This window comes from Euphorbia lathyris, chromosome 5, assembly GCF_963576675.1.
Source record: "Euphorbia lathyris chromosome 5, ddEupLath1.1, whole genome shotgun sequence".
NCBI lineage: Eukaryota > Viridiplantae > Streptophyta > Magnoliopsida > Malpighiales > Euphorbiaceae > Euphorbia > Euphorbia lathyris.
Window position 1 is genome coordinate 80584023 of NC_088914.1, and position 72089 is coordinate 80656111.

Below are 72089 nucleotides of genomic sequence, written 5' to 3' on the forward strand. Positions count from 1 at the left end.
TTTCTGAACTTTCTGAGGATGTGAATTCTCAGTTGAGAATTTTACTTTCTCTGCCTTATAAATTTATGAACTTACTGAGAATGTGAATTCTCAGTAGAGAATTCAGGATTTTCAAAATTTCAAGGGAAAGGAAGAAATTTTTTTTTTTCTGAACTTACCGAGAATCGAAATTCTCTGCCGAGAATTTAAAATTCTCGGTAACTTCAGCGAGTTAAAAAAAAAAAAAAAACTTTGCCGCGACCGCGAATCGCCATTCACGGTCGCGACACGGGCGTCTATCAGACCTTTATCTTTTCTTTCTTATTCAGTTCATGCACCATTTCGAAAAATTAAGCTTCTTCATGTTCAAATGGTGTGAATTTACACCTTTTTAATCCCAACAGACACCTTGAATTGTCCTGGATTGATTATAAAGTAATTGACAAAGTTCAGATTTCTGTTCTTACATACTTTTTCATCTCTATCAGACAAAATCTAATTTCTTCTCAGTTATCACACATTTAAAAAAAACACAAAGTTACAGAAATTTTTTCTTACTTTCGAAACCACCAACAGACATTTTAAGTCATCCTAACATCATTACGCAACAAGCGTCCTGATTTTTCAGAATGCTATGATGCACCATTTCCCATTTACACACATAATGAAGAACGAAGATATTATAAAACTATTTGTTGTATATAGTTTGTATATAGGTTTATTTTTGTGTTTGTTCTTTCTGTTCTTTGTATATATGTTCTTCTAATTTTAATAAAACTGTCAAGTTTGATTCTTTAATTCTTTTTTCTTAAAACAGTTGAACCTTGTCCAAGAATCTGTAATTATTTTTCATAAATCTGTATTCATTTCAGAAATGTTTCTGAACATCTGACTTTTCATATATTTTACATACTAATACGGTATAATCATTCATAACTATTGAACAAGTTCATGAACATTCATTTTATATGATAAATCTGAGTCTTGTTCTGCACATATTTTTTTCAATTTTGATAAACATATCCACTTTTGATTCTTTGGTTATTTTTATTAGTATATGTTAACTATGCAAATTATTTGATTGAATCTATATATATGTTGATATGGAACAATATAAACTTCACCATGATTTTGTCTATAATAATAACATGAATCTGCCAATAATTTTACTCTGTATCAGTTTCAATGCTTCAGAATTAATATGCATAAGTGATTAATAAATTTGATTTGTTTAATTGTTCATTTGTTTGTTTTTGTATATAGGATCGTTTTTTTTCTTTTTCTCTTCTTTCTTGTATATATGTTCTTATTTGATTTATGTACATATGAGTTCCTACAATAAGAATTCATTTCATTCCATACTTTAAATCTTCTATTCTGGTTTATGTCTGTTACAATTTATAGACTATTAGCAAATAAATCTATCCATATATCTTAAAAGCTAATAAGTTATAATCATTATTAACTATTGAACATAATAGTGAATTTTCATTTTAAATTAAATCATCAAGTTTACTTTTTATATGTTGATTCATTTATGTTAATCATGATAATTATTTAACATATATCCGTATGCACTTATCAAAATGAAACAGTATATCTTTTCAATGAATCTGTTTATCATGTTTAAATACTTCTGTGTTAATTTGATTATTTCACATACATTGCCAATACCTAAACTTTACTATGATTAAATGATTACTCGTATTTAAGAGTTGATATACATTCACTTTTATTTATTCCCTTTTAAAAGATTAATTTCCATTCAAATGCTTGTTCATTCAACTTATGTGAATTAATGAACATTGGTTCTACATTAACTCTAATTCAGCATTTAATGTTTCATTACTCAAAATTTCATAAGGATAAACCTTTGATTTTCCTTGGATTTAATGTTATTTATTTTAGTTTTTGAGTACAGGTACAGTTTATATTACGTTCAGGACACAATTAATCAACAAAATTGCACAAACCAAGTCCAAATGCACAAAATCAGGCACTTTTGACCAATTCTCTATCGAGAATTAAAAATTCTCGGTAAGTCCAGCGAAAACAGGTCGAATTTAGAGCAATTTGTTCTCTGAAATTCGCGTGCCGCGACCGCGGCTAAGCATTCTCGGTCGCGACCCGCGCCCTGTAGGACGAGTATAGGCACAAATTTATCCAATTTTGCAACCTTTTCCTATTTTTTACATTAACTCCTAAACACCTAAATTCATACCTATATATACCTATCCCTTACACAAACCTTACATCACCTCCTATTTTTCCAAATAACACAATCCAAACTCTTCCCAGTACAATTAGTTCCACACCATATCACCTTTACTTTTACCAAATTTTTACCTACCCAAAATACATCTTTCCCAAACCCCACCTCCATATCCTAACCCTTTTTCCACACCATGCCTAAACATAAGAAGGTTACTCATCAGGTTTCCTCTACCTCCATTCAGCCTTATTTCAGATGGGGTTAGGCACGTGGTACAGGCAATATTATGGACATCGTGCATAGTGAAACAGACATTATTGTATTGGTTACTCTTTCCTACTCTAAAAAGAATGAGCGGATTACATTTAGGATTTCGGTTAATTTATGAGGTTGGGGATGACGAGATGAGTACTTCGTTTGGATATCATACAAAATGATTTATTGTCAAGCCATCAATTTTCCGATCGATTCGGTTTGGACAAATTTTGCCTAGTTTAGATGAATTTAATTCCAAATACACTTTTAGCACGCTCATTAAGGATAATAGTAATTTCTATTTTAATAACTTTTTCTCCTATTTTTCTTTTTGGGCATGTTAAAAAGGTACAAGATTAAAAGTCAGGATTTATTTGTTTGTTTTGGATTACATCTTCAAGGATTTCGTGGTAGATTAAATTGGATTACCTTTTGACAATTGAGTCCATGTTTCCGTTTCAACCAATAAGCACGTTACTATGCGTACTTTGATTATGAGTATTGTTTTGGATGCTACGAGTATTATGGATTAGTTTTCAATCACTTACTCCTAATTGTTGTTCGATATTGGATTATGCCACAACTTTTACACATTCATTTAGTGGTTAGCCAATGTTGAGGATGATGAAGGTGCGGCGGAGGTGCATGTTGATGCCTAAACACAAGCACAAGGACATGTTGGTGATGAGCACAGTGTTGATCAAGTTCATTTGCGAACAAATTTTGAACCATATGAATGCACCAAATCGGCAAATGAATTTGCGGTTAGATGATATTGTTGAAAACAATCAAGAAATGAGTTCCAGAATTTACGCGGTGGATGCCAATATCCATACTTTGAGCAGCGATCACACGTCACCATGACGCCAGTTATTATCATTTTTCCGTCGTCACGACATTATGACCACACCATCTCCACCGGGTTCCCTTCACAAGAATAGGTTTTATCTTATCTTTTCTCAACTCATTCATTTTTATGTTATTTTTTATTAAGTTTGGTACAATTTCAATTTCTATTTATGTTGGATACAATCCATTTCATATTTATCTATTTTCGTACAATTTTGCTTTATTTCGTACAAATTTTTCGTGTTTTATCAATTTTTGCACCAATGAGGACATGGTCCAATTTAAGTGTGGGAGGAGATATTGCATATATCATTTTGTTTTTAGTACGAATAAATGCAACGAATAATTTTTAAGCAATATTTATAAATGCAACACTTGTTTTATGCAAATACAACATATATTGCAACATAATTTATTTAACATTATTTTTCATAACGTTACATTTTTATATGTTTAAATGATTATTTTTTAGGTTATCATTCTCGGTACGAGCAGGAGTCTGTAGAAGCCTAGTTGCACACTTTCGTTTTCGACGAAACACGATCGTTCGGATGGATAAAGACGTCCTTTCACAACGGATACGATCCTTCACAACGGACACCACACTTCAATCACGACTCTTCAACATCTATAAATAAAGTATTGATTGAGAGTTGAAACATGAATGATGAGAGAGTTAGAAGAGAAGATTAGTGCAGAGTTTATGCAGAAACTCTGACTCAGAAATGAGTCAGAGATTAGATTTCATTTTTGTTCAAAACAATATGCTTTACACACATTGTTTATTCAATAATAACAAGTTTAGTAGCGTTTAGACATTGTTCCAATTTAGCTTTCATTTTGGTAGTAGACCGACCCAGTCTCTATTACGAAGATTCAACAAGAAGATTGAGTAGAGGATCCGCCCCTGAGCCTGACAAACTCTAACGAAACCCAAGAAAACGATTGACAACCCGTTCACTTGCAAGCCGTCGAATGTTTCCATGCTCCATGTTCTCTGTAAACTTGTATCAATTTATATTTCATCTAATAAAGTCTGTTCTATTCGATAGATTTTTATGCAGCACTTTGGTAAAGGATCCGAAGTGGATGCTGGTGTTTTCATTAAAACGTATTTAATTCAAAATCTTTACAAGGAAACTTTGTTGAACACTTAGGCAAATTATTATTATCTCGAAAGAGTTTTAATTTGATTAAGGGCAATTATCCTGGATAGGGTTTTTTCATGTTCAAAGCCTAATAATTAGAGGTTCCATCATTTATTTCATCTTTATAATTCATACAAAGTTTAAAGTTGTTTTCTTTGCTTAATGCAAACAAATACATTTGTTTACTTTTCTAAAAAGTACTAAACGTTCCTGTCTTGCAAATTCATTCTTAAATCAGAATATTTTCTAACATTTTCATACTCTAATCTAATTCTCATTCTAGCAATTTCAAAACCAAAACCGATTAAACGATTTTCCATATTATAAACCTTAAAAGTAAATTTAACCGATTATAAATAAGTTTTGTTTAAAAAACGTTCCCTGTGGGATCGATATCTTTTATTACTACAAGCGTATACCGTGCACTTGCAGAAATCGCTCAACAGGGACCATATTGGTCCCCATCCCCGTCCTTGCCAAAAAACGGGTCGGGGAATCCCCGCCCCGTCGGGGCGGGGCCCCGACGGGTACGGGTACGGGTATTCCCCGCCCTAGTTGCATCCCTACATGGGGCCCCGACGGGTACGGGTACGGGTATTCCCCGCCCTAGTTGCATCCCTACATGCTAGCAAGTTCAAATTAGCAAATCCTAGAAATAGGGGAATATATCATAACGGAACATCAAAAGGGATCGTTTATAAGAGATGAAGGTCACAATAACCAATTATACACAAACATACACGCATACATACACATGTTTTGTTGGCCTGTCTGTTGTAGAAAAGTTCAGTTAGTCATAAAAACAAACACTTGGTGTGCATTTCAGAGTTCGAAAAGTTACCTGAAGCAATTATCTAAAATCATCTCTGTGAAACAATTTGAAGGAATTGACAAATCACGAGACCCAAACTGCCTAGTTCAACAATAATCCAAAAACTCCTTCACAAGATCAATCACCAATTTATGCACAAAAACGCATAATAGATGACATAAATTTATTATAGCCAAAAAATTCAGATCGAACTTACCAGAACTTGAATTCAAGAAGGCCATGAACAAATGGACAGAACTTGTTAGATCCACAAGTAAGGAGACTAATGTCATCTTGGATCTGCAGATCGGCCTGGAGAGAGAGAAAAAGACAACAAAAAGATTAAACATGTAGATATTGTATATTATGTATAAACCCTATAGGAAATATACATAAAATAGGGCCACAACAAGACAGGTAAACCATCGATTCAAAATATGGGGAACCTTACCTCCAACTTTAAAATCGATCCTCTAAGAGCTGAAGAAAATGGAGGAACAAAGACAACATATAAAGCAAAGTAGGAAAAGGGAGAACATGGCTGCTCTAAGGTGTTGCCATCAACGTTTTGTTGAGAGGAGGAAAGAGAGAGAAACTATTTGGAAATCTTTAGTTTGAGGAAGAAAGATGTGGAGATAGAAAAAGAGGATATGAAATTAGAAATGAGAAGAGGGGGAATCGATTTTAGGTTTTGATTTTTGAGCGCGAGTTAAATTTTTTGCTCTTTTTGCTCCCCCGCTTTTCTAAGATCTGGTTGCCGCTTTTTTATTTTCGTACAACAATGACAGTCATTTATTCGAAGTGTCGTCTGATGCTTAAGTGACCTTTCCATCAAAATCGCGTTCTTTTGGGATGACAGCATACTGTAACCGTAACGTCATCTGAGACGCGAGCACATTTTTTATTTCACCTTCCAATGACATAGAATTAAAATACTGTCACGAAACATATTCAGACGACACGAAAACAAATGTCTGTCATGTATCTTGTGTCATGTGAAAGGGAAAATGGCATAGTGGATGGCTAGATACACTGAGTACTATCGTGAGAATGATGCTAATGAGTTGCTGGCACAAGTGATAAAAATTATTATTGCCTTGTTGGATGAATATAAAGTGAAAAATGTAGAAGAAAATGTAAAACTTGGAGCACAATCTTCTAGATTTGATGAAGTGGATGATGAGATTGATGATTATTTTTTAAATGTTGATAAAGATAATGTGTTAACCGAGAGAGATTGAGAAAGATATGTGAATAAGTTACCAGAAAAATATGTTGTTGATTTTGATTTTCTATTGTAGTGGAACGTTAATGCTGTAAAGTACCCTGCTTTATCCAAAGTTATAAAAGATGTTTTTGTAATTTAATGTTCATCTGTGGATTCAGAATCTCCATTTAGCACAAGCGGTAGAACTTTGGATTAATTTAGGAGTTCTTTCACTCCTACTTTAGCTGTAATTGTGTTTTCAAGATCGGTTGAGAACTTCAATTCAAACTTTCAAGTATAAAGAAGAACTTGAAGATCTCAAAGCTATCGAAGATGGTAATATTTACTTAGAAAATATTCCATATTTATTATCTTATTTGAATATTTATGAATATAAATTTGTTTTATACCATGTTAACATGATTGTTATATGATTTTGTAGAAATTAGTTCAGAGTTGCATCATCTCTTGTATCCATATTTCAATTGGATTGTTGAGTTCTTTTTAATGTAAAGCAACATTTGGATGAAGCAAATGACTTTAAAACTTAATTTACTGATTTTAGATTTTGTTCTTTAGCAATTCGGTTTACCAATTACTTTATTTAGGTTGTGTTGGCGATATTTTTTAGTAACAAAAATATTCCCTTTACAACCTTGACTTGTGTGGGAAAATGTGGGTGTGCCAGAGAATTAGGTTTCAACCTACGTTTAAGAAAATGGTTTTTATAGATACACGCCTTTGTCTAATGAAAAAATGACTAATAATCAAACAATTGTACGGGAAAAGCAAGGATTGTGAAAATGTTTCTGTGGTTCCTAGTTGCCGTCAGCACAACTTTAACTAGAATTTGACCAATAGTTTTCAGTAATTAAAAATGTAAATATAATAAAGCAAACACCAGAGTTTTGGAATTTTTTTTTTATATTTACTTTAAAATAAGAGTTTTGGGTTACAATAAACCGAATAGGAATAATTACAGCCAAGACAAATAGCAAATTTAATATCCACAATGTCAAAAGCAATAATAATAATTGTAATTAAGATTGAAATGAACAATTGAAATAAATTAACCGAAGCGGTGAGTCGTTGCGTCGAAGCGTCGCGTTGAAACATTGTGTCTGTCTGAGGTCGTTATCCTGAGACCGATGCTTGACTTGAGTAAGATGCGTGTTTAGTGGGCTTAATTGATTGGACTTGAGTATTTGGAAATTGGAATTGCTGTGATAAGATTGATATTTTGGCTAGGAAATTGAGCTTTTGGATGTGAATTTGAGTAGGAAAACGAATCGTATTTGTGTTTGGTCGGAAAAGAGCAAATTATATCGAATCAGGGACCGAGAGGGACGGTTTTAGTGGCTAAAATCGGACAAAGGGGGCTGCTGTAAATTGATGTTCAAAAGCTTGAGATTATAGCAATTATAGCTAAAATTGATGATAAGAATCAAGGATTTAATGATTGGAATTGGCTCGGAAGCTTGAGAATTGTGTTTAGTGATGAATATGGACCGAATTGGAACCGAATTTGGCTAGAAGGATATGAATAGACTGGATATATTTGAGAATTGTATTGATATATGTGTGTTGTGTTTGTTGTATTTGATTGATTATTTGTTGTTGATTTTTGTTTTGTATTGATTGGTTGGGGGCTTGAATGAAGATGAAGAAAGGTTATTTATAGGAGAGATTTACACTCACTAAGCATACACTTACCCAGTACTCATACCATGATTCCACTTTGAACAAAATAGAGTAGTGCTTCCTTGTTTTTAGACCTCAACTTGACTTGTGTAGTTTGACCCGAAATTGCATTGTGTTTCTGTAGCTAACTTTGGAAAATTTCTGCTCTCTATGTGTTCGTCCTATGTTGTTGCTGAAGATGGATCCAGAAAGCTGTGGACGTCTATTTTCTGGATCCGAGCTCACTTCTGAAGTTCTTGAACGTTTAGCTCCCTGAATAATTTAATCAAAAGTGGTCAGTGACCTATTTCGGATTTTCCTGCACTTAGAAGTTAGTTTAGTGGCATTTTCCACTTTGTCACCCACTAACCCACATTCTTCTCTTCTTTTAACTCTTTCTTTTTTATTTTTTATTTTTTTTATTTCTTTTCTTTTGTATTTCTTTTATTTTTCTTTTTATTTCCTTTATGTTTACACTAAAATAATAAAAATGACAAACTATAGGTTATAATTATAACCTATGGTTTGAACGTGAATAAATGTAAAAATTGGCAAACTTATGTTATAATTGTAACCTATAGTAAAAATATAAATAAATGTAAAAATTACATTTACCCCCAATAGGTTGAAATTAATATTTGGTATTATAAACCAGGGGCGGAACCAAGGGGGGGCTCGAGCCCCGGCAGGCGGCCGGAGAATTGAGATTTTTTTTTTTAATAATGGTGTCTGGTAAAATTTTGGAGAGAATTATATTGACTCTATGTAGTATTATTTCAATGTTTAAAGGTAGATGAGATGGTTAAGGGATGCTTACTTCTATTTGAGAGGTCCTATGTTTGACTTCCTTCAACCTCATTTTTTTAAAGTTTTTATTTATTTTTTTTTATTTTTCATTAATTATAAAAACATGGTCCTGGTTCCGCTACTGTTGTAAACACATGTTATTTATTTTGATTAAGAATCTATATATTTATTATCTTGCAAATTATATTTTGACTCGTCCAATAACTATACTGGATTGGACCGGAACCGAATCTCCGAATTGGATCGATACGAAATTTTCAATCCAATCCCGAAGATTCATTTTTAGGAATCCCCGAAGTTCAATCCAATCCGGGAGATTCTTGAATCCCCGAACGAACTGGACCGAACTATGCCCGGTCCTAGTCTAACCACTTTTCTTTGTCAAAATGCTAGTCTTGCTATAGCGTATCCAATTTTCCGAATCCAACCGGTCCCAATCATTTGAATGACGACTCTATTAAACGAGTTGACACAAACGGATTACGTGAATCGTGTTATCGTGAAATATTTGTCCCCACCTATGACTATAAAAATCTGAGTAAGAAATAGAGAGTAGAGAGATTTGTGTGCCGACAAGGATGGAGGTGGCTGCTTCAACATTCAACATCAGAAATCTTAAAAAATTCACGCTATGTACATACACCACACACTAACAAAAAAGATGGAATCTATAGACTATACAAGTTAATGGCAGGCAAGGCACCCCCATTTTTATCGGTCATAGACAAGTCAATAATAATAAGGGAGAGGTCCATCATACTGTTCATAAATTAAAACCAAAAATATCTTATTGTGTCAAATGTCAATCATTATGTTAATGTTATTATTACAACCTAACTAATTACTTCCTTATTTTTAGTCTTGTTCATTTTATATTTGGGTAAATTACACCTATAGCCATTGAACTTTATCCATTTTCACATTATGGCCATTGAACTTCATTTCTTTCCGATATGGCCACTGAACTTTAAACTTTTTAACACCGGTAGCCACTTAACGCCTCAAAACGACCGTTGACGGTGAAAAATAAAAAATCCAAGTGCTAATAATATTCTAAGGAACTTTAATTCTTGAAAATTTTTGTTTTGAGGTCATTTAGGTGTTGTTTGGTTATGAGAGAAAGCTCCAAAAAATGTGATTTTCGAAAATAAAAAAAAGTAGTTTCATGGTAAATGTCGCCACAACTTTAATTTTTGAATATTTTCATTTTGAGGTCGTTAACGATCGTTAACGGTCATTTTGAGAAGTTAGTTAAAATTGAGTAGCCACCAATATCAAAAAAGTGTAAAGTTCAGTGGTCATACTGGAAAGAAATAAAGTTCAGTGGCCATAATGTGAAAATGGATAAAGTTCAATGGCCATGAATGTAATTTACCCTTTTATATTTATTCTATCACACTCTTATAGGTTTGAATCATTCAATTTTATTTTTATTTTTTCATTAAAATATAATAAATCAATTTTTTAGTATATGTCTTTTACTATGTAACTTCTTCACACGCTTAAATAAAAAATTAATTGATTTTTTTTTAAACAACGATATAATCTTAGAAGGTCTGTACCATTATTATAGCAACTGGTTGATAGATACCTCAAATGAGTGAGACAATTAGTCGAAAGATTTAAGATTACTCATAGAACTTAAAAATTTATTAAAAAAATAATTTCCAAATTGAATGATTAATAATATAAAATATATTTCAAATTGTTTAAATTTATATATTGAGAGAAAAAAAGTATCATTTTAAAAAGTACGGAGTTCAATTTTTCATTTTTTTTAGAAGTTAACGTGTGAAATGGTAAAATGTTATCTATCTATAACTTTTCAAAAAAAATTCAATTTTATCTATGTTTGACAAAAAAAAAATTGAACAAGTTTGTTTAACCGTTATTTGACTACCATTTCGAATCTTTCAAATAATTTTATCGATAAATCAAAATAACTTTGTTAATTTTAGCAAGTCGTTTATACATGTGTTAATAATTAGTAAATATTTAAAAGCTAGATCCATAAGCTTAGTCAATTAACGTTCTCCCGAATCCATCAAATTCATCAAATAACATCAAACTTTCTGTAATTAATGGCAATACCCAATTGAGAATCAAAATTGGAGTTCACCAACCAGGGAAGAGGAGTAGAGTGGCGGCTCTCTCTCTCCTTGAAAACATAAATATGGTTCCTCAACCATATTAGGGAAATTTTTTTTCTCTCCCTTGTTGAGAGCCCTAGCCGCTTTCTCTCCTTCCGTCGAGAGCCGCCGCTGCAGCAAATGGCATCCATAGATCATCTCCTGTCCGACTTAGCCCTCTATGACGACGAGGAAGAAGCCCTGGAATTTGAGGAAGGTGGTGGAGACCCAAGTGCACAGCTGGTGCATTTAAGTTTGGTGGGCAGATTCCTAACAACATCACCGATCAACTTTATGATGATGAAGAAGCGTATGGCTATCCTGTGGCACCCTGATAGCGGTATATGCATTAAGGAGCTACCGGAACAACGGTACCTCTTTCAGTTCTTCTCGGAGGACGACATCAGGAGAGTATACGACACGGGACCGTGGTTCTTTGAGAACAAAACACTGATCCTACAACGCCTTGCACAAGGCGATGTTAAGTCCCAGGTTCCATTATTTCATGTCTACTTATGGGTACGGATATATGAGTTACCAGCAGGTTTTATGTCTGAGGGTGTTGGCAAGGCACTGGGAGGCTTCATAGGGGAGTTCGTAGACTATGACAGCAATAACAACTCGGGCTTCTGGAATGAATACATGAGAGTTAGGGTGCGGGTTGATGTTCGTGTCCCGCTAAAGAGATGGAAGCGGATCAAAGCCAGTGGTGGGAATAGCAGTATTCTGCAATTCAAATATGAAAGAATATCATTCTTTTGCTTTCTCTGTGGATGCTTGGATCACACGGAAATTTTTTGTCAGAAGGTCCCTGTAGAAGAGAAGAGTAGGGCAAAAAGAGAATGGGGTACCTGGCTGAAGGCACCCTTGCGTCAATCTGTGGATGGGGGCGCAGAGAGATGGCTATGACACCCGAATGATGTGGATGTTAAATCTGTAACAGCTGAAATTATAGGGAAGAAGAAACCAGCAGACCAAAATGTTGCACCTCAGTCAGGGCAGATGGGAGATGAAGGTGTGAGTAACAGAACCAGAAATTCCTTTATGCGTATCAGGAACAATAGAGCAATACCTTATCCGTCGGTGATCGACACCAACAGACAAATGGATGAAACTGATATGGAAGCAGGTGATCTCGAGGTCAATGAGGAAAGAAAACGACATTTGTTTCAGATGGGACTGCATCTGATTCACAACCTCTGTCAGATGGCTCAGCACCAAATGACAATAACATATCGGTCGGGCTAGGTGAAAAGCCCCGTCGGGGACTATGATTGGCATATCTTGGAACTGTCGAGGGCTTGGCATCCTCGAGCAGTTACTGTGTTGAAGAAACTCGTCAACACGCGTAGGCCTCAGTTTATTTTTTTAATGGAAACCCTTGTGCAAGCAAATAAAATGGACTCGATTAAGCGAAGTCTTGGCTTTGATTCTTGTTTTGTTGTAGATTGTATTGGTCATAGCGGGGGGCTTGCCCTCCTCTGGAATAATAAAATTAGCATTTCTGTTTTGTCTTATTCTCAGTCACATATTGATTTCTCTGTTACTGAAACACCTATGACGACCTGGCGCTGCACTGGCTTCTATGGTCAGCCGGATCGAAATAATAGAAACATGTCATGGAACCTCCTAAAGGAGCTTAAACAAAGATCTCTGCTGCCCTGGTGCGTAATAGGAGATTGTAACGACCTGCTGTTCGTATCTGATAAGAAAGGAGGAGCCCCGCACCCGGAGTGGCTCTTTCGTGGGTTCACGGAAGCGTTGAACCACTGTGAGCTTGTTGATTTGCCCCTCATTGGATATGGTTTTACGTGGGAGCGGGGGCGTGGAACAGACAATTTTGTCGAGGAACGGCTTGACCGTTGCTTAACTAGTCCGACTTGGACAGACCTGTTTCCAGATGCATCTCTATACTGTTTATTTGCGAGTGTCTCTGACCACCACCCTATTGAATTCCGCACGACCGCCCCCTCACGGTCAAGGGTCAAACGCCGGTTCAAAATTGAAAACGGCTGGTTCAGAGAGAGAGGATTCATGGAATGTGTCACGAAACGCTGGGGCGAGACGACTGAGCTTCAATTATGTGATAGACTCGTGGATAGTGCAAATATGATGCAGAATTGGGGTGGTAATTATGTTCAGCGTTTTTCTGCAGGGATCAAAAAATGTAATCAGGAACTGACTGCAATCATGCGCAATCCGGACATGAACGGGTCTGCCATGGCTACAGAAAAGAGAACGGAACTAAACGCATTGCTACAGCAGGAGGAAGACTATTGGCGACAACGGGCCAAAGGGTTCTGGTTACAAGGAGGAGATCGCAATAGTAGTTTCTTCCATAAGCAGGCGATAGGTAGAAAAAGAAGTAATAAGGTCTTAAAACTGCAGCGGGATGACAGTAGCTGGGCGGAATCGTAGGATGAGATGCGAGAGGTAGTTCTGAGATATTTCCAGCAGCTGTTCGATGACCAAATGGGTAGCACGACGAATAACCTTGGTCTGGAGGGAGTAACTAGCCGAGTCTCTGACAGTATGAACGCAAGGCTGATAGCACCATTCACTCCGGAGGAATTCAAAGCGGCTACCTTCTCTATGCACCCTGATAAGTCCCCAGGGCCCGACGGACTAAACCCGGCTTACTATCAAAAGTTCTGGACCACTATTGGTGATGCTGTCTTTGAATCATGCAACCACTGGATACGTACAAGTACCTTCCCACAACACATTTTCCACACTACTGTCGTGCTTATCCCAAAGGTAGAAAACCATGTCGCTATGAAAGATCTAAGGCCTATATCACTCTGTAATGTCATTTACAAAATCATGGCAAAGGTCTTGGCGAATCGGTTAAAACAGATTCTCCCGGATATAATCTCAGAGGAACAATCGGCATTTGTACCGGGTCGGTCAATATCTGACAATGTTATGGTCGCGTTTGAAATCATCCACACTATGAAGAGGAAGGTCCGAGGGAAACAGGGAGGAATTGCACTCAAGCTTGACATCAGTAAAGCTTATGACCGGGTCCGATGGTCCTACTTGCAAGCTATCATGGAGAAAATGGGGTTCCACCCAACCTTTGTGAGGTGGATCATGCAATGTGTCCAGTCGGTTAGCTACCAGTTCCTTCTAAATGGGGAGGAGGTGGGACCACTCTATCCGATGAGAGGATTACGACAAGGGGACCCCCTGTCACCATACCTTTTTATCCTTTGTGCAGAAGGGTTGTCAACTTTGTTAAAACAAGCAGAAGGGGCAGGGCAGATTCAGGGGCTGAGAGCTAGTCTACACGGGCCGCGGATATCTCATATACTTTTCGCAGACGACAGCTTCTTCTTCATCAGAGCAACAACGAGTGATGTTTTAACTATGATGGGTATCCTAGAGAAGTATGAAACAGCATCAGGCCAATCTGTGAACTGCTAAAAATCTGGAATTCTATTCAGCCCCAATGTAACCATAAAAGATCAACTGGTTCTCAAGAATATGCTCGGGGTCACAGCATCGCTCAATATTGGCAGATATCTGGGACTTCCCTCCCTTATCGGAAGGAAAAAGAGATCTGTGTTTAGCTATCTGCGGGATAGGCTGTGGCGAAGACTCTTTAGCTGGCACAGCAGATTCCTCTCACAGGCTGGTAAGGAGGCTCTCCTCAAAGCAGTGGCATAAGCTATCCCAACCTACTATATGAGCATCTTTTTATTGCTGATTACGCTCTGTGATGATCTCCAGCGAATGATGAATTCGTTCTGGTGGGGTTCTAGTACGAATGGGAAGCATATTCGATGGGCGGCCTGGGAAAAATTGTGTCTAAGAAAGGATGAGGGGGGTATGGGGTTCCGCCACCTTGACTCATTTAACCTTGCATTACTTGGGAAACAAGCATGGAACTTGATTACTAATCCGAATGCTCTGGCCTGTAGAGTTATCAAAGCCAAATACTTCCGTGAAGGGACCTTCTGGACGGCTTCGTTGGGTAATAACCCGAGCCTTGTTTGGAGGAGCATCTTAGAATCAAGACCTATCCTTGCTAAGGGATGTCGGTGGCGTGTTGGGGACGACAGGAACATTAACATATGGTCTGATCCATGGATACCGAAGCAGCCGCCATTCATGGCCACGTCGGTGATAGTGCCTGGATTTGAGAACTATAGGGTGGCGGATCTTCTGGACGAGGGTCAAGGGAGGTGGAACTCAGGGCTGCTGTTGGGGATTTTCAATCCAGATGACGTGACTGAAATTTTAACGATACCAGTAGGATATACAAGAATAGACAATGTCGTGATATGGCACTTTGATAGGAAAGGGAGCTATAAGGTGAAATCTAGATACCGACTTGCTTTTGAGAACTGGCTTGAGGATGATAATACTGAATCACGGAAAGATTGGGCCCTCATCTGGAAGTTAAATATACCTCCGAGAGTGAAAATCTTCATGTGGAAACTGTGTGCGGGTTATATCCCCACCCGAGAAAAGTTGGCGCTACGAGGCATACCAAACACGAACAACTGTGTTGTCTGTGGGACGCTTGGTGAACACCGTTTCCATGTTTTTATCGATTGCAGGTATGCGGAGGATTGCTGGAGGGAGGCGGGAACAAGCCTGACTGATATACATTTGGATGATTTTGAAGAATGGTGTGGCGTCCAGTTGAAGGCATTCCAAAAGTTACAAGAGCAGGAGGAGTTTTGCCTGGTTTTATGGGAAATATGGAAGCAGCGAAATAATTCTCTGTGGAACGCAAAACTTGTACCTACGCATCGAGCACTGCAGGCTGCACGACAATTCCTAACGGAGTTCCAGCAATTCTCACCTGGGAGGAGGGAGAGTCTGTCGCCAATGAGTAGAAGGCGGACCCCGCGATGGCAACTCCCGCCACTCGGCGGTCTTAAGATAAACGTGGATGCAGCACTTGATGAGCAAGGAGGCCGGGTTGGTATTGGCATCGTTTGCCGAGACGGTCTGGGACGAATCCGCAACTGTTGGACGAAAGTCATCCAAGGTAGATGGCTGCCGCAAATTACAGAAGCCGTCGGCCTCTACGAAGCCCTCAGCTGGGTGCAGGAGCAGTTGCTACAGGGGCAGCATATGCAGGTTGGTGCGATCGAAATGGACGCAAAAGGTGTCGTGGATGCATTTCACAGTACGGTTCGTAATGATTCTGAGCTAGGGAGCATAATGATGAGGTGCCGGGCTTGCGCGGAACTGTGTCATAACCCCACCATCTCACACATCAATCGTCAAGCGAATAGTGTAGCGGATAGATTAGCAAAAGAAGCTTTTTATTGGCCTAATCCATGTTTCTGGAATTCAGCCCCTCACTTTGTGAGATCACTGGCTGTTTCCGATGTAACGCACTCTTGATTTATAAATGACAACATTCTCTTTCAAAAAAAATAATTAGTAAATATTTTAGACAATTTTTTTTAATAAATTTATATGCACCAGACTTAATTATTAATATTTTAATAGGTTTTTTATAACTATATCATCAAAAATAAACATTTTAAATCTAAGTATTATTTAGAATATCCGATATAATAGTTGAGTAACGGGTCAGATGATAACGGTAAACTATTTTATTAGAAAGATAAAACTAATTTATTCATTTTTTTTTTGGTATGGGATATGAATAAAATTCAACTTGCTTTTAAAAACATCAGAGCCAAATTTTCTGTCAGATTCTGGATTTTAAGAATATATGACTTTCAAAAAAATGATTAGGACAAAGTTGTCTCTTATCCTTTTAAAATTAAGTGTGATTTTATTTTAAAAAAAATGATTGCAACTGAATTTGTACATTTTGAGAAAATAACTAAATATTAGGTATGATTAAAAAAAAAATCCAAAAAATTAGGCAGGGTTTAGAATCTACTACCTTTTTTTTATAATCTAGAAGCTAGCCTTAATAAGTATGTATTTGAGTTAAATGATTTTGGTACGGGCAAGCATTGGTTTGGTTGAATAGTCAAAATGTAATATTATTCCCTAATGGGAAATGTATTATAATGTAATAAAGTGATAATAATGGTGTCAAATCTTTGTGTTTGGTGATGCCAACTCACTAACCTACACTTGATTTTGGTCCATCCATCTTTTTATCTTAAAAGTCTTATTCCTCTATGATCTCTCTTCGTATTCACTAATCAAACAATTACTTTTATGCACAATTATGAATCCTCCCTAGACAACACAAGTAGTTTTGTCCTCATTTTTAGCTTCGATTGGTATGTTGTAATGCAATGTAATTTAATTAATGTTGTAATGTAATTAAATTTGTAATGCAATGTAATGTAACAGTGATTCTATTACAATGTTTGGTCGGTGAATTTAAAAAAAAAAAGTTGGTGAAATGTAATTACTATTTCAATACTTATTTTGTTTCGTCAAATTTAGTTAGAAATTTAAATTATTCTCAAATTCTCATACACATGGAAACATAATCGATGTATGATGGTTAAGAACTTGTTAGTTTTTGTTCGCTTTTTCCGTTTTCACATTTTTTTTCAATTTTTTCATTTTTCATGTTTTTAGTTTTTCACATTTTTTTCATTTCCACATTTTCAGCATCTTTCGCGTTTTTTCGTTTTTCGTTTTCCCCTTTTTCTCATTTTTCCATTTTTTATGTTTTCGTGTTTTCATGTTTTTCCGTTTTCACATTTTCTCTATTCTTTGCATTTTTATGTTTTTCTCATTTTATGCTTTACCGTTTAATAACAATGGTGGATAATACATATAAATAATAAATATATATTATGACTAGTCGTAATGAGAATTCATGTCTAATTTGTATGTAATCCCCATTACATAAATTTGTAAAGAAAAATTGAGTGGTGTAATTGTGATTCCATTACGACAAAACAATATGACGAATCCAAACATGGTAATGATCATCCAATTTAATCGGCATTCCATTACAATGTTCATTACAGCATACCAAACGTGACTTTAGGGTTGTAAACCCACGGAGATTATTTATCTTCACCGGGGATTCTCTCAATGAGAATGAACGAACGGTCTCTATTTATTTTTCTTATGAAGTGAAGATTAGTAAAGAAATTTTCTGAGAGGTGGAGATAGGATTTCTCCTTGCCCCACGGGGTTGGGATCCACATCCCCCATATAATTTATATGGAATTTTAGATGTTTATTTTTATATTTTGATAATTTTAAATTTTTTATATTTGATAAATTAATGTATTACTTGTTGGCATATATACATCACATTTACATTTACCTTTCATCATAGATTCAATTAATTTCACTTCGTTTCAGTTAATTTCAGATTGCTTCTACAAGATGTCAGCTCATTCAATCTCATCATATGTTTCTGTTAGTTAGTTTGTAACAGAATTGACATCTTTCTTTGTAACCATTTTAGTGATTTTCTATTGCTTGTAGTTTGTTATAGATAGGTGTAAAACTTTTGTACTGAGTAAGAGAATTCAATGTTGTTGTTGAATTGTTTTTCTTCATAAGTTTCATATGGTATTTGAGGCACTAGGTTGAAAAATCTGATTTTGAATTTCGATCTACAATGACAAGAAAGTAAACAAGAACTTGAGCACGCTACATTCGTCAAGATAATTAATATTCTGATGATCATACTTAAGAAAGTAAAGGAGAAACTTCAGTTTCACATAAACAGGGTATGAATCAATCAAATGCATAAAAGAATCCTAGTTTGGTACTGATTAATATTGCTTTAACAAGCAATAGTTACTTGTCATGGAGCAATGCCATGATTCGTGTGTTAACTGCGAAAGGAAGCTTCATTATGTTTTTTACGATGAAGAAATAGATGCTTCTAGAACTTTATAGCATAGAGATGGAAGAAGAATGGTTGTCTTGTATCTTCTTGGATAATCAACATGATTTTCGAAGATGTGGCTGAGGACTTTGCCTGTATTGCATATGCTAGAGAACTCTAGAAAATGTTGAAAATAAGATTTGGGGACAGTAACAGTACTACACTTTACAAGATAAAGAGGGAGAGTATTATGTTTTTCCAAGGTAATATTTATTTAATGATATATTTTAATAAATTGAAGAGATATTGGGATGCATTGTCTTTATTTAGACCTCTTCCTAGTTTCAAATGTGATGCTACGAGGAGATGCGCTTGTAATGCTTTTCAAAGAATTGCGGATCTAATCGAAGAAGTTAAGCTAATTCAATTCTTGATGGGGTTGAATGATCATTAGATCATGTGATGAGTCAAATTCTTCTCATGAGGCCTTTACTAGGCATTAATAGAGTTTACTCATGATTTTGTAAGTTGAAAAGCAAAATGAAGTAGCCATTGATCAACATATTGAAATTACCAATCTTGGCAAAAGCAATAATGCAAAACCTTGGGAAAACAATGGAAATGAATAAAGCAGAGTTATATGAGAATTATAATACTCAAGGCTATACTAAGGTGTTTTTTTCAAGTTGATTCGGTATTTAGATTGGTGAAAGGAACTTCGATCCAAGAATGAGAAGAACAAATGAAAGAAACCAAATGGCATGGCATATACAATTAATATTGGGAATCATAGAACTTCAAACAGAAATGGCAAGGAGATGAGTGGTTCAGATGATGACATGGAAACATGCAATACAAAGCAAATAGCAAAAATGGTGCGAGAATGTTAAATTTCATGAAAGGGAAGAATGTAATGGTAGATTCTCATATTCAAGGATTCGACTTCAATGCCTTTGCAGGATATACACGTGAGAGTTCTGTTGAAACACCTTTCCACATGATTTTGATTTGACAAAATTATTTAAGTTAATCCCATGATTAAACAATTAAATTTAAGTGCTTTGATTTAATTGTACTAATATGTTTGTTCAATGTTGAGTAAGTTAACTAACGAGAACAGGAACTGAAAGTCTATAAAAGAAAGACAGAACAAAGTCAGCATAAGCAAGTCACACAGCAGAAGCTGAGTAGAATGCAACTCAGCTTTGCGAAAAAAATGTCTTCTTCAGTGAAGCTTGAAGGAGAAGCCGTTGAGTCAAGCTGAGTAAAAATCAAGTCAGCGTCAACGATACGTCAACTTGGCAAACAAGGTCTGACACAAATCAGAAGTCTTGGAAATCTGTATTAAGGACCTTTTCGAGACGCATGGACCATCTGACTTTTGGCAAGAAGACAAACCTGGCGCAAGAAGACAAATCTGGCGCAAGAAGACGAAACTGGCAAACTTGGCTCCTGCTAAAAATAGAAGACAGGATTGGCCTGCAGCTCTGGAAGTTGACCACATGATGACGAAGACGACCGTTCTTCCCACAATGGCTATGTCGGAATTCAAATCATTGGCACCCCAAATATTTCTATAAATAGGCCAAATCATCTCTTGGATCAACACAAGAGATATACATACAGACAAGCAAAATCTTCACTAAGTGATAATCCAAAATAGAAGCTGTCTGAAAAGAAAAAGCAAGCTCTTACACCAAACTCCAATCATTGTATAAAAGTCTAGATTGATTCTGTCATCTAAAGTGTTCTTTGTTGTATTAAGAACAATTTCTTATCATTTGTAAAAGGTTAGAAGAGTGAAGCTGAGTACTCGGTTATAGTACTCAATGGTAGAGAGAAGCTGAGTACTCGGTTATAGTATTCAGTGGTAGATAGGATTAAGTAGACGGATAGAGGACGATACTCTTGCATACTCAGTTGCTATTGTAAACGGTTTGTGCTCTACCTTTAAAGAGCTCAGTAGAGGATTGAAAAAGCTCGGAAGGATTCCGGGGACTGGACGTAGGCGGAGAGGCCGAACCAGGATAAGTCTGCTGAGTAAACTCTAACCCTTTCTCTTGATATATATATATATATTGCTTGCTTAAAATTACTCAGTAAATAATCTGTTCAAGCTGAAGTTGAGTAATCTGAGTGCTGAGTTGGAAACTGACTTAAGTGTTATTTCCCAACTCACAACTAAAACAGCTCTAGTCATCATCTGATTAAAGCTGTCTCACACCACACTCAGCCTTGATGACCTGAAACTAAGTTAAGTTGTCAAAAATACAATTAAGTCAGCATCATTAAGAGAAAATGTTATATTAGTTCCTAACCCCCCCCCCTTTGGAACTAATCCTATCACGTTACACGGGACCAACAAGTTCATCCAATATTGAGTTAAATTTTAATTACTAGATATTGGTAGTGGGGCTACTTCACACATGTGTTCAATTCAGAAATGGTTTTCGACATTTAATAAACTAAAAGGAGTCATAGTGTTACTTTGCCTAATGGATCTTTACAGTCATTTAGTCACACTGGTTCAGTGATTCTGCATAAGGAGTTACTGCTTCAAAGTGTGTTGTTTGTGCCTGGATTAAAATAGTCAAAAGTTGAGATTATTTTATATGATAATTGTTGTTGTCTGCAGGAATATGAGACACAAAAAATGGTTATAATGGCCCTGATGATAGATGGATTGTATCTACTAGATCACACTTCGTGCTTTTCCAAAATCATTGAGTCCAAAAATGTAATATCAACAAAGCCTTAACAGTGCAACAAACAAATGATAATGTTGATCTATGACATGTAGTTTAGATCAGGGTTCTTTTAATTCTTTAAGTCATATATAGGACATTGATTTGCAATGTAATTCTAATAAATGTGAAGTATGCCCTTGTTGAAAGATGCATATATTTTTTTTTATAATAAGTGAAATAAAAACTACACAGAGATTTTAGTTAATTCACTTGGATGTTATGGGACCTTATAATAGAGTTGTTATTTCTGGTGCTATGCATTTCCTTACCATAGTGAACGATTATACTCACATGACTTGGATTGTATATTATAATATAAAACATAAGTTTTCAAAGCAACTATTGTAAATGTAGAACATAACATGACTACTCAAATTAGGTTGGAAATCACCCTATTTCATGTTTCATAGAACACAACATGACTACTCAAATTTTCATGTAATTGGTAGTCATTGCTTTTACAAAAATCATACAGTTACACATAAAATGATGCCAATACCTAAAAAATGCATTTTCCTAGGATTGACAATAGGTAAGCAAGGCTACAAGGTTTATAAGTTGATACAACATAAAATTATCAATTCTTGAGATGTTGAATTTTTTTAAGACAATTTGCCTTCCAAGGACCCTGCTACTATTGCTATTCTAGATAGTCAATATTCACATTACACAGTTCATTATCTTCAGACAGTCAACATTTATAAAACATAGTTTCTAGCTCATTATCTTTTGCTAATATACAAGCTACCTTTCTAAAGGATCTCTTAAATTCTGATTTTACAACTAACACTAACTCATCTTTATGCAAATCAACTAGAGAATGAGTAATGCTCTATCTTGTATGAGAGCTTTATTAGTCATTGTAATTTTACTAATTTTGTTGATATATGATATATCATGGTTAATATTACAAAAATTTCATTAGAACATAGAGATTTTGTTGCTAATTTCTTACAACATAAAGAACCAAAGAATTACCAGGAAGTTGATGTTGAACAAATATGGGTAGAAGCGATGCAGTCTGAATTGGAACCAATGGACAAAAACAATACTTGGATTCTTATTACCTTACCAAAAGGGAAGAAACCAATTGCATCCAAGTGGGTTTTTTCGCATCAAATATAAACCATATGTCCAAGTTGATATATTCAAAGCCAAGTTAGTTGCCAAGGTGATACAGATTAAATCGGGATGAGTTAGTTTTAATCGTAAACCAACAAAGATGTTCTTCTCTAGCTAAACTAGAAGGAGTGGATCCCGGGTTTTACATTCTAAATCCATAGGAAATCAAAGATCCCCATTGTTGAAGGTTATAAACCTTAACTGAGCTTCAATAAAGAAGATGATAATTTTGATTTGATTAAGTTGAGTTTCCTTACAAATTAAGGAGTATTTTATACCGCTTTCTAATTTTAAGTTAAAAGACTAAAAGGCCATATTAAGGATACAACATATGCATAAATAATAGGGATAGGATGGGAAGGATAAAAGATGAGGGTAGTGGTGTAAATAGTAGGAGTGGTATAGTGGTAATAAGTGAAAGGGCAAAATAGTAAATAATGGATGGCAGGCCTTGTCTCCCCCTTGATGAACTTGACGGAGAAGGCAACTAGAAAGCACTCACATGTCGTGCCATATGACTGATACGGCATATGAGTCGAGCTCTGGATCTTCCTCGATTCTTCACCACTTCACCCGTACGATGAGCCTCTTGGCACGTCTGGTGGCATGTAGTGCGAGATATGGCACGACGTGCCAAGCTGCTCCTGGACTTTACTCGTTTTGGCTCTTGGTGTGGCACACTGTGTGGCATATGGCTTCGCATGCCACATGATTTATACCCCCTTCTCCTCTTCAGCCCTCTTGGTGATCATGGTGTTGGAGATGTCCTCATCACAAGGGCTTCAACTATATCCAAGGTATAGACTTTCATGAGTCTTTCGGCCATGTTGCTAGGACAGTTACACCGAGTTTTTTTGTTGTCAATTGCTATAATGAATAATTGGAATCTTCACCAAATTTACATGAATAATTCCTACCTTCATGGCACCATAAATTAGGAATTAGACTTTGTTGCAACCACAAGATTATCAGGAATCCCAACAAGGGTAGGCTTATGGCTTGAAACAAACTAACATGCAATGACATAAGGAATTTTCAACCAAATTAGAAGGATTTTCTTTTGTTAGATCAATATATGGTCATTGCCTATTCTTTAAGAGAGTGAGTTTACTTCTTTGATCAGCTATGCAGATGATATTTTAATTACCAGATCAAATTATGCTTATCTTGAAGTGGTTAAAATGCATCTACGCAGTCTTTTTACCATAAAAGATATTGGTTTTGTGAAGTATTTTCTGGGAATTAAAATTGCTAGATGAATATAAGTAATGTTGTTACCCCAAGTCAAATATAAAATAGACATGTTGAAAGATGCAGGATTGCAAGATGCTAAAATTTCTATTAGTCCTTTACCATCAGGAGTTGTGCTGAGTGAACTAGAAATAGAAGCAAATAATCGAGAAATGTGTAGAAGAATCATTGGCAACCTATCATACTTGGATTTTTCTAGACCTGATATTTCTTATTGCACTCATCAATTAAGTCAATATATGTAGAAGCCACGTATTCATCATTTTGATGTAGTAGTTCATGTATTGAGATACTTGATAGGAACATTACACTTAAGATTGTTTTATCAAGCTTATTGCGATTTAGATTGGGGTGGATGCAAGCTTATAAGGAAATTCTTTACAAGATTTTGTATTTTCCTTAGTTGCCCTTTACTCTCTTGGAAAACAAAGAAGCAAATTGTTATTAGCCATTTTTTCTGCAGAAGTTTAACTTCACATGTGATGAATTTAAGTGGATATCTTATCTTCTCACAGATTTTGATTATTTTCATTCAACTTCCAATCTTGGTTTATGTGACAGTCAAACAACTATTATCATAGCTAAAAATCATGCTTTCCATGAAGCTACTAAACATCTTGAGATTGATTGTCACTATGCCAAAGAATGTGTCATCAAGGCTTCATCAAATTGACTCATGTTTCAACTCATACACAAATTGCAGACATTTTTACTAAAACTCTCAATCATTCCCAAATACTTGTAGCCTTACCTAATATGAATCCCCATGTTCTGTCAATTGCTTCTTCTTAAGGAGGTGATGCTGGAATATATACAACACATTTACATTTCATTTCATCAGAATTTCAGTTAGTTTCACTTATTTCATTTAATTTCATATTGCTTCTAGAAGCTGCCAGCTCAGCCATTCTCACATGTTTTTGTTAGTTAGTTTGTAACAAAATTGATGTCTTTCTTTTATAATTGTTTTGGTGATTTCATGTTGCTTGTAGTTTGTAAATAGGTGAAAAAATCTTCCTTACTCATTAAGAGAAATCAATATCATTGTTGAATTGTTTTTCTCCGTAAATTTCATATTACTTAAAAATTAAGATTAATGTAACAATAAAAAATTATGATTAATGTACTTTTTGTATTAAGTATATTAATGTTTTATAGATTATATTTATCTAATTGTATTATACGTTAAAATTTTAAAATTCTCTAGAGAAAACGATATTTAGAATTTGAAAAATGAGGAGTAAAATCCCCATAGGAATCCTAATCATCACGAGGATGAGAATGTGCATTATATTTTTCCCATTTTATTAATGAGGATGAGGATTCTCCATCTAAACTGTGACGAAGGAAGGAAGTAGTTCTCATCTCCACCATGTCTAATTTGCAGCTATACTCGTTTACTCCTTATTTGGAAGTAATTATTCTCGAGAAAAAAAATTGAGTTTTATCAATAAAATTGTATTCAATTCAATTCACAGTTCATGTCCTTTATTTGAAATAAATGATTGATGAAAAAGATTCAAATTAGGAATTGATAAATTCATTTGATTGATTTCATTTTTTTTTTTTATAGTAATACTAATATTTCATTAAATCATAACATTGGAAGTACATAAGAGACCAGTAAGGAATAAAACCTTACATACATATAGGCTAAGCCTAATACAAAGCCCACGTGGGCAAGAAAATGACTATTAAAAGCAAGAAAATGACTATTAAAAGCAAAAGAAGTCATTAAATGTACATTAAAAACAACCAACATTTGAACCATACATAGATCGTAACTCCAAATTCTCCGCAAAGCAACTGTAGTCCAATCTCCAGTCTTTGAACCATTCTGAAACTTCGGATCTAAGTCATTTCTTTTGCAACCACGTAGATCCAGTGATCTACGGATAAAATCTACCGTTTCTGTCCTTGCTAAAACAGAAAAGGTTACAAAAACAAAGAGATTAGCCAAAAGACGCAGTTCAAACGGATTCAGATCTACGATAAACTATATAAGATCCAACTAAACAAACTGACACAAACAAAAGAAAAAAACAACGAGAACAGAAAGTAAAAAACGGTGGGAGGAGGAAGAAGGAAGACCTCCTCAACGAGACAGCAGCGGAGAGGAAGGCAGACGAGGTGACGGCGGTTTAAGAAGGGTGGGGGAGAAGAAGAAACAGAAAGTGGAGGAGGAGGGAGGCGAGATCTGGAAAAGAGAAAGGAAAGGTGCCTGTGAGAGAGAGAGAGGTAAGGACTTAAAATTGAGTATAATGAACTTTTGTTTGGGAATTTTTTTTTTTTTAAAATCTTCATTTGATTGATTTCATTAGCACTATTATTACATGGAAGAAATGGAAGAAATAAAGAGAGGAAAAAGAAGGCTAAAAGTCGTTTAGCAATTATATCTAAAATGAACTAATCTTGTACATAACCGTACCAATTTTAGAGTAATTTGCAATTATCACAATTTAACTTCATTTTTTTTTTGTGAACACAATATAACTTTATTTATAATGTAAGAGAAAATTCAACTCTTGTTAACTTTTTTTTTTTTCATATATGAGAATTAGAAAAAAAAATCAATTGAATTGATTTTTTTTTTTTTTTTAGAGTTTGAATTGAATTCTTTTAAAATTGGATTTTTCTCTCTTTAATATCTAAGGATTAAAGTCAAAATTTCTTTTTATATATTTAGAAATGGAATTGGAAAACATTTTACATCCTAGTCCTGCTCGTGCGTTGACATAAAGACCATTTTAGTTTTTTATTGCTAAGATTTACGGGTTAAATGCATCATTGGTCACTGAATTTAAATGGTTATTTTAAAATGGTCACTCAACTTCAATTTATCTTAATAAAATTACTCAATTTTGAGTTTTATCTCAATTAAGTCACTATAACGATTTTAATGATTAAAAATCATCGGAATGATGACATAAGTGATACGTCAATATGAGACAACTCATATTTCTAACCGAAATAACACATGACATCCATATATGCGTCACATGGCTATCATGTGTCGATTATTTTTATAGAAAAAAAAACTAAAATTTACTTTTTTTCATAAAAATACCCGACATGCGGCTGTCACATTTCGTTCCGGTTAGAGATTTGAGTTAACTCATGTTGACATGTCATCCATGTCATTATTTCGATGCGTTTTAACCACTAAAATCGACGGAGTGACCTAATTGAGACAAAACTCAAAATTGGGTGATTTTATTGAGACAAATTGAAGTTGAGTGACTATTTTGAAACAGCCATGTAAGTTCAGTGACCAATAATTATAATGTTGAAAGTATTTAATAATTCCCATACTGCTTTACTATAATATTATATTATACATTTTTAGGTACCATTTTACCAATATAATAATGCATGATTACAAAAAAGCTTTCTTCACAGAATTAACATATGTATAATTGTTATTTTTGTTAGTTAAAATATATATTTTAAATTCTTTATACAATAAATAAATTGATCTCAACGAAATTCATTCCCAATTTGCAATTCTTTTATGGATTCTATTGGAAATATTTATATAGTATTATAAAGACTAAAATTAAAAAGGAAGGGGGTTGTGAATTTGGTCAACGAAAATTATTCTCAACTAATTTATTATGAAATGCAATTTTAAATATATACTTTAAGCCTTTTTTTATTAATAATTATTGGAATAAAGTTTAAATTTACTTTTTTCTTTAAAAAAAAGTTTAAATTTACTATTTCTTATATGGCTTTAAGAAATTGTAATGGTGTCAATTTAACCCCAACTTTAAATTTTGTGCCAGAAAAAATAGAAATTTCCTTCCAATAAAAACCAGAATCCATTTAATTTAACGTTTATGAAATGGTGTCAATTTTATGAAATAATATCAATTAGACAAACATTATGTTTGTTTCTTCTCCAAGGTAATTAGACAATGTTATAATTATACTATTTCATAAATATTGAGGTTAAATATGTGTTATTTGTACGCGGTGACCAAATTGATACTTCTCTAAAATAATTTTGAGACTATTTTGTTACTTTATCCTAAAAAAATTATTCTTAAAGCTTCTAACATATAACAAGTTTGGGTCACAGTAGCGGAATCAGTCTTAAACCGCTTGGAGTGGAAAAAGAAAAATAAATTCAATTGGATGTTTTTTTCGGTAGAACTAAAAAAAATGCGCAATCCTTTGCGTTGAAGGTGCAATCAACATCTTGTAAATAAAAATATTGGACATGGTAGAACCACTCCTATAAAGGTTGGTTCTTGACGGTGAAGATGTTCCGATCAGTGATGGATTCATAATTCGTTTTTATATGATCAATATAGCTCAAGCCTCCCTAATGGCCTGAATCGGTCTTTGGACCCGTTTGGTAAAGAGTTTTCAGGTTTGAGTCATTTTAGAGGTTTTAACTAGTCAAACCTCTAATAGTGGTGTTTGGAGAATAGAAGTTTGAAATAGCTTATTGGATCCAAAAAAAAAAACTTATTTTGAAAAGGCTTATTTTATAAGTTTTTTCAATTAGCTTATTGTTCAATCTCATTTGCATGATATTTTTACCTCTAATTACTACCATTTAACTCCAAATAAATGATTTATCATGTCTTTATTTGTCATTTACCTAAACAGCTATTAGCAATTAGCTAGGTTTTACCAAACAAATTTACACAATTAACTAGTCAAATCAGCTAACCAAAACAGTAATAGGCCCTGTTTGGGAATTAGCTGTTAGCTGATTACATTAGTTGTTAGCTGTTCGCTGATTACACAATTAACTAGTCAAATCAGCTAACCAAAACGGTAATAGGCCATGTTTGGGAATTAGTTGTTAGCTGATTATATTAGTTGTTAGCTGTTAACTGATTACATTAGCTGATTTGACTAGCTGATTTGATTAGTTGTTTGTGTAGACCTGTTTGGTAAAAATTAGCTGATTTATAATAACGGTTTGTGCAAAAAGACGAATAAAGGTATTTCTTTTTTTAATTTTAGGACCTGCAAACTAAAAGTAGGGTTAAAGAAGTCCATTAATTTTAATATTGCAAAAAGCTAATTGAAAAAGCTCCTAAAATGAGCTTTTTCTAAATTAGCGTTTTCATTTCAAAACTCTCTTACAAACCTCTCCTCACCAAACACTCAACGGTTTCAGTGGTCAAACCGCTAAAGTTGGTCAAAAACGCTCTTTTTATCCCAAACCGCTAACAGCTAATATGGTATAAGCTAACAGCTATTTGCCAAACAGTTTTTTAGCCTTCATCTCCAACATTTTTTTTTTTTTTGGCTTCCACCTTAAAGAGGTAAAATTCCATCTATAATCAGTCCTAAAATTGTTTGTTGTACAATTACCTAAATCTAAACTTACTCTAATTTGGAATTATTAAAAACAAACTTTTACCATATTAGGAGCATTGATTTGTAAAATGAAATTATAAATTAGTGTATAATTAATAATTTTGTATTTTGCCAACTAAAAAAAAGAATAGAATAGTATATTAGTATGTCCACTTGGGTTAAAAAGGAGCCCACTGAGTAATCTTACGTATCCATTTCTTCCACCTCCAATTTTATCTCCCATGGAAGAATACGTTCTGTTTGGTTTCTTTCAATTTCCTTCCCCAAAATCGGATTGCTAACCTGTCTTTAACAAACAGTACTTAATCCCCCCCCAGAAAAAAAGGGTTAATTTGAATTTTGATCAAAAAAGTTGCAGAGAAAATGAAGAATCGGAAATGAAAGAGGAAGAAGATGGAAAGAGTGCCGGGTGCAGTTGGAACAAGCGCGAGTTTGGCGCTGAGAATGGGACAGACTATATTTTCGACAGCTTCTCTTCTATTCATGTGTTTGGGGATTGATTTCTACAGTTATACTTCTTTTTGGTAATCTTTCTTTCTTTTGGTTGCTGCAATTGGAAGCCATGCCTGTTTTCTTTTTTCTTTCTTGCTTTCTACCAATTCAATTGATGATGATTGCTATAGTAAACTTCATTTTTTCTTAGAGAGATGAGCTGCTGTCTGCCGACACCATTTATTATGCTCAATTTCACTTATGCTCCTTCTATTTTGTCCTAATTTTTATTATGGTCCCACAACTTCAAAAAACAGACATTATGGTCCCTAAATTTTACAGTTTATTAACATAATGGCCCTGAACTTTGCATATTACCAATTACTCATTTTATCATTGATCATCACTCCAATGAAATGATATGATTGTCTAAATTATTAAATTTAGCTAGCCATATCAGACACTACAAAAAAATAGCAGTATATTTTTTAAAATATTTAGTTAGCCAATTTTTTTTAGTTAAATTTAGCTTGTTCATTTGCATAACTATTTATATTTCATTCATTTATTTTTTTATTTTTTTCTATTTACACTTAATAATTAATAATCAAATAAAGAATTAAAAAGTTAGCATAGTTGGATATTTGTTATTATTTTAGAGAATATAATTTTTTTTAGTATTGGAGAGAATTAAACAGAGGATCAAGATTGCATGGTTTGATTTTCGTTGCAAATATTAAAATTTAGAGCAGGGCAGGACATTAGTCTGTTTCGACAAACATATCTTAGCTGTTAATTAATTACATTAACTGTTAATTGATTATCTTTTTTGTTAGCTAATTTAACAAATTAATTGTGTAAATTTATTTGATAAAATTTAGCTGATTGTTACTAGCTATTTGCGTAAAATGACAAATACAAACATTATAAAGCTTTTATTTGAGGTGGTAGGGAGTATTAATTAGGGGTAAAAATACTATTAAAAAAAGAAGCAAAAAGCTAATCGAACATACTCTTAAAACCAGCTTTTTTAAAATTAGTTTTTTAATTATTAAATATTTAACTAGTTAAAATCTCTAATGGCTCAAACCACTCATTTTATCCCAGAAAAGTTTTTTACTAACAAATAGGCCATTATTATCTAATTTCAATTTAGTTGGTGTTAATTAAATTCTGTTGGAATTCTGGATGTTGGTATTTGTAATTTGTACGGCTTTTTAAAATATATTATGCTTCTTTGTCTCTATATATACTTGTCGAGAACTTATAAACTTTTGTGGCTCATCCACCATCCATTTGGCATTTTCACGGTTTACTCCAAACATTATATATAAGAGTGTTTTTTTTTTCTTTTTTAAGGCTATATATATAAGAGTATTTAATTAGATTGGGTCAAGATTAGCCATTTCCCACGGTAGAAAAGTAGGGTAGGAATAAAATTGAGGGGTAAAGAAATATATGATAGAAGAGAAATAAAAAGAATTAGAAAAAAAGAAAATTTAGGAAGAAGATAGAAATTTATTATGACCTTTTAAAGAAAGAGAAGACCATAAACAGTTAATATGATGTAGATTGAAATCGACTGAAGGTTTTAATCGTAGATTGTAAACTTCTCAAACTTAACTTGAAGGTTGAATAAACTCAAAAGGAATGAATCTTTGCTCCAATGGAGGCTTCAAAATATAATATTCATCAAAAGTTACCAACATTACAAAATAAGGAGGATATATACTCCTCCCAAATAACAAAGAAAGACTAAAAGGCCCCCCTAGGGTTTCCAACAACTAAGGAACCATAGGGGTAAGGTAGACATTACCTAAGGATGGATAATAGGGTAAATAAGGTAAATGGCAAAGTGGTAATTAGTTGAGTGGCAAAACAGTAAATAGAAAGGTGGCAGATAATGTTCCTAACAAGAAGAACTTGGGGAGGAAGTATCCTCCAGCGCGGGTACGCCCCGCGCCAACCTCAGTACGCCCCGCGTGGTTGTGTTACTGGTCATGGTGGTTCCTGCTGAGTATCCTCACGCGTGGCGCTCCCCCAAGTACGCTCCGCGTGCTGGCCCTCCTGGACAGGATCCTCTTCAAGAGCTCGCTCCACGCCCCGCGCCTCGCCAGACACGCCCCACATGTATGACCTCTTGGGTTGTTTCCCCGATTTCGAACCCTTCGCGCCCCACGCCCCACTGGATACGCTCCGCGTGCTCTGTTGTTCGCCCTTTCCTTCATCTCCCTCGGCTAGCTTTCTACGGGTCCCATCCTTCAGCTCCGGGTCCACCTTTAGGGATCGGATTCCCTCATCATACTCTCCTTCTTTAAAAGAGTTGGACCCCAACTCAATGATAGCACAAAGATGACTCACCCCCAAGGTTGATGTTCCGCTCACCCCACTAGCAATACTCTTCTCTTGGTTCGGCTTACCCGCTACTAACAATCCGACGGGCTGCTCGACGCGGGTATCTTCTAGCGGCGTTGGTTCCCGGCTAGGGCACACAATCAATGCGGCTTTCTTTTCTCCTTTAGTAGGACCCGTCAACGGTGTGAGAATATACTTGGCTCCTTCTTTGAAGATGGTGTATGTGTTGTCCCTTCCCGCATGTGAGGCGTCACGGTCGAATTGCCAAGGTCTCCCAAGAAGCAAGTGATACACATCCATATCAACCACATCACACATAATCTCATTGTGGTAGGCTCCAATAGAGATAGGAACCTTGCACCGGTGAGTGACATTAAGCTTCTCCCCTTTTTTTATCCATCCCACTCGATACGGATTCGGATGCGGCTCGGGCACTAAGCCGAACTTGCTCAAAACGGCTTTGCTAAGGATGTTCTCTTGACTTCCCCCATCTACAATCAACTCACATTTCAATCCATGGATTAGGCCTCTAGTCCTAAACAATTGGTGTCTCGGGTCATGCTCTTGTTCAACCGACATTAGTACCCTCTTCACTACATGGACTCTCCGCTCATCCCCAGATGACCCACTATCAACGGGCTCACAATACACCCCGTCATGTCCCCCATAATCATCGTCATCGTACCGTTCAACCACGTAAGCACCCCTCCTCTTTGGGCATTCATTTGATCGGTGGCCCGGTTCATTGCATCGAAAACACTTAAACGGGGCCGGTTTGGTGTACGGGTTGTTGTTCTTAGGAGGGGCAGCCGTCCTAAAGGGTCGCACATCTCCGCTAGGTGATTTTCCCCCACTCAAGACTTTAGTGCCACTTGAACTAGTGCCCCCTTTTTCCTTGTCCTCCACTTTGGACTCTTCTCCCTCCTCACATACTTCCTCAATTCTCGGCCTCCGGTATCCGTCACGTGCCCTAACATTCAATTGAGACTCGGCCTTCAAAGCTAGGTTCCTTGCGTCTTGAATCCGGATTACCATTTGTGTCCCAATTCTGTCTTGAATGTTATACCGTAGCCCCTCTAGATACCTTGAGGTCTTTTGGCTCTCGGTCTCCGACAAGTTGGCCCTTGCCGAAAGCCTCAAGAACTCCGAAGTATACTCGTGCACGCTCCTCGGCCCTTGTGAGCAATTCCGGTAGGAGCTATAGATATACTGCTCATAGTCGGGTGGCAAAAACCGTTCTCTCATCATCGATTTCATCCTCCTCCAAGACCTAATCGGTTCTCTTCCTCCTCTTCTCCTTTCTTCCTTCACATTATCCCACCATATCGAGGCTCCCACTTTCAATCTATAGGCAACTAACCGAACTCTCCTATCTTCCGGTATACCCGCATAGTCGAAGAACCTCTCCACCTCAAGTAACCAATCAAGGAACCCCTCAATGTCAAGTTCCCCTCCAAATGAAGGTAGGTCAACCTTCAGCTTGAAAGCATCATCCCTATCATAGTGTCCTCCATACCCCATTCTCCCATTCATTCCGTCTCTATATCCGCCCCTATCAATAGCATGACCCCCATACGGATCATTCATCCCATAATTTCCCCTTCCGTGACCACCTACATCATCATCATTCAAAATATCCAAATTCCCGGCACGCACATGCACGGGACCAACCACATCATGCATATTCATATCATTCACATGCCTAACATTCCAATACCGACATCATGCTTAATACCCATGTTTCTAGCAATCCTATTCAAGTCGAAATCATCAAATAGGTCGTCGTCACTATCACTATCGGCGTTTCTAATGACAACAGTGTTAGGATGCCTTACCTCATGAACCCGAGGGTCCACTCGTTGTGGTGCTTGGTTTCTCAAAGGAGGTGGCGTTGGGTGTCTATCCGGTGGAGGCCGGATTGTATCTTCATTTTTCCGGTGAGGGTCTCCGGTCAAGAGAGCTTGAGTGTTGCGGGTTGTTATAGTGAGTTCTTCAAGGATGAGACGAAGATCTCGGGTACTTACGTCGTGCTTCTCATCTATCGCTCTTAGAGACTCCGTGATATGCTTCACGTTGCCTTCTAGTGCCTCAATCCGTTGCTCCATGGATCCGGTGGCTTCGGTGGTGATACGTGGTTGAACCATTTTCGAGAAGAAGTCTCCGGTCAAGGAAAACGACTCGGCTCTGATACCAATGTAGATTGAAATCGACTGAAGGTTTTAATCGTAAACCAACAAAGATTACAAACTTCTCAAGCTTAACTTGAAGGTTGAATAAACCCAAAAGGAATGAATCCTTGCTCCAATGGAGGCTTCAAAATATAATATTCATCAAAAGTTACCAGCATTACAAAATAAGGAGGATATATACTCCTCCCAAATAACAAAGAAAGACTAAAAGGCCCCCCTAGGGTTTCCAACAACTAAGGAACCATAGGGGTAAGGTAGACATTACCTAAGGATAGATAATAGGGTAAATAAGGTAAATGGCAAAGTGGTAATTAGTTGAGTGGCAAAACAGTAAATAGAAAGGTGGCAGATAATGTTCCTAACAAGAAGAACTGGGGGAGGAAGTATCCTCCAGCGCGCGCACGCCCCACGCCAACCTCAGTACGCCCCGCGTGGTTGTGTTACTGGTCATGGTGGTTCCTACTGAGTATCCTCACGCGTGGCGCTCCCCCAAGTATGCTCCGCGTGCTGGCCCTCCTGGACAGGATCCTCTTCAAGAGCTCGCTCCACGCCCCGCGCCTCGCCAGACACGCCCCGTGTGTATGACCTCTTGGGTTGTTTCCCCGATTTCGAACCCTTCGTGCCCCGCGTCCCACTAGATAAGCTCTGCGTGCTCTATTGTTCGCCCTTTCCTTCATCTCCCTCGGCTAGCTTTCTACGGGTCCCATCCTTCAGCTCCGGGTCCACCTTTAGGGATCGGATGCGCTCATCATAATATCTACAATATTATACATGACACTATAGTCTAAAACTCTAACAAGTCTATAACAATTACCTACTCTAGCTCACATGAGCATTTAGAAAAATAACTGAAACAACTAGAAAGGAAGACAAACATAATATAAGGAATAACAGAAATTAATCAGCAAAAGATATTAAATATCACATTTGGTCCCTTAAGTCTTAACCCTTCATGCATACGTGATAATACCCCATCCTTTACTGCATTCTTGTCCCCAAGAATGGGAAGAAGGCTAGAATTAAGGGATGCCTTTGGTATATCACGAGGGAATTCACTAGAAGAATTTGCTTCTTTAATAGCCATTACAAAAAAGCCTTGAAGGTACTCATTTTTATCCCTTTTGTCATCAAGTGGTTGATAAACTTAACTGTCATGGCTCTTAAATTAACTTCTTCAGTCATGCCTTTAAGCTCTATCAGCTTATTGTCTTTGTGGATAAGCAGTCTATTTTGATCAAAATCAAATGTGACTGGAGAGTGCTTCTTCATCCAACTCACCCCCAAGATTAAGTCATATTCTCCAAGATCTAAGGCCCTTACAAAGAAATTAAATTTAGTATTGTGCATTGACCACTTGCAGTTATTGCATTTGGCTGTGACAGTTAATTTCTTTCCATCTGCCATTGAAACTATTGCATGTTTAACTTGGAGTAACTTAGCCTCCTTAGCGAGCTTCAAGTCCATAAAGTTATGGGTACTTCTAGTGTGGATTAAAATTATAATCGCCTTTTTATTCATTATACCTTTCAGCTGGAGGGTGTAATCAGTAACCCTTACAGGGATATTTTTTCGAGCTGCCTTTTATTTTTCTCTTGTGGTAACATGGCTTCTTCTTCCACAATAGCCATCTTTGTTCCTTCCTTAATCTCCATGCTAATGGCATTCAATTTCAGGGTTATACATTAATGCCCTCGGAAATATTTTTCCCCACATTTCCAGCAAGGTCAACGGTTTCTTTTAGGCATGGTAAATGATGGTGGTGCTGTAGGGTCAGCTGGGACATTACTTCAACAACATCAAAGATTTACGTCTCCTATAACCTTTTTCCTATTTCCTCCACACAAAATTCCCAATTAACTACAACTTTGCTTTTGATCCACTTTTCGAACCATTTCTCAGCTTCCCTTGCAAATACAGATCCACAAGATCCAACTTCCTCTCTTCAGCAACTTCAAACAACTAAAACTACTTCTCACACTTATTCGGCCAAGAATCCACATCAGTACCTTCAAAAAATAAGGAAGATCATATTTTGGTAGTATCTTACTAAAATAAGGGTTTGGGTTGGAGATTTCAGTGTTGTTTTGGTGGTCATAATTGCCTATGATGCCTTTACCAAAATTAATCATAACAAATGATGAACTACCATTATTCTTGTGAGATTGAGATTTAGGTTGGGGTGATTTAGGAGGTTGAGAATTGCTTTGGCTAGTTTGAATCATTAAGGCGAGAGAGGTTGGAGATTTGACTACCTATTCAATAGAAGATTGGGCTCTGTTATGATAGCTAATAAATGCCAGTGGCAGTGAACTCCTCTTACTCCTTCAACTTGGCATTCAGTGCCTAAATCTATCGTTCTATAGCATCCATGGCTTGTGTATATGCTCATGTTGCTGCTCTAGATCATTGATCGTTATAGACCATACAAATTTGATCGACTCTGATACCAATGTCAGGATTAAGAATTCTGACAGTAGAAGATTAGGGTAGGAATAGAATTAATAGGTAAATAAGAATTAGAAAAATAAGAGAAGAAGATAGAAATGATTTCATTAATTCATTAGATATTTTTCCAAATAGAGTGTGTGACCTCTTATAGAAAGAGAAGGTAAAAAAAACAGTTAGTACAACTGTGATATCATAGAAAATTTTAGAGAAATAACCAAAACAACTAGAAAGGAAGGCTAATAGAAAATAAGGAATAGGAGAAATTAATGAGCAAAAGATATCAAATATCACATTTGGTTCATTGAGTCTTAACCCTTCACATATACGTGATAGATTGATAAAACAATTCTAACAAAACTCAACTACCATTTATTAGCTATTAGTAACTATACAGCGGCACATTGTATTGATGATTGCATGCATGTTTTAAAATATTCAACTTCATTTTCTTTTAACAAAATTATTGAACTTTTTTTTTTATTTCAATAAAGTTATTCTGGTCAATTAAGATATAAAAAAATCACCAAAATAATGATGTGGCAACCACATTAAAAATAAATTATTTTTATATTGATGTGACAATAAAAAATAAAATTTATATTTTTTATTTACTTAATTCAACAACTTAAATTGTTATGTGATAACCAAAAATGTAAATTGTTTATTTATTTTTCACACGACTCCATTAGTATAAATGTTTCTATTTATATTGATCGGAATGATTTTATTGAAATAAAAAAAAAATCAATAACTTAACTATCTTTGTGGATATACTCCAAAATTCAATTATCTCCATGGATATACTCCTAAATTCAATTATCATGATGTAAATAAGCAATAAACAATTGATAATCAACTGAATCAAATAGGTTCAGCTTAATACACCAGGAGCTCTCTCAATTATGCTAAAATATTGATTAGTCCTCTGAATTTACATAGTGTGCTGTTAGCCACTGAATTTGACCCAAAAAACAGATTGACACGTGAATTTACAAAGTGTTTTATTAGTCCTCTAAACTTGTTTAAATGGCATTATTAATTCTCGAAGTCCCCATGTCAAAATATGATTGAATTTGAATAATTTAAAATGTATATCACTTATATTTAAACAAATTAACAAGGCAAATGGATCATTTTAAACAAATTTAAACAGATAGGTCACTTTAAGCAAATTAAAATGATTAATAGATCAATTTAAGCAAGTTGAGAGCTAACCAGAAAAATTATGTATAAAGAAACACTTGTTAATGAGATTATGATTTCATCCAATCTAACAATTTGATGATTTCAATGGCAGCTACTTGGTGACAGTGATGGGATTAGTAATACCATGGAGTATGACACTGGTAGTAGTAGATGTATATTGTGTGTTTGTAAAGTGTTTACCTCAGCAACCAAGAATACTTTCTGCCATTATAATTGGAGATTGGGTTCTCTCTTTTCTATCATTAGCAGCAGCTACTTCAACAGCAAGTGTAACTGATGTTCTTATGGATGTTGGGAACTCATATTGTCCTGCTAAATTGTGCAGAAGGTATCAGATTTCTGCAGCTATGGCTTTCTTGTCTTGGTTCCTCTCTTTTGCTTCTTCTCTCTTCAATCTTTGGCTTCTACCTTATTTGTAAATTTTGTTCTTCTCTTCTCTTGTAACTTAATCAAATTAGTTTAATTAGACTGAAAAGTAAATCAACTTTTTAATTTACACAAGGATGGATGTATGGATATTATTGTGTTCAAAAAATTGATAGTCCTGTGAATTTATAGAATGTGTTGTTAGCCTTCTGGCATGCCATAATTATATGATTAAATTCACATGGCGGAACAACGGAAAATATGGACAAATTAATATCATTTTAAATAATAGATTATTACAAGCAAGTTTAGGAATTTAAAATAAATTCAGGTGACTAATATATCAATTTGAGTAAGTTTGGCTAATGAAACATGTGATAAGAAAGATAAAATGATCTTTTAATAGTGGCGGAACCACGAGGGCAAAACAGCAGGGGAGGTCGACTTCCCCCTCTAGATCTGCAATGCACATGACGCACCACATCATACGTGCCCCGTGTCAATAGTTTGATGAACTTGCTCTAAATATTTGATCGAAAAATCGACTCACGTATTCTTTAATTGTTAAATTTAACAAAACACAGAACCCTGTATAAAAACCTTTAGGATCTGCTTGGATGAAGGTTTCACAAGGTTCATTAAAAAGAAGAGAGGAAAGGGGATGGAAGGGGAATATTTTTACAAATCTACTATATTACAGTGTTTATTTTTATACTTTCCCCATTAATTAATTATCTTGAAATAATCGATCCCATCTTTACTAGAGAAAACTCTAAATTTAAAACAAACAATAGCCAAATCATTGATTTGGCGGTTGTGTTCCTAGCTATGCTCTTCCCTTTGACATATTTGACCGTTGCTTCCCGCCTTAACCATACCCTTAGCTCCATACACCAATTCAAGTCTCAAATTCACCATACTCTTCATTCATTGCTGGAGATATGTCTCTCAATGAATCAATTGAAGCAAATCCATGCCCATATCATTCTTAATGACCTTACTGATCAAATTCTCACCCTCGGCAAGTTAATCTCTTTCTCCGCTGTATCTCACGCTGGCAATCTTCACTATGCTCACCTTGTGTTTGATACAATTCCTCACCCGAATAAATTCATGTATAATAGTCTAATTAGGGGTTATTCCAGTAGTAATAATCCGATTAACTCTATACTACTCTACCGCCAGATGATTCAATCGGGCTATTCGCCGAATCAGTTCACTTTCCCTTTTGTACTTAAAGCTTGTGCTTCTGAATCAGCATATTGGTGGTGTTTGCTTATCCATGGCCAATCTGAGAAGTTGGGGTTTGGCTCTCATGTTTATGTGAAAAACGGTCTGATAAATGCCTATGTTGGCTGTGGTTTTATACATTTTGCCGGCCAATTGTTTGATAATATGTCTGAGAGGACTTTAGTTTCTTGGAATTCTATGATTGGTGGGTACTCCAAAATGGGTTTGTACAGGGAAGCTTTTTTATTGTTTAGAGAGATGAGAGAAACCGGAATGGAGCCTGATGAGTTTACTTTAGTTAGCTTGCTTTTGGTATGCGCAGATAGATGTAATATTGACTTGGGCAGATTTGTGCATTTATATATTGAGGTTACAGGAATGGAGATAGATTTAATTGTGAGAAACGCTCTTCTGGATATGTATGCGAAGTGTGGGCAGTTGCAATCTGCTGAGAGAGTTTTTGAGAGAATGCCTGATAAAGATGTAGTCTCTTGGACTTCTATGGTTAGTGCATATGCTAGAGATGGGCGTATTGAATTTGCTCGGCGAATATTTGACCGAATGCCCACGAAGAATGTGATTTCTTGGAATTCAATGATGTCTTGTTATGTTCAGCAAGGTCAATGCAGAGAAGTTCTAGATATGTTCAAGGAGATGCGTAATTTGGGGGTGGTGCCTGATGAGGCCACTCTACTTTCTGTTCTTTCAGCCTGCAGTCAAACTGGTGATTTGGTTATGGGAAAGAAAATCCACGATTTCATATGCAACAATAATTGCATACCTAGCATTACTCTATGCAACTCGCTAATAGACATGTATGCAAAGTGTGGCGCCCTTCACGACGCCATGAATGTCTTTAACGAGATGACTAATAAGAATTTAGTGTCTTGGAATTCATTAATTGGCGCTCTTGCTTTACATGGTTGTGGATTAGAAGCTGTCAAGCTTTTTGAAAATATGCAAGCTGATGGTATTTGGCCTGATGAGATAACCTTCACAGCGTTGCTTTCTGCTTGTAATCATAGTGGTCTTTTAGACATTGGGCGTCATTACTTTGACAAAATGAGCACTGAATACGGGATTGTACGTCAAATTCAGCACTATGCATGCATAGTTGATCTTCTTGGAAGAGGAGGTCTCTTGGATGAAGCAGTTGGGATTATACAACAAATGCCAATGAAACCAGATATTGTAATTTGGGGAGCTTTACTAGGTGCTTGTAGGACTCATGGAAATGTTGAGCTAGGGAAACAAGTCGTAAAACAGTTGATGGATTTGGAGCCACAAAGTTCAGGGGTTTATGTGCTGCTCTCAAATTTGTATTCTGAAAATGGAAGGTTGGAAGACGCCAAGAACATGTGGAAACTAATGGATGAACATGCAATCATCAAGACTAGAGGAATTAGCGCAATTGAAGTTGAGGGCTGTCTTAATGAATTCATGGTTGATGACAAGAGACTTGAGGTTTCAAGCAACATAACTCCTTGCTTGATCAGCTAACTGATCATCTGAAGTCGGTAGAACATTCATGCTACATCTCAAGTTTGTGTTCAGAAATGCAGGAATTATAGTGGCAAAACGCTTCAAAAATTTAGTGTGGGAGCAAACAAACAGTGTCAATTAACTAGAACCATCAAACTATCTGATTCAAATTAGCTATTATCCACAATTTGAAAGAGTATGGAAGTGGAACAACCAACTGTGGAAGTTTCAAAATTAACACTCATCTACTCAGCCAGTCCAACTCACTTTCCGTCCACAACTAGAAAGAGTGTGGCAGTGGACAAAGCTTCTTCCGGGATTTGCAAAATGAACACAAATCTGTCATATCAATGCAGCTGCATTTTCCTGTTCTCTCTTTAAGGCACCATTTATGCATTTTGGGTTTTCCGACTTCAAGTTTGTTTCAATAGCTGAAGGTTGGCCAGAGAAACTAAAGTCAGAAACGAATGAAACTTACCTATCTATACGAAGTTGCTACTCAGTCTACACTTCTACTTCGGAAAACAAAGGTCATTATCAATACTTATGGTAATCTCTTTCCGTTCTATTTTCCTTTTCATGTTATTTAAAAATATTTTGCACTTCTTTGAGCCTCATTGTTGGATCTGATTTTTATTTAGATGCTTCTCATATTTGGTCTTTTCAGATGGAAATGGTTTGAACTCAGCAAATAATGTCAGTTTATTATTCAGTGCTACAGAATTTTCTACTCGAGAGAGTCCGCACATCAAAAGACTGAAGAGAATACGAGTTTTAAGATTTCCCTTCCAGCATGAAAGCAGAAAAAGGACTCATAAGTTAGTCTTCTTCACATTTTTCAACATTTAGCTTCACTTTTTTCGACATTTAGTTTTCTTAACTTGTCTCAATATGCTTCAAATATGGTAAATATTATCATCAAATTGTCCTACTCATAATTCATACTTGCATTTCTTTTATAGTGTATTCCTAATGGTTAATGTTCTCCTTATCAGAGATTAATATAAGATCGATGATTGGACCTTAACTATCATCTTGAGCTGTTGGTTCAAATGGTTTCATGACATGGTATCAGAGCCTTTTGGAGAGGGTTCGAGTCTTGGCAATCTCATTAATTTGTGGAATTAAAAACACATGGCGGGTTGGGATGTGTTGTACACGCTGCAAGCCCAAGGGGCATTTGCGTGTGGGGGTGTGTCAGAGATTAATATAAGATCTATGATTGGACCTTAACTATCAGCTTGAGCTTTTAGTTAAACGGTTCCATGACACTCCTAATTTGAAAATATTCATTAATGTCAACCACAAAGCTGATTCACTTCTCATCAACCTTCTTGTGGTTCTGTTGTACATCTTGTAAATCAAAATACAAGATGTATGAGTTTTAAGAGCAACAAATTTTGGTGTCTTTCCTAATATGAGTTTTCAAGATCTAGTATTTATGGTCATCAGCCTTCTCAACAAAAACACGAATGTGCCAGTTAAGTCTATGAAACAGTTAAGTTTCTCTAGGAACTATCATTTACTACTACTTTTTATTCTGCAATAAATAAAATAGAAACCAAGCCTCATTGTTAAGAAAAGTCTATGATATTGAAGAGTTCACACTAATGAGCACTTAACATAAATCCGAAGATCAAACAAAGCAGAAAAGGATACTCATCCTGTAACTAGATTCCAAGCTAACTGCTGGAAAGGAGAATCAGAATCTGATACAGAACTAGGACCTGATTCCGATTTGGGGCTAGCTGAACCGAAGGTATCCATGCCATCACAGGTTTTGAGAAAAGGCAAACCATGCTGGTGCAATGTTCTAAGGCTGATTAAGTATTATTAGTGAAAAAGATCAACATTCTTGGAAACTTTGCATTGAGTTTTTTTAATACAAAGACATTGAAACATAAATTACTCATTCTGTTCATTGATAGGTTGCTGATACAGAACTAAGCAGTAGTAAACCTATTTCGGCCCAAGTGTCTCAAAGCCCTAGAGTACTAAGGGTATATACCAGAAGGCCCAAGGGCAATGGGGTAAAAGAGGTATGAGTTGGCAAAGTTAGTTAGACCTTGGGAGCAGTGAAGTTTGTTATGTATTCTAGAGGGTGTGTAGGTAAGAGTACGGATAGTGATCTCCAATTTTGGCTCTTAGCTTTCAAGCTTTGAGAGAGGGATAGTCCCTGGAAATCCTTTGTTAATGTTCTTTCTTGAGTAATACCTTTTATCAATATATTTCAGATCTTCTTCTTATTCTTCTATTTCTTATTTGATTACCTGTAATTTCTTTATATTTCAAGTTGAGATTCTCAACAGTTGCTTGAAGAATCACATGGACCCTGTTATTTCACCAAATTAGACTTCGGCTTCGGATAATTCATATGCATACTAGTGATATTCCTAAAACAAGTTTTCGACTCTTCATAGGGACTGAGTCCAACTCTATCTTTTTGTTAAATTGGTTAACCGTAAATATAGGATTTGTGTATATCTTAGTTTGTTAACAAGTCTATCTAGTATCAACCTCTGTACTCTTTATATACGTTTAAACACTAATGAAAGAATTATCTCTTCTATCCTGATACCTCTGATACCTCATGGAGAAGTTACTCTAGAAAAGCAGTATTTGTAACAGCCTGGTCTAATATAATGTATATTTTGTTTGTTTTGGTCCAAATCCCACTTATTGAACCTCATGGCTTTAAAACACATCTATATTAGGGGTGACAACGGGACAGGGCAAGGATAGGTATGCATTCTCCACTCGGACCCAACACTTGCAAGGACGGATTCGAGGAATCCCCAAGAAAAGGTTCAGGAATTCTTTTTGCTCCATTCCCGCCTCTCATGGATGCCCACGGCTGACAAAAAAAACCTCATCCCCAAGAAAAAAAACTAAAAAATAATTCATTACTGCTCCTAAATAGAGCTTTGGCTCTATGTCTATCATGTTGCTTAATATAGAGATCATTTCGTTTTGCTCAACATGATTCACAACAATTATGGTTCTGTATTCTTGGTCTTCTGATATTAAGACTTGTTACTGTTATAAAGCCTATTTTCTCTTACATGTTATATTAATTTTACTAAAACAGTTAAAGCTTAATTAGAAGAATAATTTCGGGGATTCCAACAGGGATTTATTCGGGGGTGGGGCGGTGATCTCCGCGGTTCGGGGTATTCTATCCTTGAATATTTCGGTGATTCCCTGCCCCGATGCTTGAAAATTCTACTAAAGGAAAAATTATTCATCCTCCAGGAAAGAAGCAAGGAAAGAACAAAAATAGATTTTCATAATTGTTGATACAGGTATGAGTTCATAATTAGAAGATCTTTGTTATATATGATATGGATTACTTTATTTAATAAATCCATTATACCTAGAATGAATATGTCAAATCATGAACCAATTCCAAATCCAAAAATGTTTTATACTTAATTAAAGTATATAAATCCAAAACATAAACTATTATCTTAAATTGATTTTGTACTAGTTCATGAATGCCTATAATTATTGGCTCCACCAATTAGATTGGAGGATGAATGTAATGATATTATGATCCAAAATTTTATTTATTTTTATATATATTATATTGATGCATATAATAAAAATGTAAATCTCCAGGGATTTAGGTATAAAAATATAGTGTGTGACAACCTAGAATATCCAGGATATCTAACTCAAATAATTTAGATTAAAGTCTTTGATGCTGTCCCTAATCTATGTCAAATTGTGAGTTTTTTTTTCTTGCCGGTTGTTGAGTGTAGGTGGAATAGAAAACGGCTAAGAGTTGGCTACTCTAAAAATGTGAATAATGTTGACTTGGTAGTATTTTATATGTTCATCCAGGATAACAATTATTAAAATCTATATGCAAATTAAAATAAGGATTGTAAATTTAATTATTGGTTGAAGTGTTTGCGCTTTGTGGTTTCTCACATCTTCAGATAGGGAATCGGGTCACTGACGCCCTAGCAAAATACAGTCACAACATTACTTCTCTCTAGTGGTGGGATTCATTCCCTTCCTTTTGCAATTCTTTCATTTAGGATGAAATTATGTAAACAAATGACTAACTCACCCCAAAAGGTACCTCAAAGGGTGAGGATTCCCTCACATATTTAAGGAGCGATATAGCTTCCTCATTTAGCAATGTGGGATGTTTAACACGCCCTCTTACGACCAATTCATTTGGTGCGTGACGCTAATATCAGCGGGAGCCCCAACATTGAACCATGGCTCTGATACCATGTAAACAAAGGTCTAACTCACCTCAAAAGTTGAGGATTACCTCACATATTTAAGGAGCCATATAGCTTTCTCATTTAGCAATGTGGGATGTTTAACACGTCCCCCTCACGCCCAAGTCATTTGGTGCGTGACGCTAATATCAGCGGGAGCCTCAACATTGAATCATGGCTCTGATACCATGTAAACAAAGGCCTAACTTACCTCAAAATGTACCTCAAAGGGTGAGGATTACCTCACATATTTAAGGAGCCATATAGCTTTCTCATTTAGCAATGTGGGATTTAACACTTTAGTAGAATTGAGCAATTTAGATTTGTTTAGCTTCATCCTCTTTTTCTCGGGGTTGTTTTCTTTTTCATTTGTAACTCTTTTCTATTTTCTCTCTAATATATTTTGGGCTCGCGGTTTGGAGGTCTTCTGGTAATACCAACCTAATTGGGCTGCTCGGTGCCTCTTTCCCGTTTCCTCCTATTTTTTTAAAAAAATAAGGGTTGTAAATTCGGATTTTCGTGTTATATCGTGTATATGCTATATCAACTAAGATTGGTTTGAGTGGTTAAAGGCATCAGGTTGCTTAAACTAGAGATCTCAAGTTTGAGTCCCAAAACTTTAATTAAGGGAGAATCCGTTTATATAACTTTTTTTTTTTTTTGAAAAATTTAATTAAATATCTTATTTCGTTTCTACTTTTGGTATGTTTCTATGTCTTATGTCTTTAGTTATATATATGCAGAGAAGTTTGGGTGATATTAAATTGGATAATTGATCTTTAATTAAACTAATAATTTGGTTTTAGATTTTCACCATATTTTAATTTATGCGCACGCACTTGATGGTGAGCAATGCTAATAGAATATTTTTGTTTTTGGATTAATTTCATGATCCAATTATTTAAGTTGGACAATACATTACTAGTGGATGGCTCCATGTGCAAGATATTATATAATAATTTAGGCATGAACAATACATTAATAATTGTACATTGTAGAATTAAAAATAACAAAATAGATGGCAAATAAAATTTAAATATGTAGCAACATATAAAGTATGTGGTAAATAAAATTTAAACGTGCGATAATTTACATATAAGTTTTATAATTTTCGGTCTAATCAAAAGCTAAATTAAGGGTCCGTTTGATTCAGCTGTTAGTTAGTAATTGTTGCGGTTGTTGTTAGTTTTTTTGCTGTTGCAGTAAGCTGATAACGGTTTAATTACTAGTATTTGGTAAAATTATAGTAAACTGTTGATGTTCGGATTTAAAATGTCTAAAATGGACATGTTTTAAATTAATCAACGATGAAATTATAAAAAGGAAAATATGAATAAATGCCCATAATATTTACAACTAGGAATAATTTTACTCTTAACGTCTAAAATGGTACAATTTTACCCATAACGTTGGCAGCTAAGAGTAATTTTACCCCGAATATTAGCAAGTTGAGTCGATTTCAGATATTATTAGAAAATATATATATTTTATTTTTTATTCTACACCAATTGCATATATCAGTAGTTTTAAAAAAAAAGATTTCATATTTTTTTTGATTTAATAATAAAATTGAAAATTAATATCTATAAATTCGGCGGAATATTTGAATTTTTTTTGTCCAACTTGTACAAAAGATTATATTTTGTTTTTTTTCTTAAAAAAATTCATGTCTAATCATATGTTTGTGATCTGTTACTAACGGCCGTCTAAAACTTTTTGGGGCCCCTGTGCTAAATTTTTCTTAAACCCTTAATAATTAATAGAATTTTGTATTAAGGTTGTAAATTTTGAATGATTGATATTTAAATCACATGCGCACTCAATGTAATGAAAACGTGTAAATAAATCTTATTACATTATGTTATTATTATTTTTTTTCAGCTAATATCTATATTTGACTATATTTGACTAAGCACGTCTTAAATTTTGGGGCCCTTTTAATTTTGAGGCCCTGTGCATTAGAGCTCCTTGCACACCCTCATCTACTCCCCTGCTAACGATGATAAAAGAAATAGTACATATGTCAAGTGTAGATGACAATATTCGTGACCAAGAAGGCAGTTTGATAAAATATTTTCCAAATTGACACAACTTGTCAATGTTAGGGGTTAAATTGATTTTGGCTGCCAACATTAGGAGTATAATTGCACCATTTTAGATGTTAAAGGTAAAATGTTCCTACCTATAAATGTTAGGGGTGTTATTGCACCTTATCCTATTATAAAATAAAAAAAATATGTTATACAAATTAATAAAAATAATCTATATAAAAAATAAAAAAATTATTGAACGTAACAAAATTTTATTCTTCCGGTAATTATGTTGTAGAAATATAAATAATGTTAAAAAATAAACATATTTTGTGAAAATAAGAAGGATAATTTTGTCAATAACAACATTAGGACCAAATAAGAGCTTTTCGTGAAACACTCCATAACGCTGCAGTTTCTAGAAAAAAGGTTAAACGTTGTGGTTATATAAACCTAACCGAACGTTATATTTCATGTGGTTTGGAGTGAAACACTAAACGTTCTTTCGAAAAGCTAAAATAAACATCCTCTAAAAAATTAATTTGCATTTTATTAATATTGATAAATCAATTGCTATATATTATTACCAAGTCAGATATTAAAATGCAAACACCATTATTATTTTTTAAAAGTCCAAATGTGAAAGAATGTTTAAAAGTTAATTAAATCCATAAAGGTATTATGAAAAGAGACAAAAGACAACCTTGCATTGGCCAAAAGTGATAATTAGGAAGGAAGTTTCTTAGTAATGACAATTGCAAACTTTATAATGTGAAATCCCATTACTAAAATGCTTGCTTGCTTGCAGTCAAAGATACTGTTAGAAATATTGTCTACATTGCATAAGCCCATTAAGGATCTAATTGTAATTTTTAATTTGGATTAATTAGATTCTAATTAATGTGATTTATTATAAATATATAATTAGTGTTTTTATGCTGGTTGTTGGGTTTTACTATTTGGTAATGCCAACTATTTATGTTTCTCCCTCAATTCTGCAATCAAACACTGTGCTTCCTACTTGCTTTCGAATCTCATCATTTCTCAGCTTACTTCTTTTTTCTTTCTCTCCATAAAATCATTGTACATTCCAAGCTACATGTGTTATATATATATATATATAGTTGACCAATTCAAAATTAACCTTTTTTTTGTGGGTGATAATTAAAATAAATAAATTTTATTTACTAATATTCTTTTTGAATTTTGTTGTTTTTTTATTAAATTTTTTATTTTTTATATTTAATTTTTGGATTTATATCACAATGTGCATTCAACTTTCATATCTAAATGGATGTAAAAAATGAAAGTTTTACAAATATAATTATAAGTGCTTAAAGATTCAATATATAATAAAATAAACATTAGAGGGTTAACAAAATGAAATTAAAATGTTGATGAAGATAAAAACATTTTACCATTAAAAGTATTGATCTCTGTTGATGCGGAGCATTTCATCAAGGGTTCGAGTCGCGGAAAAAGGAATCGGCGAAGTGGACGAGACACGAGGTAAGATTGGACGCGTGGGGTAAATGGCCAAAATTGGCCAGAATTGCCCCCACACAGCGTGTAGGAGTGTGGGGCTACTCCTGCCCAAAACTTATGAGTTAGGAGCTAGGCGAGTGGTTCCACCATTGACGACGACATGTTTTTTTCGCACGGAAAAAATCACTTTCAGTGATAGAATGTTGATTTTTAGCGACAGCGAATCAGTTTTTCAGACCAAGAAAAAGATACACGCAAGGTTAGGCGACCAAGGCTGCCACAGTTACTTACATCTCTTAATCACAGTTATACCATTTAACCTTATTATTTGTACTTTTGTCTTAATTTCCTAAATGCCATTTTGGCATTTCCTTGCTACTCTACCTCTTATCCCTCTTTATTATTTATAACCCTAGTTAGCCTTTTTAGAGGGTGTTTGTTTCAGTTTTTCGGAAGAGCGTATAGCATTTCACTCCAAACCGCAGAAAATATAGCATTTGGTTAGGTTTATATAACCGCAACGTTTAGCATTTTCTCTGGAAACTGCAGCGTTTTGGAGTTTTTCATAAACATCTGTTTGTAGTTATTTGTTATTGACAAAATTATTATTTTTATTTTCATAAAATATGTTTATTTTTTAACATTATTTATATTTCTACAATATAATTACCAGAAGAACAAGGTTTTTTTGCGTTCAATAAATTTTTTATTTTTTATATAGATTATTTTTATTAATTTATATAACATATTTTTTATTTTATAATAGGATAAGGTGCAAAAATATCCCTAACATTTATAGCTAGAAGCAATTTTACCCTTGACGTCTAAAATGATGCAATTATACTCCTAATATTGGCAGCCAAAAGCAATTTTACCTCTAACATTGACAAGTTGAGTTAATTTGAGAAATAATTTATCAAACTATCTTTTTGGTCATGAATAATCTACACTTCACATGTGCACCATTTTATCATCGTTAGTAACAGATCACAAACATATGATTAGACGTGAATTTTTTTCAAGAAAATAAAAAGAATATAATGTCTTTTGTACGAGTTGGACAAAAAAAATCCAAATATTTCACCGAATTTATAAATATTAATTTTCAATTTTATTATATTAATCACGAAAAAATATGAAATCTCTACTGATATGTGCAATTGGTGTACAATAAGAAATAAAATATCTATGTTTTCTAATAATATCTGAAATCGACCTAACTTGTCAATGTTAGGGGTAAAATTGCTTTTAACTGCCAGTATTATAGGTAAAATTGCACCATTTTAGACGTTAAGAGTAAAATTGTTTCTAGTTGTACACGTTATGAGCATTTTTTCACATTTCTCTTTTATAATTTCATCGTTTATTAATTTAAAACATGTCCATTTTAGACATTTTAAATCCGAACACCAATAGTTCAATATAATTTTACTAAACACTAATAATTAAACAGTTAATAACAAACAGCCAGCAGCTTACTGCAACTACAAACAGGTAACAACAACCGCAACAGCTATTAGCTAACAGCTGAACCAAACAGGCCCTTAGTCTTTTACCTTTCATTTTGATGAACTATATAAGCTCATTTATTTGTAAAGATATTAAACTTTTTATCAATACAATTTATCATCTTCTTCATTGAAGTTTCTGAGGTTTCTAACCTTCAACAAAAGAGAATATCTATTTCCTACAGTTTTAGTTTGTAAAACCCGGGATTAAATCCTTCTAGTTAACATCTTTATTAGTACGATTAAAACTAACTCGTCCTGAAACCGATCTGTATCATCCTTTTGAGAATTTCTCAGTTCAGACTCTTTCTTTCACCGGTAACAATTTTGTTGTTGCGGATAAAATTTACAAAATATTATCTAACTTGAGATAATAGTTTATTATGTAATTGATTTGAACAAAAAAATATCACTTTCAATTTGTGAGACCCAATTAATATTTTAATATTAGTAATGGATTAATTTTTTTAATAAATTATTCAAAATATTAAATTAATTGGATTAATTAATATTTAAATTAATAAATTATATAAAAAAACTAATTATGAAAATCGATAATAAAAAAATAAAATAAACATAATATTGAACTATATATATATATATATATATATATATATATGGGAGGGATCAAGTGAGAACCCTCCCCTAAGTGAGAACCACCAAAAACTACGTAGTTTTGAGTAGGAAAATTAAGAAAAAATGTTGCTACTTATTTAATTCCTTTATATTTTTGTAATTTATGTTACATAGGAAAATATATTTTTTAAAACATACGTTAGAACATATATTTTAACTTTTAAAACACGAACTATGAAGTTTAGAACGTACGACATATTTTTTAGAACATACGTTATGTTTTTTAGAACATGTGTTATGTTTTTTCGAACATGAGTTATAAATTATATTATAGAACAAATGAAAAAACGATCCAGATATCTACTAATTTTTAGAACATTATACTTAATTTTTAGAACACAAACTATATATTTTTTTAAACATACGTTATAACATATATTTTAACTTTTAAAACACGAACTATGAAGTTAGAACGTACGACATATTTTTTAGAACATACGTTATGTTTTTTAGAACACGTGTTATGTTTTTTCGAACATGAGTTATAAATTATATTATAGAACAAGTGAAAAAACGATCGAAATATCTACTGATTTTTTTAGAACATTATACTTAATTTTTGGAACACAAACTATATATTTTTTAAAACAAACGTTAGAACATATATTTTAACTTTTAAAACACGAACTATGAAGTTTAGAACGTACGACATATTTTTTAGAACATACGTTATGTTTTTTAGAACACGTGTTATGTTTTTTCGAACATGAGTTATAAATTATATTATAGAACAAATGAAAAACCGATCGAGATATCTACTGATTTTTTTAGAACATTATACTTAATTTTTGGAACACAAAATATAAACTTTAGAACATGCGTTATGTTTTTTAGAACATACATTATGTTATTTAGAATATGAGTGTTATAAATTATATTATAGAACAAATGTAAAAATGGTCCATATATTTACTATTTTTTTAAACATTATACTTAATTTTTAGAACACAAATTATAAAGTTTAGAATATATGTAACAATATTTAGAACACCGTCCTTAACATTTTAAAATATAAATTACAAAAATATAGAGGAATTAAATAAATAAGAAATTAGAGCATGTTTTTGCATTTTTTTCTATTAATAATTCATTATTATGCATATTTCTTTTTTTATTAATAATTTATTATTATGCACATTTAATTGATATTAATAAGTGCATGCATCAAATATTAAACAATGGAAGCTAAAAGGGTCGTAATATATTAAGCAGCGCGACAGATAATACACAAGAAAGATAATTGGCTCAGTGGTAAGTAGTGTGGAGTATAGATGTAGGGTCTCAGGTTTGATCCCCCTAGACAGTAGCTTTTTTTTTAAATTTTCTTACCCAAAACTACGTAGTTTTGGATGGTTCTCATATAAGGTGAGTTATCATCTAGGAAAGGGTTCTCACAAAAGCGTTCTGCTATATATATATATATATTGAAACTAATAAAATGGAAACCACACCCATTATCTTATTATTAGCAATATCTATCTTTTTTTCATAATAAGCAAGCTTGCTTATTCTTCTACCACTAAAACATGTATAAAAAAGGTCAACTCGGAATAAGTAATCCCTTTATAATTCAATTAGAAAGAAGGATGTAGATGCTCAAATTTGCCAAAATAAATAAATAAAAAGCCTGAAAAGAATTATTAAAAATATATAAATAAATGCTAAAGGTAATCGGCTCATGTACTTTGATGTGAACTCTTTTTAGCTTTTGTGGTTCTACTTTTTGCTTAAACTATTATTTTACCCACATCTATTAATAGTATTTGCATTTTGCCTCCTAAATTGTTATTTTGTGCCATCAACTCCATTGTCTATAAAAAAGAAAATAAAAATATATATATATATATATATATATATATATATTTATTTATTTATTTGTCTCCAGATCTATTTATTTAGTACATACATTGATACCTTGCTATGTAGCAATTAATCACATTTTGTCCAATTCAGACAAAAATTAGCGTGTATATAAAGAGTTTTGTTTACATTCGATGTTAAGATATTCCACAAATATACATAGTTTCCTCAAATTTCATATAATATCACATGAGAACCACTTATTTTTCTACTTTTATATAACTTTTTAAGAACATCAAATTTTTTCCACCCGATTAACAATTATCTTACACACACGATAACCAATTACACTTTTGTCGATTTAAGAAGTTAAAACTCCCAATTATTCGTACATAATTACATTATGCTAAGCATGGTGTACTACCAAAAGCATTTAAAATATTGAAATAGGAAGAATAATATAGTGACTACTAAAGGCTACAAAAAAAAGCAATTAAAAGAAAAGCATGATTGGCAGGTGTTTTTGGTAGAGAAAGCATAAATAATTGTTCCTACTATATATTAATTATTATATTTATATACTTTTTAGATTTTGAATGGTAGGAATTGAAGAAAAAAAGACCTTCTAAAAGTAGTTCATATGAATAAATTAAATTAAATTAAATTAAAGGGTCGAGATTCTTCATACCCAATTATATGATCATAAAAATAAAATAAAATAAAAGAGAGATTTCTTGATAATTAAGCAAAATATGGATGGTGAATAAAAAGTAGAATAAGAAGAAGTACAAATACCATTGTACTTCACTCTTTTACTTCGGCTTCAAGAAACTTAAAAACATGTTTTTATTAAAATATATAAATTGTTTTTTCTTGTTTCTTTTATCACCTATACTTTTATTTCATACGGCTCCATCATCTCATCCTTTTCTGCTTCGTACATTATAATTTATGAAACACTTATTGACTAAAAAGTTAATTCAGTCCACCTTCAATGAATTTCAGACATGAGTTTAGTTTTCAATTATGAGAATATATTTTAACTTATTCTTATTAAATATAAATACATTTATAAAGAGAGATTTTATCACCGTCAGAGATTAATAAAAAATCTATAATTAGATTTTAACTATCTGATTGAGCTTAAGTAAAAAAAAAACAACTATCTGATTGAGCTTGTGTTCAAATAGATTGATTTGATTTTATAAATTCTAGTACATTATAATTTATGAAACTCTTATTTAGTAAAAATTTAATGCAATCCACCTTTAATGAATTTCAGACATGGGCTTAGTTTATAGTTCAATTCCTACTAAATATATCTATAAAGAGAGATTTTATGGGAATTTTGTTGTTGCGAAAATTGGTCTCCTATCGTGTCATTTGGATCCTCTGTTCGCTAAAAGTTTAGGAGTTAAAGAGACATTAAGTTGGCCAAAGGATAACTAGTGTAAAGATTTGTTGGTGAAAATATACCTTCAATCTTTTGTTATAGCATTTTAATATCAACAACAATCAACTTCTTTATTAGAATTATTATGTACGAATTCAAGATTCAATGACACGAGATGCTTGTGGTAGTCTACCAGGATTTATGAATGCTAATTGATAGTATTTTTTTTTAGTGTTTTTATATAAAAAAACATCATACACAGTTTTCATAAAAGTTCGGCAAAATTTTCAGCAACCTGTGGATGCTCAAGCCCCTCCTAACTCCCTTTGGATTGATCCGCCCATGTGTCTGATTGTAAATCCTTATTTAAGAATTTAGTTAGTTGTTCTATCAATCATGTTTCTAGATCAACGAATCAAATAATCTATGCTCTAGCAAAAGCAACTGATTCCATATCTCGCTATAGATTTTTTCTTGTAACATTTTAAGTAGTGATGTGTAATAATATTTTTTTCTTCTTTTAAAAAAAGCCGTCTATAAAGAGATATATGAAAGTTAATTCTCAATAAATCCCGATTAAAAATATTTGATAAAACATTAAGGATTCCTAATCATTTTGATTTTAGTGCATTGAATCAATAATTTTTTTATTTAACATATCATATCATTAATATTTTATTTTTAGTACATTAAACTTTTGATAAAAAAAATTATTTTTAATATAAAACTCGATTAACATAGTTATTCATTCATCTGTATTTAGAAGTTTTCACTTTTAACATTTCAAAAGTGATTTTTTTATGTCCATATAAAAATCTTATTTCGAATAGTAAAACATAACAAATAAAATTAGTAACTTTTTTAACCGAAATTTATATTCACAACTTGAAATAAAAATATTATATAGAGCAGCTAGGCGATAGAGTTCTCTTTGAGCGAAAAGAAAAAGAAGTTGTCTTCAGCTGAGATAGGGTTCTACTTATCCCTCTCTTTTTCTCTCTATCTTCCCCTCTTCTCTTATATAGATCTATTAAACATCAAATTTCATATTTTTACAGATCTACTCTGAGAGGGAAGAAGGAAATTTACATTCCTTCTTCCTCCTATAGTTTCCTACGCATTTAAAAATTTTTTTTTTTTTTTTGCTATTGTTATTTCATTTTATGATTTTTTTTTATCTGTAGTCTTTTTTTTCCGTGGATTTTATATTAACTTTAAAATATATGGTTATATTTCTCCGTCATTTTCTTACTATATTTTTTTAATATAAATATTTTCATAAAACAAAATTATATAATATAATATATCAATTATTTTAATAAAAGAAAAAAGAGCATCATGGTGAGAAGAGAGAAAGGAGACAGAATTTGCAGGGGGAAATACATACCCATACCCATAAAACAAAATGGTGGTGATGCATATGGATTGCGTGTATAAAGAACTAAACCCCAAAATAAGGAATAGTATCACACCATTCCCAAACACTCCCCTACCTTCTCTTTTACTTCGTGTCCCTCCCATTAATTTCCACGTGTTTTCTTATGTTCATTCCACGCCTCCACCATTTTTCCATGCTTTTATTTTCCCCTTCTCTCTTCTCCTCCTCTATTCCCCACCTCTCACCTGTCTAATATATTTCATATTGAAGGCTCGTTTGGTTCACTTGTTCCGATTATTTAGAATTACAAAACAAAAAAATCTGAAAAATAAAAATAAACGCACTCTCTGGAATTAACCAAAATAAGTAAATACTAATTTCAATACAAGAAAAGCAGGGTAAGGAATCCATGATAATATCTTTAGTGACTGTAAATAAATCTATGACCTTATTGGATCCACAAATCTAATTTAAAAAAAAAACTAGTTTTATGAGTATTTTTAATTAGTTTATTGTTTTATCTTTTTTCATTGACATTTTTACTCCTAATTATTATCTTTTAATTTAAATAAAGGTTTTATTATTTTTTTATTTGTCATTTTAGTCATGTTTGGTAAATAGCTTTTGAAGTTTGAGCCACTTTAGAAATTTTGACCAGTCAAGTGGTATTTAGTGAAGAGATATTTGAAAGAACTTATTGGGTCCAATAAACGAATTTTGAAAATGTTAGTTTTAGGAGTTTTTTCAATTAGCTTATTGCTCCATCTTTTTTCAATGATATTTTTACCTCTAATTACTAACATTTAATCCCAAATAAATGTTTTATCATGTCCTTATTTATCATTTTACATAAACAATTATTAGGAATCAGTTAAATTTCACTAAACAAGTTTACACAATCAACTAGTCAAATCAGTCAGTCAAATCAGCTAATAAAAAAATAATAATCAGCTAACACTTAGGGTCCGTTTTGTATACCGTAATACAATGTAATGTAATCAATGTCGTAATGTAATCAAAGTTGTAATGGAATGGTAATTCTATTACCATGTTTGGTTGACAATTATGGTGTAATGTAATAACCATTACAATATTTATATTTTCCTAATTAAATGTAATCATAAAATTTTATTTACATAATTAAAATCGACAAAAAACATGAAAAGCACGAAAAATGTGAAAAATCGAATAGAAATCAAATACAAAATTAAATTAACCGAAATCAATAAATTAGTATATAGTTTTCGCTTTTTCTTGTTTTTTTTTACATTTTTCTCGTTTCTTTTAATTTCCATTTTCAACAATTTTCACCGTTTTTTTAATTTCCATTTTGCAATATTTTTCACCGTTTTTCTATTTTCTCTTTTTTCCGGTTTTTCATTTTTCTTTTCATTTTTCACATTTTTTCGGTTTTTCGCTTTTTTTTCATTTTTCCCGTTTTCAATTTTCATTTTTTTCTACTTTTTGAGACGTGAGTAGGGGTGTGCATCGGTTCGGTTTAAACCGCATACCGAACCGAGTGAATTCGGTTTTTCGATTCGGTTTTTTTAACAATTCGGTTCGGCATCGGTTTTAATTTTAAGTGCATTTTGGTATTCGGTTCGGTTTGACAGAAAATGTAGAAAAAACCGAACCGCACCGAATGACATATATTTTACACACACACATATATATAGATATATTTTGGAAATATTTCAATTTTTTGTTGTTGTTGAGGTAAATTTAATGAGAAAATATAGTGATTTTTATTTGTTATTTTTAACTGAATTCGGTTTGTTCGGTTTAAACCGAACTGAACCGTATATTTCGGTTCAGTTTTAATTCGATTTTACCTATTATCTGGTTCGGTGTCGGTTTGAATTATTTTGATCATTTCGGTATTCGGTTTTTTTGATTCGATTCGGTTTTGTACCGATGCACACCCCTAGACGAGAGATTTGAGAAATGAGAGGTTAGATGACAATGTAATGAGAATTCAAGTCATTTTTCTATGTAATGGGGATTACAAGATTTCTTCAACAAAATTTAACTTAAGGTTTTCTCATTCCATTACAATGAAATTGTAATATGCAACCAAACATGGTAATGAGCCTTCAATGTAATGGTCATTCCATTACGAAGGTCATTACGTCTTATCAAACAGCACCTTAATGTAATCAATCAACAGTTATTTACCAAACATGATCTTTAAACAGCCATTGACAATCAAATAAATTTACACAATAAGCTAGTCTAATCAGATAATTAGTTAACTGCTAATATAATCTGCTATCATCTATTTGCAAACAGGATAAGGATCAAATTCAGGATTAAAAAAAATATATTTTTATCTATTTCTGTACAAATACTTTTTTTTTTGGTAGACAAGGAATGGCTAAACACCCCGGGGAAAAACAAAGCAGAAAAAACCGGAGTCAATTAGGCCTTGCACTTCTCAAATCAGCATGAAGAATGTTCAGAAAGCCTGCAGGCGGCCTATCACACTCGTGATGACCAAGGAAGAAATTTCCTACGAAATTCGTCAACCAATCCGCTGCTCAATTACCCTCTCGGTGGGTATTTCTGTACAAATACTGATGATGTAAAATGGTAATTAAGCTAAATTTTGTACTAGGTGAATAAAATTGAATTATTATTTCTTACCATGAGATTAAAATTAAACTGCCCCAATAACCCCAATTATTATCCCATCAATCTAAATAGCATATCACATTGCAATTTTAATAAGTTACTATACAAAAAAAAATTCATTTATCTTTCTTTCACAACATGTAAACTTCATTTTCAAATTACAAAAATGTTATTGGAAAATAAAATATTAAAAATCTGATCAACAAAAATTAAAATAATAAAAATAAACTTATTTGTCTGTTAAATAAAAACATAACATCTTATCTTTAGGGTTTTATCATGTTTTTTTTATGACTGTCCTCCCTGTTTTTGTTTTTGTTTTTTTAATTAATTTGAATATTTTAACTGGCTGAGGATGAGACTTGTCACTGACCTTTATAAGGTATGGTTTTAATTATTATTGGGAAATGGCTCACATCATCTTTTTTCCCAATTCCCCAAATTTAGCCTAATTTAAAACAGATTTCTTATTTTTTATTTTTGATAAATTGCAACCAAACATTATTAATTATGTTGGGCAATTTTTCGTTAATTTCTTCAAATCATCACCTATTTATATAAATTTGGAAACTATTATATATCCTATAATAATATCATCTACTAACCACTATTTATTTGTCCACTAGAGCAAGCTACATCTCTTTTTAACAAAAATTAATTATTTTTAACTATTTCCTAATTTTTATTGAAGTTGGTGCAGAGAGTTTAAGGGGATATCCCATTTTTAGATTGCTTATTCACAAAGTATAAACAGAAAATAATTAAACAATATATTAATTTTTTATATACAGGTTTCTCTAACTAAAAGTTGTTACAACATATATATGATACAAATGTTTCTTCCTTGATAAATTAAAATAGCTTGATCATATTAATTAATTACTTGAGTAAGGGCCTGTTTGTTTTACCTACTGTTTGCTGTTACGGTTTGCTGTTTGCTGTTTGCTGTTGCTGTTACGGTTTGCTGTTTGCTTTTGTAAAATGCTACTTTTCGGGTCTAAAAGGCAAACAGGAGGTCACTAACCAAACACATACTGCTGTTTTTCCAGATGTAAAAGGCAAACATGAGGTCACTAACCAAACACCTAAAACTCTCCATTTTAAAGTGAAAAGACAAACAGGAATATGAAAAGTAGCAACCAAACACCCCCTAAATCTAGAATTGAAATTTTAGCGTATATATCAAACTTTAATCGAGAGAAGTCGTCTAAGAAGTATTTGATTAATTTCGAATTGATTTATATTATTATTTTTATAGGTGAACATATTTAAAATCAAGTATTTATAATGTTTTGCATTTCATCTAATTTATAATAGAAAAAATCATTACTTATTTCAAAAAAAAAAAAAAATCATTACTATGAGAAACTGAAGAAATCCATTAAAAAAATTCCATTAGCATTTTGACTATAAGAAAATAATGTTTTTTTCCTCTCAAAATACTATAAGATTAAAATATTTATGGAAAGGCCATGTGAGAAAAATGATCTACAGAAATGGAAAGCCGCCTCTATTTTTTTTTTTATGTTAAGAATTATTAATGCTCCCTTTAAGAAAAAAAGAATTATTAATGCTTCACCGCACAACTATACTTATCAGTTGCCATTAATGGAAGATTCCTCATTCAAGATTGTGGCTAGGGCTGTAAATGAACAGAGCCGCTCATGAGCGGTTCGGTGATCGGTTCGATAAAAGCTCGGCTCGACTCGGTTCGATTTGTAAACGAGCCGCTCGTGAACACGATTTACTGGCTCGGTTCGTAAACGAGCCAAACTTGAACAGGCCAAAGCTCGGCTCGAAAGCTCGCGAGCAGGCTCGATTAGAACATTTATGAACAAAGTTTAGTTTTATAAAAAACTATATAGTTTTGTGTTAGTTCACAAATATTTAAACTTAATATTATTGCATTTGCTATTAGATGAGTTCGTTCACAAACATATAATAAATGAGTAATAGACGAACTATTTGTTTTCATTTTGTTTATTTATTCACGAACTTTGCTTGTGAGCTTGTTTATGTACACAATTAAAGAGTTATTTGCGAGCAAACTTCACAAATATAATTAACAATTTACTCACAAACAATTCATGGTTAGATAATTTTCTTAATGAACTAAGTCTAAAGGAGGATTTTGGGCTCGAAACAAGCTCGAAGCTCGGCTCAAGCTCGTTGAGCAAGCCAAAGCTCGGCTCGAGCTCGGCTCGTTAATTTTATAGCAAGCTCGGTTCGGGCTCGAGCTCGTTAATTTTATAGCGAGCCGAGCTTGAACAGGCCAAAGCTCGGCTCGGCTCGGCTCGATTACAACCCTAATTGTGGCTTTGCTTATTGTTTTTTTTTTTTTTTTTTTGGCAAAAAGCATCCTAAGGCTTAATCTTTCATTATTTAGTGCATTAAGTCCTCGATCTTTTATTTAGATACATTGAGCTTCTGATCTTTTATTGTTTGATATATTAAGCTTTCGATCTTTCATTTAAACACATTGAGCCCTTAATTTTTCATATATGGGTGTATTAAGTCTTTCTGCAACTCAGATCATAGCAATTATGTAACACCCGCGTTAGTTATATTTTTTACTTCCTCAACCGCTCTTTGAGTGATACGTGTATAAGAGAAACCTATCCATTTTAGAGGTCACGTGGGAAAAAAGAAGAATGAATAAAATACAAGATCTAAACTAAAGCATAAGTTCTTCCTGGCCCTTCTCAATTTCATGACTGGGAAGGAGAAAAACCCTAGAATTATATTCTGCTCAACCTTCGAGATTAATGGCAGACCAACAATCAAACTTCAACAATCAAGCTTGCAATGCTTGTGTGGTTTGTGAATGTAGTATTCCTCCAAAGTTGAAGGTATCATGAATTGAAGCAAATTCTGGTCGGCTTTTTTTGGAGATGGAGTACAAGATCAAATGTAAGTGTGATACACTGATATGATTTCAGGTATAGAAGGCCCTAATATACCCATATATGAAAGATCAAGGGTTCAGTGTGTCTAAATGAAAAATCGAGGGCTTAATGTACAAAATAATGAAAGATCAGAGGTTCATTGTGTCTAAATGAAAGATCGAGGGCTTAATGCACCATCCAATGAAAGATCAGGGGACCTCAGGATGCTTTTTACCTATATATAAGATTTGTGGGTTTTTGGCAAAGTTGTAAAAACATCAAACCGAATTTATAGTATATTTTAAGTTATTTAGTTTAATCAAATGATTTGGATTAGTCAAATCGAATGATATAATAAATAAATAATATTTATATATTAAATCTATATATATAATTAATTCAAAATTATTTTTATAAATGATGGATAAATTACATACGTGATATATAAGTTTTACACTGTTTCATACTTTGGTATACGATATTCAATTTTGCATTCAAAATTGTATAACTTTATGGTAACCTCCCACTAAAGTGTACAACCGGAAATTACGATTAGTCAACACAAGTCAAAATGTCACATCACCACTTTTTCACTTTCGCTTAAAAAATTATAAGCCCCACTAGAAATGAAATGACCCTATTGCCCTTACTTCCTTTCCCTCCAAATCTCTCTCCTCTGACATTGTCTGCTTCTTCTTTCCTCTATCTTTTTTATCTCTCTTCTTCATTTCTCTTCTTCATTGCGATCCTTGCAAAAAAAAAAAAAAACAAACAGAAACCCTAATCTAAAAAATCAAAACAATGAACTGCAGAAAATGAGGTTGAGAAATTAAAAAAAATAAATATGCAAAATGCCTTCTTTCTCTTCCGGGCAACATATCCACAACTTTGGGGGAGGATGGATATGCTACTATGGAATTCAAGCGCCTCTATCAACTTTTTGGAGTGATTTGAATCTAGGGAGAAGATATTTTAAATGTATGAACTTTGGGTAACTAATTTGCCATAAAAATAAATTTGCATTATCTTCTTTATGTTTGTAACACTTTGTAATTTGTTTTTCTCTGTACCAGAATAGAAATGCATGCAAGTTTTTTGAGTGGATGGACCCTCGTACGAACGAAAGGGCAAAATCTATCATCTTTGGATTATTGAGGAAGTTAGATAAAATTGAAAAAGAATGTGAGAAATTGAAGAAGTGTGAACGAGAAAGAAACATAGAGTTTGAAATGGCAAGGGAAAGAGAAACAGAGAAAGAAAGATTGTTGTATATTTTGTTGTGCATGTTTGTTGTATTTCCAAATTTTTATTGGATTAGACGATAGGAATTATTTTTAGGTATGTTTTACCATGTATTTGCTTGGATTCCAGTTTCATGTAATAAGTGTTTCTGAATTGTTCAATCAAAAGAAAAGTTATATACTACATATTTTGTGTTGCTTCCAAATATGTTTTCTATTAATTTGATCTTTAGGTTATCCAGATTGCATCTATTAAATGTACACAAAATAAAATCAATACTGGTGCACAAAATGTACCAGTAAATTTCATCAATAATGTACAACATTTTCCCCATTTCTCACTTTAGTGTATGACTTTCATTTTTTCTCATTAATATGTACGACCATATAGGTGACATTCCACTTTGGTATACAGCAGTTAAAAATGATTGGCCAACGTCTGGTCAACACCACCTCATTATTTTTTTCAACTCCTAAAAAATTAATTGTCTTTTTTTACCCCTATTCTTCTTCCTTACCCATTTCTCAATTTCTCTCTCTATTTATTATACTGTAATCTTTTATTTTAAAACTTATTATACTGTAATTTATTATACAGTAATCTATATTTATTATGATTGAAATACACATTATAGTTATTAATTATTGTAAAAAAACCATAGTTATTAATTATAAATGAAATACAAATTATAGTTTATTTCCAGATCTGCAATCCAGAGCTCCACGACCTGTAGCAGCCTCCACTGCCTGCAATCCAGAGAATTCTCAACAGGTAAAATTGCTCGATCTGCAATCTAGAGCTCCATCACCTGCAGCAACCTCCGAGTAAGTGCTAGGAACGCCCTGGTAAGCAACACCAAGCTGAGAATCGACCAAACTGGCACCATTTAGCTTTCCATTCTGCATACGTTTTGATTGAGTTGCTAATTATCTTGCAAACTTTCTAAATGGTGTTCAAAATTCAAGTTTTCTGATTTTCCGGATCGGTTAAAATTTGATAACGTCCGCATGTTATCTTTGGGGCAAAATAGTAAAAAAAACCAGACACACAAGGATAAGGCATGCGCCAGCTGAGGTTAGATATGCCAGCTAAGGCTGGATACGCCATCTAAGGCTGATACGCCATTATAACCGCAATAAAGCAGTTTCCCAGGAACCTCAAGAATCAGTGTCCTTAATGGTTTATTAATGACACTAACGAAAAAACCTAGAGAATGTGCAATAAATACATTAAAGAGCATTAAATCCTAGACTGTTCATATACTACAACATTTATTGAAGATGGTTACAGAATCTAGTATAAATATACCAATCCCAAGAAGTACTAGGTATGCTTTCTTACTTTACTAAAGTGCTCTTGAGATTATTCTTAGTATTGATACTGGCTTTGGCATCGGAGTGTTTGTTGGTCCCTTATAACGTGACAAGTTAGTTCCAAGGGGGGGGGGATAGGAACTATTTAAAATTTTGTCCGTTAAGGCTGACTTCTTTTCTTATGAAAAGGTTTACACAACGTCACTAAGCAGATTCAAGACACAAGCTTAGTCAACTTGTGACTAAGTCTGCTTCTTTACTTGAGTCAGGAAATAACACTTAGAGTCTATTCCTGAACTCAGCTTCTTAGTAAACTTAACTCAGCGTGAGTTCTTTACTTAGTCAGTTTTCATAGCAAGCAATATATATTAAAGGAGTTTAAGGGTTAGAAAGATATTACTCAGCAGACTTATCTTGGTTCGGCCTCTCCGCCTACGTCCAGTCCCCGGAACTCGTTCCGAGCTTTTAGAATTCTCTACTGAGCTCTTTAAAGGTAGAGTACGAAACCTTTTACAAATAGAAGCTGAGTATAACAAGAGTACCTTCCTCTATACCTCTACTCACTCCTATATCTAGCGCTGAGTACTATAACCGAGTACTCAGCCTCTCCTTTCTATTCTTCTAGAATTGATAAAGTGTTTGTCCTAAACAACGATTGCTAAGACACTTTAGATGATTGGAAATCACTCTAGACTTTTACACAATAATATGGAAATTGGTGTAAGGTATTTGCTTTGCTTTTCTCACAGAATCTTCGAGTATGAATTTGGTCATCGTTTCGACTACTTGAAGTTCTGCATCGATTGAAGCAAATGGATAGGAACTATTTAAAATTTTGTCCGTTAAGGCTGACTTCTTTTCTTATGAAAAGGTTTACACAACGTCACTAAGCAGATTCAAGACACAAGCTTAGTCAACTTGTGACTAAGTCTGCTTCTTTACTTGAGTCAGGAAATAACACTTAGAGTCTATTCCTGAACTCAGCTTCTTAGTAAACTTAACTCAGCGTGAGTTCTTTACTTAGTCAGTTTTCATAGCAAGCAATATATATTAAAGGAGTTTAAGGGTTAGAAAGATATTACTCAGCAGACTTATCTTGGTTCGGCCTCTCCGCCTACGTCCAGTCCCCGGAACTCGTTCCGAGCTTTTAGAATTCTCTACTGAGCTCTTTAAAGGTAGAGTACGAAACCTTTTACAAATAGAAGCTGAGTATAACAAGAGTACCTTCCTCTATACCTCTACTCACTCCTATATCTAGCGCTGAGTACTATAACCGAGTACTCAGCCTCTCCTTTCTATTCTTCTAGAATTGATAAAGTGTTTGTCCTAAACAACGATTGCTAAGACACTTTAGATGATTGGAAATCACTCTAGACTTTTACACAATAATATGGAAATTGGTGTAAGGTATTTGCTTTGCTTTTCTCACAGAATCTTCGAGTATGAATTTGGTCATCGTTTCGACTACTTGAAGTTCTGCATCGATTGAAGCAAATGGATGGCCTTTATATAGTGACACTTGAGGCACCTGGTCATTTCGAATTTCGAAATAACCGTTGGAGGGAAACGGCTTCCTGTCGTTGTCACTCTGGGCGTGCTCAGCGTCGTTGGCCAATAGGATTTACGCATCTTCTGTCTTCGTCAGTCTTCGGCAGAATGTTTCGACATTTAAGGAAAAGTCCACGAGACAGCTTTCTGCGCCTTCTGAATTTTTCCCAAAGTAGAAATACTTTGTCTAGAAGTTGAACATTGTCTGACGCTGTCCAGACTGCTTTGTCGTCCAACTCGGCAGCTTCTACTTGAAGCTTTTGCCACGAAGGCTTCTCGATCCTTCTCTTGCTGAGTCGTCGTTTTAGTTGATACGGCCTCGTCTTGAATTCTTGGGCCGAATGGTCTTGATGTGTTGACTTGGGCTTGACTTCTACTTTATGGGCCTTTGGGCTTTTTAATCTCAATGTCTTATACACAATTAAACTCAACATTGAACAAACACATTAGTGTAATAAATCAAGGCATTTAAATTTAATGTGTTAGAATATTTTTATCATTACTTAAATAATTTTGTCAAATCAAAATCATGTGGAAATGTGTTTCAACAAACTCCCCCATTTTGATGTTGGCAAAAATATTCAGTCGAAGAACTCAGTGTTGAGCTCCCCTATGATAGTTGACCTTGTTTTATCAAATAACTCCCCCGTAAGGGTTGAGCTACTGACTTAGTTTTACTCTAAACATTTCAAGGTTTAATTGAGTAAGTCTAAGGTCAGTTTTCAGAGATAGGTCAGCTCATGGAACATATTCTATTTAACTCAGTTTTACGCGGAAGGCTTAAATATCAGAGAGCGCTGAGTAAGCTTTGTTCAATGAGTTTTAGTTAAGTGGACATATAAGAAGTGGTCAACATGTTTGATCAACACAGCAGACATATTATAAATTAATATAGACAGTGTAGCACAGTTGATTTAATGAAGATGCGTTTTAACAAATTATAACAATCACTTAAGTAAGCATTACATAAGAGTAGTCAGTATGAAAGAGATGCATATAATTTGTTTTGAATTTAAAGTCAGCATAACAGGGTTCACAAAAAAAAGGAACACAGATATAAAGGTTCAAAAAGCTAGCTATCCTAGTCAATACAAGTTAAGCTACTTTTGTTTGCCTTTGCCCTTGTGTTGCGGCTGATGATGCGCCTCACGGCAGTCGCACCGCGAGACTCACTAAGGGATAAGTGTACCCCGTCGTTATCAAGTAATAAAATTCTGGAAAGTCCAGGTATCGTCCACAGGATTTATTTCTGCAAGTATCGAGTTACTTGGTTTCAGGTGTTATCTAGGCTTAGGGGGTTTTGAGTTGGTTTTTCTTAAGTTAATCTACTCCTAGGTTGAATTATACTACTCCTAGCTAAGTTATCTGATTCTAACTAAGTTATTCTACGCCTAATCAAGTTACTCTACCCCTAATTAAGTTAAACTACTCCTAAGTGATCTTTTACCAATGCAATTATCCGAAGGAACATGAAGGGATACGATGATAATGAAAATAGATTGTTTAAGCAATTGAATTAAAACCTAAGTCACTTGTGTCCGAGGCGATTAACCCGACCTATCCTCCTAAAGTCCCTAGTTCGTGATTCCCTTGTAAGGCCGAAACTAGCTCTAAGGCTCAGCAATTTGGGCTTAATCTTCTATAGGGTCGTCAATCCTATAGGCACTGACTAGGTCAGATTCAGCTCGCACTATGTGCCAACTTGATTTTGGGATTATCGAATGAGTTAAACCAATCAGACAAAGCGTAAGACAAAGGTTAAAGCATTAAAACAATTGAATGAACAAAAACCATAATATATATCAAAGATGAAAGTATTGTCACGAAGTTACAATGAGCCTAGGATTCATAACATGTATCAGAGGCTAGACAGAATGTAAAAGAAGAAAAATCCCTTTCAGGGAACCTGTCTACCAATGCAGGCGTCTTCCTAGGACTTAAGGATGAAGCTTGAGCAATCCTCGGTGAACGGAGCTTCGGAGGTGTCTTCAATGGAGGGTTGAAGGATATGGAGGAGGTGGAGAGGATTTCTCAAGATGAAAAGCTAAGAAAATTACAAAAGATAAAAGATGCCCATAATTCCTAACAAATGGAACTATTTATAATGAAAACTAAAACCTATTCCTAATGGAAAACTAATTAATAAAAAGCTTTCCTAATGAAATATTAATTAATAAAAAGCTTTCCTAATGAAAGACTAATTAATAAAAAGCTTTCCTACCGAAAGACTAATTAATAAAAAGCTATTCTAATGGAAAAATAACTCTCCAAATATTATTTAATAAAAACTAATTTATCTTTGGGGATAAAAAATCTAATTAATTAAATACAAAAAGCCCAAAGATAATTCCTGGGTAGTTTGTTGTTGTTCGTTTTTCTTTTCCTTTTCTACCAAAAAAAAAAAAGCCCAAAGATAATCCCTAAAAATCTGCCAAAATATTCTGCATGACTTTTATTTGAATTTGATGCGCCGAGTGGGTCCTTAATTCTGATCCTTAAAAATCTCCACTTTTATCTCTAAAAATCTGCACATAATCTCATAAAATATTATTTAGATAATTCACCCAAAATTAATTAATTATCCTACCAAAAATCCTTTTTAATTACCAAGTCAAATTTGATTTATTTTTGGTAGGTTAATTTCTTAATTTTGGGTACAGATAAAGCTCAAAATAACAAATAGAGATTAATTTACTAAAAGTGATAAAATACTTGACAAAAGTTAGGAATATTTAATAAAAAGCTAAAAAGTAATTTAAAAACATAAAATTGACAAAACAATAATAAATTACTATTAAAGTAAATAAAAAGAAAATAAAAGATAGAAAATCGTCTCTAAAACCGTATTAAAAGATAGGGGTTTTTGACCCCTATCAGCTGACTAACTGAAGCTTGCTGAGTTCTTGGGGCTTGTTCTTTCTCCCCCGTTTTACCATCATCAGGTTTGGGAATGAAGGTGGCTTCAATTGCAGCTTGAGTGAGGCGTTGAGAAAATGCCTTTAGCTTTCTCGTGCTTTCATTCATTCCATCGAAGATTGGAACACCATCATCCACAATGGATCGAGGAATTCCGATAGATGCAGCACTCAGCATACTCAAAACAGCGGCTTGAGACTTGCCAATCCAGTGCATGGTTTCAGTGAGCATTGCAAAAGCTTGATGAAACATCTTTAGCAAAGATGAATCATAATACTCACGCTGACCGTTGATTTGGCGCACATTGCTGAAAGTCGCTCGAGAATACTTCAGAATCTCGTTGGTTTTAAGCTCGTCAGTTGCCATCTCTTGCCTGTTTAAGTTCAGCAGACGCACATCCTCGCTAATTTGCTCAATGGAGCATTGAGAGGAGGTGGAAAGTTGGTGATTTGTTTTCTCTTGCTCAGTGTGAAGCTGGCTGAAGAGATGATGTACTTCGGCAGAAGTGGCATATGTTGAGTTCGCAGCTGACAATTGATGAATCTCCTTTTGCAGTAAGTTCATATGGTTGACCATGGTCAGCTGGAGTTCGACCAGCTTCATTATAGAGTCCTGCCTGGGCTGTTGAGATTGTAGTGTAGTCATGACACTCAGAAGATCCTTCATACCTTTGATCTCAGTAAGAAGCTGAGTGACAGACGAAAATGGAGTTAACTCAACAGTAGTAGATTCAGCGGCATTAGTACTTGATTGATGGAGGTCCTGGATGAGAGCTTGAGCTGAGTCAACGATTCTTCGACCAGACTCAGAGGCAATGAGGTAGCTAAAGGATCCATCTTGTGTTGGCCCAGATGCCGGAGGAGGAGTAGAACCGAATAAAGGCAGTGTCTGGTTTTGCTCATCATTAGAAGGCCCAACATTATCAGCAGCTGGCCTAGAATTTGGATTGTCAGTAGAAACTGACTGAATTTGATTCTGCTCATTGAGTGGCGGAAGTGGAGGATCAGCAGAAAGTGTTGCTTGCTCAGTGTCAGGCCGAAGCTGAGGAGGTGATGGAATTTGAGGAAGTTCAGTGTCCACCTGAGCAGGAAATTCCTTAGCTTGCTCAACAGGTTGAGGAGCGGAATCTTCGAGCACTTGCTCGGCATTACTTTGGTTGGCGGAAGCATTTAAGTCGGCATATTCCTTCGGCTGAGAAACAGAGGCTTGATTTTCTTGTTGCTCTGGTTGAGACAAAGATGGGTTGGAGAAGGATTTAAGATGTACCTCGGTAAGGTCAGAGATCTCATCTCTCAGCGGTGAATCACCCATGAGATCAATAACTGGTGTTCTAAAAGCTTTCTTCTTTCTCAGTCTCTTAAACTTTGAAGGAGTAGGGTCACACGGAATAGACTCAATGGAGTCAGTGGGTGAGGCTTCCCTTTGAATAGCAGGAGCATTTACTATGTGCTCGGTTTCTTCTTCATCAACCAACTCAGTGTTGATTGGTTCAAGATGCCCATCATCTGCTGGTTCCTCAGTGTCATCCTGACCACATTCTTCTTCATCAAACTCATCGTCCAGTTCCTCTTCCTCAAACTGTTCATCCAGTTCTTCCTCGACAAACTGACCACCCAATTGTTCTTGGTCTTGTTCTTCCTCAAACTGTTGCTCAGCGTCAATGCCTTGACTCTGTGCATAGTGTGAGTTAGGAGGAACGACGATATCTGTCGGAAATGCATCTATAGGTCTCCACTCAAAATTAAGCTGCTTCTTCCTCTTCCTTAATGGTTGGTCATCAACCTCTCTTTCTTCTGTCTCAGGTTCATCTTGCCTAGGTCTTTTCGCAGCTGACCTAGATCCACCCAGACTTTGCTGAGTTTGCGGCTTTGTTCCTTTATATACAACTTTGAGCTGCTTTTGGGTAGAGGCAGCTCCTTTAGAGGTGCTTTGCACAGCTTTCCTCTTTCTTTGTGTTCTGCCCTTTCTAGTCACTACCCCCTCAGCGTTTCTCCCCTCAGCGTTCTGGACAGCTTCCCCTTTTCATTTCTTTGGCAGAATAGGTAGATCATATGCCAAACCGAATAGGGCAGCAGCTGTAATCTCGGTTCCCCGAACTTGGATTTCTGCAATCATGTCCACCTTATGATCCTGGAGGATTCGAGTGATGAAGGAGCACAGCCTAAGGGTTCCTGTACTTCGTAGAAACCCACCGATTATGAAGACAGGCATGTTTATCGGTGTGTAGGTCAGCATGTGCCATATAAAACACTGCTCGAAATTGGTTGCTGAGTTGGTGCAGTTGATTTTAGGGTAAAGGAAATTTGTCAGTATGTAATGGGCCATCTTTTGATGTTGACCCATGGAAGTGCTCGAAATTTCACCTACATGACCCTCAGGTTTACAGAAGGTTTGAACGTAGTCGGTTTTCTCATGGTCACCTGATTTACGAAGTATAGCTCCTTCGTTTTTCAATTTGAACAGTAAGGCAAGGTACGCAAGGTTGATGAAGATGTCTTTTCCTCGAACTCTGGAGACCAGGTAGGTCCTGTTATCATCAGCAGCTTTTAGGTTGGCATAGAATTCTCTTACCAGCTCAGGGTAAGTAGCATCTCGAACTGAGAACAGCTCGGTCCAACCGTTGTTCTTGATCCACTCACAAAAGGGCTATTCGGCTTCCACGAATCCTTTTGAGAACCACCGCGAGTGGTCAATCTTCCACCCCTTCACACTCTCGAAGACCTGAGTGTAAGTGCGTTCTATTACTTTCTTGCCCTTGTCCTTTTGCTGTTGTTTCCCTTTGGAAGAGGTAGCTTGGACAGCTTGAGCTTTCTTGCTCGGCGTAGTAACTCCAGCGTGATCACGCTGAGTAGGATAAGTGGGATTGTCATCGGAGCGGTTATGGGAGAGACCGGCACCAGAGATATTTAGAGTGACTTTTGTCATATTTTCAGATAAGTTTTGGGAAGTTTGGGAATTTTTCGAGAGAGAGTATGAATGCCAGAGATTTCTAAGTGTAAAGAAATGAAAGTGGGAATTCATCCATTATTTATAGAGATGTTGAGTTAATCCAAGGCGTTGGGTTGTCCGTTTTACCTCGAGATTCTCAAACGACAAAGATTCTGGCATTTATGACACATACGGCACGTGTATTTTCTAATTATAGCCTATGCGTCATCCTAGGTGGCTATTTACTTCGCGTGCTTTGCATTAAAGTTTCCAACGGATCTTTACTCAGTGTTAGGGATCTCAAACGTTTAAGATTCTGAGTTAGACAGTTGTTACGCAAAGGAATAATTCTTATGCTTAGTTGCTCAGCTTAAGATAAACACTCAGCATGTAATTTTACTCAGCATGTGATAGTAATTGATTTAGCATAAGTCATTCAGCATGGTAATTTTACTCAGCATGCATACTATACTTGAAATTTATTGAAGAGGATTAAACATACCAATGGCTTCTCTAAGTATGTTGAATTGCTCACGAGCTAGTGGCTTTGTGAAGATGTCAGCAAGCTGCTCATCCGTTGGGACATAGGTCAGCTTGATCTCCCCTTTGAGTACATGGTCTCTAATGAAGTGATGTCTGATGCTGACATGCTTCATCCTGCTGTGCTGGATTGGGTTCTTTGATAAATCGATTGCACTTTTGTTGTCATATTTGACTTCAAGTGTTTTAGTCTGAACGCCATAATCTTCAAGCTGTTGCTTAATCCATAGGACTTGAGCAACACAGCTTCCAGCAGCAATGTACTCAGCTTCAGTGGTTGACAGGGCTACCGACGCCTGCTTCTTGCTGAACCAGGACACAAGACAGCTCCCAAGGAAGTGGCATCCTCCTGAGGTGCTTTTTCGTTCAAGCTTGTCTCGTCCGTAGTCAGCGTCAGTGTATCCAATGAGTGTGAAGTCATGAGTGTTGGGATACCACAAACCTGCATTCACTGAGCCTTGCAAATATCTAAGGATTCTTTTTACAGCTATGTGGTGAGATTCCTTAGGGTTAGATTGATATCTAGCACAATAACATACCGAGAACTAAATGTCCGGCCTACTGGAAGTTAAGTAAAGTAGAGAACCAATCATACCTTGGTACAATCTGCTGTCTACTGACTTACC

General features: G+C 34.5%; 1 protein-coding gene and 1 pseudogene across 1 annotated transcript; both read left to right on the forward strand.

Annotated features, from left to right (window-relative positions):
• The first annotated feature begins 29451 nt into the window (after positions 1 to 29451).
• On the forward strand, positions 29452 to 38477 carry LOC136228635 (CASP-like protein 5C3). Its single transcript, XM_066017084.1, has 2 exons — positions 29452 to 29811; positions 38009 to 38477. Exons 1-2 carry the CDS (start codon positions 29681 to 29683, stop codon positions 38334 to 38336), a joined length of 459 nt encoding a protein of 152 aa, XP_065873156.1. The 5' UTR covers positions 29452 to 29680; the 3' UTR covers positions 38337 to 38477.
• Positions 38478 to 38901: 424 nt separating this feature from the next.
• LOC136228860 (pentatricopeptide repeat-containing protein At2g29760, chloroplastic-like) lies at positions 38902 to 42275 on the forward strand (annotated as a pseudogene).
• Positions 42276 to 72089: the final 29814 nt, after the last annotated feature.

Coding starts and splice junctions, on each gene's coding strand:
- LOC136228635 (XM_066017084.1), top strand. CDS start 29,681: ATGGAAAGAGTGCCGGGTGCAGTTGGAACAAGCGCGAGTTTGGCGCTG. Junction 29,812..38,008: donor TACAGTTATACTTCTTTTTG/GTAATCTTTCTT, acceptor TTTCAATGGCAG/CTACTTGGTGACAGTGATGG.